This window comes from Triticum urartu, chromosome 3A (genome assembly GCF_056163025.1).
Source record: "Triticum urartu cultivar PI428250 chromosome 3A, HENAU_Tu73, whole genome shotgun sequence".
NCBI lineage: Eukaryota > Viridiplantae > Streptophyta > Magnoliopsida > Poales > Poaceae > Triticum > Triticum urartu.
In genome coordinates this window covers 712,765,950-712,822,049 of record NC_141875.1, presented here as the reverse complement: position 1 = coordinate 712,822,049, position 56,100 = coordinate 712,765,950, and the positions used below count along the sequence as shown (strand labels likewise).

Sequence of the window (56,100 nt, the reverse complement as noted above, 5' to 3'; positions counted from 1 at the left end):
GATTGATGTATATCATATGGTGTTATTGTAGTACGATCTCTAGGGTTGTTTGTGACACTTAAAGGTATGGATCAATAGATTGATTGGAAAGATAACTTTGAGGTGGTTTTCTACCTACAACAATTTCATCTTATGTTCTCCGCTATTCATAAGAACTTTGGTGCACATTGAGGGATTGTTATATGATTCAATTATGTTAGCACTGTTGAGAGGTTGCATTAGCAAAACTATGAACCCTGGGCCTTGTTTCTAAGCATTAATATACCGCTTTGCTCGGTGTTTGCTACTTATTACCTTGATGTTTTTATTTATTAAGATTATAAAAACCCATATCTACTATCCATACTACACTCGTATCACCATCTCTTTGCCGAACTAGTGCACCTATACAATTTACCATTGTATTGGGTGTGTTGGGGACACAAGAGATTTATTGTATTCGATTGTACGGTTGTTTGAGAGAGACCATCTTCATCATACACCTCTCACAGATTGATAAACCTTAGGTCATCCACTTGAGGGAACTTTGCTACTATCCTACAAAACTTTGCGCTTGGAGGCATAACAGAGTCTACAAGAAGAAAGTTGCATAGTAGACATCAAGCTATTTCTGGCGTCGTTGCCGTGGAGGTGAGTGCTTGACGGTATATCTTTAGATCCTGCAATTAAATCATTTAGTTTCTTGTTTTTAACTAGTTATGTTTATAAAAGAAAACTACAAAAATGGAATGAAGTTGTGCCAATTTGATTATCTTTATAAAGTCTTTCCTGAAAACATGGAATCGGAAAATTGTGCCAAAGTGTTAGAAGAAGAATTCAATAAAATGTTTGGCATAAACCCCTTGAATGTTAAGCATGATTGCAATATTATTAGTATGTCTTCTTTAAATACCCATGATGCTAATGATATGCAAAGTGATAAGCTTGGGGTGCTATATTTGATAAAGATAATATTTTTAGTCCCCATGTTTTGATGAGCAAATTTATCATAATGATAGCATGCCTCCTGTTTATGATGATTACAATTATTAAAGTGGGTTTGGAAGGGTGTCAACTCTAGGTAATGATCCCACTATTTTGGAGGGTGTTGAATCTTATTACAATATTGATAAGCGTGGATTTGAAGAGGTCGTAACTTTATTTAGTGATGAATCAACTACTTTGGAAGATGTTTTAATTGATTATGATAATGAAGTTTCTATCTATGATGATTGTTGTGATGACATAAGAGTAATGATAACCATGAAATTTTTCATCACGATTTTAATGTTCATTTGGAATATGTCAATCAAGTATCTTATGATAGTTATTTCATTGAATTTGCTCCCACTACTATTGATGAAAAGAAATTTGCTTATGTGAAGAGTAATAAAAAAATTATGCTTGTGAATCATGAAAAAACTGCTTTGTGTGATAGTTATATTGTTGAATTTGTTCACGATGCTACTGAAAATTATTTTTATAGAGGAAGATATGCTTATATATATATATATAGGGTGGGTCTATTATGATAACACCCCTTAAGAGTCTTATTCTGCACATCCCCACCTTATTCTGCTAACAAAAGAGCACTGCCCCGCACATCGAACCGAACACGCAGCACCCCGAAAAAAATGAAGTTTAACAAGGAAAAGAAAACTCCCAGCCCCATTCCCCATGACCCACCCCAACTCCCTCTCGATCCACCTCTAATCTGCTCCGCCGCCGCCCCACCACGTCCTGCCCTACTGCGGCCCGCCGTCCCACCACGTCCTGTCACACGGCGGCCTGCCGCCCGTGACGTCCCACTCCGTCACCGCCCCAGCCACCACCCGGCGACGCCGCCCAACCACATCCCGCCCCGCCGCCGCCCCTGCATGTCCTGCTCCGTCGCCACCCCACCACGTCCCGCCCCGCCGCTGGCCGCCGCCAACGACCTCCCACTCCTTCGCGATCACAGCCACCACCCAGCGCCACCACAGGCATCCCCACATCCACCGGGCACAGCCCCGGCTGGATCTGGCCAGGTTCTCCATGCAGCACAGCCACCGGGCTCTCCCGTCGTGCTGCCCCCTCCCCATTCCTTCACCTGAACGCCGCCCCGATCCGCGCTTCGGGTAGATGCCCGCCGGCGGCCGGATCCGGCACCAAGCAGTGCATGAGCTCCTCGGCCTTTCCCTCGTGATGGTGGCCGGCACCGCCCCACAATCTTCTTCTCCGCACCCGACCGCTGGGAGGTGCGACCCCGACCACATCTTCACCGGCCACGGACCCCCGACCACATCTTCACCGGCCACGGACCCCCGACCACATCTTCACCAGCCACGCACCCGTGGATCCCGTGTCGGATCTGAGTTCTTCCCTCCCCTGAGCAACACCGCGCCCACCCAAAAACCGCCGAGGACGAGCTCTGTCCTCCTCGTGGCGGTCTCCGGCCAGGGCCTCATCTGCGCCATCCGTGGTGCTCCGGCGCCGCCCACCTCATGCAACTCAGTCGCGGCCTCCTGTGCAGCTCGGTCGCGGCCCCCGTGCAGCTCGGTCGCGCCCCTCATCTCAGTGCAGTAAGATGGAGCTCCGGCTGCTCCTTGTCCACGGATTATGTCGCGCCTGATGTAGTACATACCCCACACGGTGGTTTTTTGTGTATTTTTCAGATTTTTGTTGTTGACTTGGGTGAATTCAGTTTCTAATGCAGTTTGTTAATTCTCTCTATGTTGTTCGGCTGGCACGGCCATGAGGTTCGGCCAGCTCCTGCTTGTAGTTCGCCATGGTAGCCTGACGCTCCGGCTTGTTGCATGATGCACCTTCTCGTCGGTGATGCAGTCTGCACGTGTGCAATACCATGATGCAGTGCGGTGTGTGCGGCCTGCAGCTCAGTGCGAGCGGGCATGCAGTTTAGTTCACTGTCTGTAAATTTTTGTGTGTATAGAATCTATCTGGTTGGTATATGATGTATTGTGTGTAAAAAATATTTGTTGGGAAGTTCATTTCAACAAGCATTAATGGTTCATTTTCAAGAGTAAAAATGGATTGATGCAGACGACTTCGAGGAGTCTTCTGGTTCACCTCATTCAATGAGGAGTCTTGTTGTCTCATGCAGTTTGCTATAAAAACTGATAGATGTGGCTTTGAAGCTCATTTTGTTGTCCCATGCAGTTTGCTATAAAACTTCTATGTGGTTCACTTGTCCCACTTGTAAACAGGGAAAAAAGTATCTCAAATAAGCTCATTTCTATATTAGATGTAGTTCACTCTCAATCCCTGTCGTCCACTCGCTTGGTCAAACGCGCGTAAAAAATTAATAAGTACAAAAAATAGACAACAAAAACTCATGAGGTTCACTTTTGATAGTGTTGCGGTTCACTTTCGGGAGTGTTGCGGTCCACTCTCGTTCAAAAAAAGTTGAAAGAAAAGACAACAAAAACTTTTGTGAGAAAGTTAATGTCCGACAAAAAGAAATCATGAAGTTAACTTGACTGTCTGCTGTAGTGCGGTTTTCCGTTTGAAGCAGTGCGTTCTTCTGTCCGATGAAAAGTCCGCTCGCTTGGTCAACGCGCGTAAAAAATTAATAAGTAAAAAAAAAGACAACAAAAACTCATGAGGTTCACTTTTGATAGTGTTGCAGTTCACTTTTGGGGGTGTTGCGGTCCACTCTCGTTCAAAAAAAAGTTGAAAAAAGACAACAAAAACTTTTGCGAGAAAGTTTATGTCCGACAAAAAGAAATCATGAAGTTCACTTGACTGTCTGTTGCACTGCGGTTTTCCGTTTGAAACAATGCGTTCTTCTGTCCGATGAAAAGTCCGCTCGCTTGGTCAACGCGCGTAAAAAATTAGTAAGTACAAAAAAAAGACAACAAAAACTCATGAGGCTCACTTTTGATAGTGTTGCGGTTCACTTTCGGGAGTGTTGCGGTCCACTCTCGTTCAAAAAAAAGTTGAAAAAAGACAACAAAAACTTTTGCGAGAAGAAATCATGAAGTTCACTTGATTGCCTGCTGCAGTGCGGTTTCCCGTTTGAAGCAGTGCGTTCTTCTGCCCGATGAAGTACACACGACGATTTTTGGTCTCGCGAAAAACAGAGTGTCCGCTTTTCAGTAAAATCAAAACCATTTAAACCGTAAGGAATTAGAGAGAGTGTTCTACATGAAAAAGTTGCGTGTCGTTGATATCTTTCCAACGGCGTATGGTTTGAATCATTTCGACCAGCGGTTCAAAAAAATTTAGCGAAAAACCGCCGCTGCCACTCGTCGTCCGCCGCACGATTTCTAAAATTAACTTAAAACCGTAAGAAATCTCAAAAACATTACAACATATGAAAGCTGCGCCTCATCCATAGCTTTTCAACGGCGTATCGCATGCATCGTTTCGACAAACGGTTAAAAAACTGGAGCGAAACATTACCGAAAATTTGAAAAAAATTGAAAAACAGAATTCCACGATTTAGTAAATTTGAAACTGCTCTTAAACCATAACGAATTAGAGAAAATAATAGTTATGAAAAAAGATGCGCATCGATGATATCTTTCCAACGGTGTATCATTTGCTTCATTCCGACGAGCAGTTTGAAAAAAAATGCGAAAAAACGCTCGTTGCCACTCGTCGTGGGCCGCACCATTTTCGAAACTGCTCTTAAACCGTGAGGAATCTCGAAAAGTGTTCAACATGCCGAAGTTGCGCCTAATCCATTGCTTTTCAACGGTATATTACATGTCTCATTCCGACAAACGGTTAAAAAACTAGAGCGAAAAAGGTACCAAAAAACACAAGCGTGCAGTTTTTTTCGACGCGAAGTTCACTCGCCTGAGTACTGCAGCACACTTGATCCAAACAATGACGTGCACTTGCGTTGAGCATGCAATGCGGAAGTGTTATCAGAATAGTTATTCTGCTAATATTAGCAGAGAGAGAGGGGTAAAATGTATGGGGCACCTAGGTGCCTGGGCACCTAAGTCCGAATATAGCAAGTCATATTTGTAGTGCATGGCTTTCCAAATTTTGTTTGCATGCACTACAAGCATCAATGGTCAACAATTGCTTTCCAAAAAAGATAATATACTATCGGTTTCCTAGTATGATTCCTTTTTCAAACAAAAATGGTATGTATATACAATCCTATTTCTTAAGGTATCAGATATGATAAATAATACGATAGGTCTCAAAGGTTTGTATGTATATTAAGGATGTTTTTATGCATTTTTCTAAAGTTTTACTTTTCAAGGTATGTAGTATTTAAAAAAAATAAGACTGGGTCAGACTTTTTAACCGCTAATATTTCTATACAAATTAAGGTGACCAACTAATATAAAATGCGATCTTAAGTAAATTTTTTACTAGTAGGAACATATGATGCATGCCGATACCCACTGACGATTATGTTTAGTTTAAGGAATGTTTGTTACATATACCCACACATGATCCTATGTATTTATTTCATTGATGTATATACTCATAAATTTAATGCCAGGGTATGTAAATACGATGAGTATGCACATACAAGAAAAATATATTGAGTACTCTAGGGTATATACATACACAAAAATCTAATCAATGTGTACTAAGTAAGGGAATTCATATGTATCTAATCTAATGGGTATGTATTAAATATTATGGGTATATACATACACAAAGATCTAATGCGTTACATACTAAATATTCTGGGTATATACGTACTAAAAAATATCTAATGAGTGTGTAATAAATAAATGAATCCGTACATACCTAATCTAATTGATCCACTGAATATTCTAGGTATATACATAGACAAAAATCTAATGTGTACATACAAAATATTCTGGGTATATATGTATAAAAATTTAATGGGTACATACTAAACAGATGAATTCATATATACCTAATTCGTAATATATCTAATGTGTAGTATTTTTCCTTCTAAAGATATGCTACCATACATGGCATGCTTAATGACATTCTTTATGATATACATCATAATTGTTTCCATACTTAACTCTTTCAGAATTGGCAATTAGTAATGGGTTGACCCGTTACCTTCTATACCTATCACAATAACACGCATATAAATGCAATCAAACGGTGGAAAGGCAAGGAACCTGGGCACCTAGGTGTCCCATACTGCCGTCATATTAAACAACGTCATGTTTCCTCTATTTAAGTTGAAAGTTTTGAAATCATGCTTGCTTTGTCTTCCTATGCTCGTTGATTCTTACTCCAATAAATTGTTTGCTTATTAAATTCCTATGCATATGAAGTGAGTTAGGCTTATATGTGTTTGATATATGTTTCATCATGCTCCCTTCATGTTTCAATTCTTTACTTTTATGAGAGCATCATTTAAACTATCAATGCCTAGCTAAAAGGCATTAAAAAGGGCTTGTTGGGAGACAATCCAGTATTTATCCCTACTGTTTTTGTGAGTTAACATGATTAAGCTACTGCAGTAATCATGTTTTGTATCTTGTATTTCATGTGCCAAGTAAAGTGATACATCGCCAACGTATCTATAATTTATGAAGTATGTCATGTTTACAATAATTTTATATGGTTTTGGTGCACTTTTATATGAATTTTATGTGATTTTCATGGACTAACATATTGGCCTAGTGCCCAGTGTCGGTTGTTTTTTTCTGCTTGTTTATGGTTTTTCGGAAAATCCATATCAAATGAAGTACAAATGCAGCGAAACTTCTTGTCATTTTTTTCTGGAAGGAAAGGGACCCAAGAGGCTTCGGGGGAGTGCTAGAAGACCCAGAAGGGCCCCACGAGCCACTTGGGTGCACCCAGGGGGTGGCCGCGCCCAAATACCTCGTGGGCCCCCTGTGATACCTCTTCGCGTGATTCCAACTCTGAAAAAAATTATAAATAGGGAAACCCCCGAAAGTTAACCTAGAGCTTCGACTCCGTCGCTGCAAGCCTCTGTACCAAAGAGATCCCATCTGGAGCCCTGTTCCGGCACCCTGCCGGAGGGGGAAATCATCACCGAAGGCCAACTTCATCATCCCGGCGGTCACCATGATGAGGAGGGTGTGGTTCACCCTCGGGGCTAAGGGTATGTACCAGTAGCTACGTGTTTGATCTCTCTCTCTCTATCATGTTCTTGATTTGGCACGATCTTGATGTACTGCAAGCTTTGTTAATATAGTTGGATCATATGATGTTTCTCCCTCTCTATCTTCTTGTGATGAATTGAGTTTTACCATTATCGGATTGAATACTTTTTGGATTTGAGAGCAGTTGATGTATGCCTTGCATGTGGATACCCATGGTGACAATGGGGTATTCTATTGATTCACTTGATATATGTTTTGGCAATCAACTTGCGGATTCCCGCGCTAAGATTGGGGTAGGCACAGAGGTTGATGCACGTTTTCGTCCTTCTTTCTACGGTAGAAACCTTGGGGTACTCTTTGAAGTTCTTTGTGTTGGATTGAATATTATGAATCTGAAGTTGTTTGATGCATATCGAATAATCAACTCATGGATATTTGTGGTGATATTGGAGTATATGGGTGACACTAGAGTTGATTGATGCGTACCATATGGTATTATTTTAGTACGAACTCTAGGGCTATTTGTGGAACTTATAGGGATGACTCGATAGATTGACCGGAAAAGATAAATTTGAGGTGGTTTCGTACCCTACAATAATTTCATCTTATGTTCTCCGCTAGATAAGACATTTGGAGTGATTCTTTGTCGCACGATGAGGGATTGTTATATGATTCAATTATGTTAGCACTGTTGAGAGATTTCACTAGTGAAAGTATTAACCCCAGGCCTTGTTTTCCGTTTGTGCTCCGTTTTATCATTTGCTACCTTACTTTTTTATTTTCATATTACAAAAACCTATATCTACCATCCAAACTACACTTGTATCACCATCTCTTCGTTGAACTAGTGCACCTATACAATTTTCCATTGTATGGGGTGTGTTGGGGATATAAGAGATTTCTTGTATTTTATTACAGAGTTGTTTGAGAGAGACCATGTTCATCCTACACCTCAAATTGCTGCTATCCTACAAAACTCTGTACTTGAAGACCCGACATGAGTCTACAAGAATAAGTTGTGTAGTAGACATCAAGCTCTTGTCTGAAGCCGCTGCCGGGGAGGTGAGTGCTTGAAGGTACTTCGTCAGCGCCCATTGCTCGTCGACAAACCGCCGGCGACGTCGCCGGCCCATCCCACCCGGCGTACAGCTCCAGCCGCTCCACTCTTTCAAGTACGCCGCCCACCACCACTCTCTGCTCCGGAACTGGTACCCGACCACCGTTGAGTCCTCGTGCCCGCACAAGCGCTGGCGCACACAAGGACACCGGACCCCAAGGCACGAGTAGCCCGGCTCGAGCGGCAGTAGGCGAGGGAGAGGGCAGCGGTGGGCGAGGTGCTTACCGCGCGCTGATCGATCCTGAGGCCACGCTCCTCACATCGGTCCTCCGCCTCTCTCTCACAAGGGCGGAGACGATGCGCGGCGCCTCCGCCGCAAGAATACCAAGGCACTCTTACTCGCCATCAAGTTGCCGAAGCGCGAGGCAAACAAGGAGGCGGCGGCTAAGGCGAAGGAGAAGGACCGCCTACTCTGTAGGCTTGCGGGCCAAAGGTGAAGCTCTAACTCCGACCTGACGGGCGGCTCCACCTCCACCTCCGACGACGATGCACCTCGCACACCGACGCCTACATGGTGGAGGGGCACAGCCGTGCCGAGGACCGGAAGGGGAAGGGACGGGCGAGGAAATGGTGATTTCCTCCGCCCTTCCCCGTTTATTTATGTTTTATTTTTGTTTTAAGTTTGTAGTATGCATTTGCACTGTTCGACAATGAACTACTACGAACTATGGTCCTTTTGTCCGGCGGTGCAATGGTGATCCGGCATGTTGATGGTGTTTATACATAGCGTTGCACAGGTTTGGGGTTCCGATACGAGGGACGTGGATGAGGAAGCTAAAATATGATGTGTGCATGGTCAGTGCCCGCGAATGCGGGCGTATAGAGGGCCAGATTTGCCAAGTCCGGTTGTAAGTGCTCTAACGATAATAAACAGAAAATAGAAAGAAAAAAAACTAAAAATGGAGTATAAAAGGAAAAAGAAATGCTGCAATACTTGACTTAAACTTAACTACTCCCTCTGTTCACTTTTGTAAGACGTTTTGGACAGCAGAAATTGAGTTGTTTTAGGTGTTATCTTAAATGTCTAAAACGTCTTACAAAGACTAATGATTTAGCAAAACCGTTTGAAATTGGAACGAGAGGGCGTAGACCGGTCAATAGACCAAATTAATGGTATTTCCCGAAACAGGTCTGTGTGTCTGTCGTAGTGGAGAAAGAGGCGAGAAAGAGAGAGGGGGGGCAGAGACCACCGTGCTGTACTCCTATTCGCCGGAAATCGTCTCCTCTCTTTTTCTCCGGCCGCGTCTGCAACTCCACCTCAATGGCGACCCCCACCAACCCTCATCTCGCGCCCCCGCCGCCGGATCGGGATCTCGCAATAGGTAAACTACTTGTTCTTGCTTTCTTGCAGTATTTGCGACCCGCTGCCGTCGATCATCACGGGCCACGAACACCGTTGCGCCATGGCCGAGCAGCGGCAAGGGCTGCAGGGGACGAGAGGCGAGGGTCAACATGTGGTAGGGAACCGGCCGGCCGCTGGCCGACTGGCGGCCTTCGCAACATTGTCTCTTCTCGAACGCCGATTACCTAAAGTTGTCGTCTTTACAGCCCCGGTCATTAGCAATTGCTCGCGCCGGTCTCATGTGTCGGCGATTTTCTCGCCTAAAGTTGTCGACTTTACGACCCCGGCCATTAGCAGCTGCTCCTGCTCGCCGCCGGCCTCGCCGCGCGCCCAGTTTGGACCGAGCGTCATGTCAAATCAGCTGTCGTCTACAGAGCAGTAAGGGGGCTTGAGCTAGGCAAAGGCCCATCCCCAACAGCACAGCACGACTAGGGGGCCAACTCCATGTCCCTTTAGCTGTAGTGTTCTATTGGTACTACGAGTAGTATAAACTGGGGACTCTGCTCTCACAAGTGCAGAGGAGAAACACACTCACATCAGTACAGTTTAGATGAAGGCATGTCTACCGTCCATATGAAGATCAGTTAGATTATTTTTGCATTATCTTGTTGAAAATGATTCAATTTCCTGCTACTGGGTCAGCAAATTTACCGTGAATTTTGACGTTGATTATATATGTTTGTTGTTATGTATGTATGTATGTATAAAATGAAGTAAAACTCTAGTAATACTGATGCCCCAAGATCTAAGTGCCCTTTGTTTACTGCAGTCTACTACAACAGCTGAATGCTTAATTAACAATTCACTTTGTTTTACATCAGTTCAAGCCATTAAGGATTTTTATCGCAATTCGGGGACAATCGAAGAGAACATTACATTGCTAGGCTATGATGAGAAGCCTATGGATTTCGACAACAGTGAAATGAAGTTCTTCAAGTGCTCGTACAAAGTTGGGCCCATCAAATTCAACAGGTTTATCAAGAGGGGTGCTGCAAGTTCGAAGGATTGGGCTTCAGACTACCATTTTGTCAGAGCTTTGGCGCATCCTGCTGCTATCCAAGTTGAAAATTACGTCAATTCAGAGTGTGTGATCATCTCTGAAGTGGATGGGTCCTTCAGCAAATGGTTGAACAAGAGGGAACCCATAGAACTGTTCGCTGATGGCACCATGCTGCCCATCCTCAAAAATATGATCATGTACGTTTTGCTTTACACTCTGCAACATATGCCCTCTGTTTTTTCACACAGTTTTTAACTTTCTTCTTGTTGTCCTATGTAGCCAACTTGCAAGTCTGGTGGAAAGTATTCTTGCTAAGCGCAAGTATCCCCGAGGTACCGTTGCAAAGGAAGAATTCTCAATGAAAGAGCTCTACATCAAGCTGCTTCCTGATAAGACACCTAAGCTGCAGGTGTTGATACTTAAGGGTAAGTCCTTCTTAAAACAGAAAACTCCTATATGCGTGGATGTTTGATACCTGAGTTCACTACATATTAAAATAAACATAAAAGTTTGGTTTTCAGGTTTTGAATAGATATAGGATGACACAATTTGCTCATGTGCGCCTCGTTACGAAAAGTCATCGATTTATGTTTGAAACAACTCTAAGATGTAAACCTGAATATTTTTTGCTACGCAAAATAATTAAATTGGTGCGACCTAAACGATGGATAGTATGATAGCTATTCAAAACATGCGCATTTTGCTCGTTTTGTTAGGATACATATGTTCATTTTGATACTAGGCTTGCAGCAGCCTCTGTAACAAAGCTTTGCTGACATTGGCCTTTTGTAGGACACATATGGTCATGTTTTAGCACCAAATTGTGACAAGTATATTTTGTAGTGTTGCCACAATCCATGTTTTTTTACAGTTCCTGCACAGTTCTTGTAGTGGAAAAGGTGTGGGGAAATTACTGGAGTAGATCCAAATAGGTGCAGATGTGCATTTTCCATGTGCAAGTATTGTATGCACTTGCATTGGGTTTGTACAGGTAAATGTTAGTCCTGTGCGGAGAAAGACAAGATGAACAGATAAAGCCAGTAACTACAAGTTGTTTGCACACGACATAAACCTGTATATATTTGCACAAAAATTGGTGATGTGCATATAAATTGGGTTTGTTACAATGCAAAAGAAAAGAAAACCCATGTGGGTGCAGGGTTTGTTCAAGTGCCCTTTTCTTAAAATATAGGAGTGTTCTGCAATGATACAAGTACTAGCAAAGTTCATTTTGCTTTATTTTTTTGGTTTATTGTAGTTGAAAACAGGATTCCAGCTCAGGTGGTGAAGACTTGGACAACTGTAAGGAAGATTGCTACAGAGTGCTTTGAACGCCATAATGTCGATCCAAACCAGGGAAGTAGAGACTTCATCTCTTGTATTGGGATTCTGACAAAAAATGTCCAAGCTCTTTTGGAGGGCCACCCGGACCAGTGGGACAATTCGAAGAAAGGTGGTTTCTCATGGAATCCTACACGTACTCCCAGCAAGTGTCTGGTAGGATCAACAAGTCTGAATTGAGGTGGCCTGTGGAAGATGATGGAAGAACTCCGTGGTTGCTGTCGCAGTTAATTCTTCGGGGTCGAGAGAAGAAGGTGATCTATGACAAGGACTTTCCGAATGACTATGTGAAACTATGCAGGCACAGCTACAAGCACTTCAAAAAATTGCCAAACAATATTAAGGTGAGCGAGCGATTTAAGTTGTATTCATGTGTCTGTGCCTCTGCATTCATTTAAATTGAAATATTTACAGTGTTAACTATACTATCCAAATGGTGAACAAAGTCCTCTTAAGTTGAAGTAGGAGCTTGAGTGACAAGATATTGGATACTAATAATTCAGTTGGATGTTGTTTTGTTAAACGTACCTGCAGGCTAGTCTTGGAGGGAGTACAGATGGACTGATACGTCAGATTGAAGTTTGGTCGCCTCGTATCTGGCACATCTTATATGTGGCACTTCACAAGCCCGGATCAGGATAGGTTGACATGTATTTGTGCTTGTTCGGCTGTCCAAGTCCATGTACTACTCTAGTGAGATTTAGACGCTCTTATATTTCTTTCCAGAGGGAGTACTTCAATGACATGGCATACAAGCGTTAATTAAGCCTCAAGTATGTATATTGTGCTGTATTCAGAGGTGCAGCGTTGTGGATACAAGGTTTAAAAAAACAGGGGCAAAAGATTTACCTCATTCATTAATTAAGCATCGCTGTGTTTGGATGTCTGTATTCGACGCCTACGTATTGAATTGGTTTCAGTTCCAATTCAGCGTGGAAACTGTCATAGACATGAATACGAATTTGGTCGTCTGGGTGTCAGTTGAGTTGGCTCACGGAATCCTACTCAGATTTCAGTATGGAATCATGTTTGGATGTCAAACTATGGAATTGTATAGCAACATTAGTATAGACATCAAACCAGAAGTTATATAACGTGTGACTATATTTGGATGATTGTATGGCAACAAAATTCATCAAATATCATAGAAATCCAAGACAACATCACATAATATTGACGGAAAAGCAAATAAAAAATAGTTTACAGCAACAAAGCAGAACATGTATAGTTTAAATAGGTGTTCCATAGTTGCACATATAACTAGGATTAGCAAAATTTGCATAGAAAAATTACAAAAAAGAGAAGAAATAAAGCTAATTGCTTGCTGTGAAGAGGATGAGAGGCAGGGAGTGAGAGCTTGCATGACCGACAAAGAGGAGTAGAGGTAGTGAAGGGGAAGAAGAGGGGCAGGGTGGATCTGGCAGCTTAGAGGTGGAGGAGATGGGGTGCACACAAGGCAGATGAGGAGGGGCGTCGGAGCATGGGAGGGATGTCGGAGCTCGGGCAGAAGAGAAGGACTGGCCGGGGAGGCATAGTGGTGGCGGATGGCTGGGCCAAGGCCATGGCGGCCACGGGCAGAGAAGGGGGGGGGGGGGGGAGGAGGGCCGGCAAGGTGGGCTACCGCAGGGGAAGAGTGGAGGGCGGACGGCTGCCGGAGGACGGCCGCGAGGGAAGCTACTTGGGCGTCGTCGTCGCTTCCCTGGGCGCTGCTTCTGTTTCCTCTCACGTGGGTGAGGGTCGTGCGGTGAATCGTTTTCTTTTGCGGGGGAGGCTGATTCCAGCGAAATCGGAGGGGCTAGCCTCTATATCATGGGAGGGCTCTTTCCATACAAGAGATTCAGCGCCTGTATCGAAAAGATTTCAGACTATTTGTTTCCAGTTACAACCCAAACAGCTGAATCTGTATTTTTGGAATACCAAATCCATTACCAGGATCAAATACAGACATACAGACGGGGTGCAAGAGAGTTGGCTGGTTAATTAATGGAAAACCAGACTCACAACCCAATAATCCGTGATTTCAGACTGCTAGGCTGTTTACATACATCATGTCTCGCTGTCTGTCATACAGTATGAGATAACAGCTCATTTCAGGCCAAAAGAACAACTCTAGTCTTTCCCTTACTCAGAACTCGAAGGGTCTTTCCCATAGAACAACTCCACCCTGCAAAGTGCGCGCACATAAGTTTCTGTTTTTTTTCCTTAATTCTCGGGATGCAACCTTACTCTCACAATAAATAGAGTTATTAGCATACCTCTTTGTCCAACTTCAGCTTATCTGCTAAATCCAACTTCTTCTGAGCGTACTGAGCCATGTTCATTGCTTTATGCTGAACAAGAGAACCAGATATATTAAAACGACAATCATGACCACATATAAATTCATAGAGGATTTTTTTTCTTCAAAAAAAACAAAACAAAAAAAAACCATAGAGGATTCATCAAGACAATACCATACTGAGAGATACCGTCATAAACACAACCCGAGCTTTATCCTCATCGGTCTACACAAAGGCCGTATCAATATCAGCAACATATTGCAGCTAAATATGTATCACCATGTCAAATCTACAGTACCCTACTTACGTTCGCATCAATGCCACCCTGTCGGACAACGTAGTGCATCTGGAAAGATAAACAGATGAAATTAGACATTGGCAATATGTTGCATATTTCTTTTTGACAACATAAATTCACAGTATTGCAAGGAGAATTACCAGAATTCAGAAGGATGTGTATGCATGTCGAGGATAATTGGTTTGATGCCAAAAAATGGCATGCCAACATTTGGCAAATTCCAAATATTGGCTAGTGCTTGGTTGGCTACCATGTTTACTTGAAAACCTCACAAGAAATTGCCAATTTTTGGCAACTTTTGATATTGCCAATTATTGGCTTGCCAAGTATTGGCAATGCCAAATGTTGGCATCAAACCAATTATCCTCGTCATAACAAAGAATCGTTCTTGTCCAGTTAAGAGAAGAAAAAATTCAGAACTAGTTTACTCAGACAAAGCATGCTTAGCATATGGAACACATGTTTCAGCACTTTTACTAGATCATATTTCATGGCTAGTGAGGACTAGAATTGAAAAGTGAAGCATGAACCCGAGGAAAATTCATTATAGGTAGTAAGCACTCAGATCATGCAACTAGACAGAAAAAAAAATGAAAATAACAGGCAATACAAATCTGCACAACAGCCCCAAATTAAGACATCAACTTACGTATTCTTTTATTGTTGCAATGACAGGAACCCCTTTCAGTTCACCATCTAGTCTCCTTTTGTGTACATCGAACTTGTCCATTTCATATACTTCCTTCACAGCTTCCATGTAACTTAACTGAAATATTTGTGAAGCCGTAAGAACTACGAATAATCACAAAGCATGTCTATTACACAAATGTTTGACGTAGTAGGATAACAACATTTTTCTTAGCGACACGCCTCCAGATCTCAAAATAGAGAAGACCTATGTCCTTGAGGGACGCATCCTTATCCATCTCAAGAATGTACTCCTGAATCAAATTGACCAGATTGTGAGTAATACCAGCGATCAACGCCTCAATTAGCAAAAGACAAGATATATTACATTATAAGCAAAAGCAGCTAAACAAACAGTCATATGAGGAATGCCAGTTGCAATCTTCAATGCTTGCCTCCATGCTCTAGTATCCTTGTCTATCCACTGAAGTGAAAAGAACTTAATCATCATGTGTATGTATATGGACTAATTTCATGATTTCCTGGGGGGCATACTTACACCCTTCGTCCTGCGGTCCAGATGCAAATACTCTGTAATCCACTGTTGCAAGATAGAAGTGTATCACTTTAAAAACGATCCAGCCACTCGTAGTATTTTTAATTCCAACAGCTTGATCACATAATGCATACCTTGATTTTCTCTGAAATTTCTGCATAGTACTTGACATAAACATCATCAATTTTATATTTATGATAACGTGAGCGGTACTCGTCGTGATAGCGGTACAGGTTCCGACCACTATAAGGCAGCTACAAGAAAAAAGAACAAGAATTAGATGAAACGTCAGAAAAGAAACAAAAGTCCCACAATGGCTACATTGAAGTGAGATGACATACTTTTGTCTACAGAAGTAACTGACTAAGGATCCACATTTTTTCCTAGTAAAGTCAGGCTTGCTAGAAATAGTACCATATATAATCAAGTGATCTTTAACAAGTCAATCCACTGAGACACCGTCATGATATAACTCAGAAGCAATTCAAACGTCAACTAATGTCAGCAGCCAAAGTTACAAGCACGAAACCAAAGAGATAAGAAGTTTGGAGATAGCAATGTTTGTGAAAACACACAAGGTAAATAGCTTTGAGCCTTGGACTGCTCTCTACGGTCATAGAAATCATGCTATTTTTATTATCTAATACCGAACCTCAGCTTTAAAACCAAGGCAATCAAGGAGGTTCAAGAACCAAGTGGGATACACTTCCTAGCACTTCACTCCGAGTTAAGGTTACATATGAAATGGCTAAGAAACAACCAATTTTAAGGGGTCACTCATTAAAATCACACCTAGACTTGTCCGAAGTTTGAATGAACACAAAAAACTGGCAAACCTTTTCAAATCCAACATCGCAAGTACTATCATCCATGTTAAGAATAAGCTGTTCGAAAACAGTTTCAACTCGTACCACAAACCCATGGCTCAATTTTTTATACTAACGTTGCAGCTGTGGTTGGGGTCGATGAAGCAAAATGAACTACCTCATTGATTGCTGAATTTTGCGGTGTGTGTTGAAATGGTTTCTGAACACCTATGATTATGATAACCAAGGTAGTCAACTGGATGACTAGATGTTGATATAGACAGTACACTTACAAAATTACGAGGGGCAATCCGTTGGTAGTCATTCAATCCAGCTTTATAGGTGTCATCAGGATGTACGAACCACTCAAAACTTTCATCCTCCTCTAACCGCTTAAAGTACAACTCCTCACCAAGTTCATCATCAGTGTATTCTTCTGGTTCCTTAAGCTCAAGTTCACGTGCGCACTCCGGCTTCAAAGCCTACACACAGATGATAAAAACATGAGATAAAATCATCCACACATATCAAACCAGAGGGCTGGATTTGCTACTATGGCACACAAGTACAAATTGTAAGACATACGTGAATTGAAGTGAGCGGTGACTGATTGATACAGCATGTAGGTACCTTGTAATAAGCGATGCGAAGGCGTGCAAGGCGCGCTTCTATCTTGTCTTCTTCCTCCCATGTAATATAAAGTGGCAGGTTAGTACGAGGAATAGGAATGTTGGAACGCAAACGTTGGGCAAAACGGGTTTCGTCCTCCTCGCTGATGAGGAAGTCCGGCCCGAAGCAATCCTGGCTTGTTTCTTGTGCTGAATCTGTTTTGGGCAGCAGCTCCATGTCTGTCGCATGAAGAAAAGGATCTTGACCCCCTAGGATGGTGTCCTCCATGTCTCCATGGTCTTCCTCCCTGATAAGGACGTCCGGCCCGGAGATTTCTTCTTGTGCCGAATCTGTTCTGAGCAGCAGCACCATGTCTGTGGCATGAGAAATCGGATCTTGGCACCCTTGGATGGTGCCCTCCATGTCTCCATGGTCTTCCTCGCTGATAAGGGAGTCCGGCCCGTAGCTTTCTTCTTGTGCCGAATCTGTTCTGAGCAGCAGCTCCATGTCTGTCGCATGAGGAATCCGATCTTGGGCCCCTTGGATGGTGTCCTCCATGTCTGTGGCATGAGAAATTGGGTCTCCATGGTCTTGGGCAGTGGCAGGAGCATCGGAAGATGATGGGGGCAGGTGCTTGCGGCGCCTCTTCTCCCCTGTCCACGCCTTGTTTGCCTCATCTCCATCATCGGCCAGTTGGCCAATCTGGACGGGCAGCATCTCGATCGAACGATATGACGGCGAGGCGAGCTGGGCGGCGGCGGCGTTCTGCTGGTGTAGCTGGACGTGGCGGGAGGCGAGTGTAGCCGACAGAGGACGGGGTCGGGGGGGTGGGAGGCAGCGGCGGCGGGAGGTGGGTGGCGACGGCGGCGGCGTGAAACCCTAGGCACTTGTCGAGACGGTAGGTGACAGAGGACGTGGTCGGGGTTCGGGGAGGGGCGGCGGTGTGGATGGGCGGCGGCGGCGGGCAGAGGCGGCGGCGTGAAACCCTAGGTAGCCACTTGTCGAGAGATGGAGGGGGAGAAGCAGAGCGTGCGGGCTCTTGTGTGTTTGGGGCACTGGGCACTCGGTGGCAGGCCAACGTAAATTTGATGGAAATCCAAGGGTTTTCTAAACGGAATATTTTTCATCTCTAGCACAAATTCAGTGGAATATTTAGATGATAAATCGGTTAAACCGGCCGGCTCGGCAGTTGTCAACAGCCGTTCGATCAACCGCCCAGCCAACCAAGGACCTTTGCAACAGCTAGCTTGTTGCGCTCGACATGGCCTGAGCGCCGGAGCTGCCGTGCCTCCTTCGACCCAACACCTCGAGCAGTTGTCTCCACTCTGGCATGATGGTGACAAGCTCTCGCACCAGGCACACTTGCGATGATTTTTGCAACCGAAGCTATGTTTCTGAAACAACATCGTGTTTGTGATGCTTGGCCTCGTATGCTCTCTAACACCGGCCGCTCCACCGGCTCTGCAAGCGGGGCTATGTTTTTGAAACAAGAACCATGTTGCAGAAGAAATTTTCTTCATCGTCGGTATTTTTTCATGAAATCGGACCTTTGTTGTTGAAACCTTTGGAAGCAATACGCTAGTCGCAAAAAATGACTCCACGAGACTTGTGGCTAGCGTGAGTGCTTAATCAAGATCGATCCGACGGCTAATCAGGTGGCGGACGCTGCGTGTCCATCAACCAGTTAAAAGGACATCATTTTCTATATTTAGGATCACCCATATATCTATATCTATATCTATTAGCAAAATGGCTCATCCGTTGCAACAGAACAAAAAATCATAGGGGATTTCACCCACGATGACCCTGTCAAATCAGGGCGAACCAATATTTTGGCGGACAAATCTGCCACCCTGGTTTCGCCAGCGTGTGGGCCAAAACCAAAACTGGCAACCAAAATATTGGCATGGAAAGGAAAGTTAGGCTTGAAACCAAACACTGACATGTATAATCAGTCAACGCCAAATTTTTGGTATGGTAAGCGTCGGTCGCGACCCAAACAACCTCATAATCTCCAATGGTCATGACCATGTTTTGCTGCGTCGTCGAGATATACTATCACTCCCAACTTCGTGAAACCCTGAACATTTTTTGAAAATTATGAACATTTTTCAAACTCATGATCATACTTGAGATCGTGAACATTTTTAAAATTCGTAAACATTTTTATAGATTTTCAAACATTTTCTAAAATCATGAACATTTTTTGAATTGATGAACATTTTATACATTCTTCAAACATTTTCTAAAAAATGAACATTTTTAAAAACATTTTTCTTGAATAGGCGAACATTTCTATAATTGACAAACATTTTTTTGGAAATTGGTGAAATAATTTTTGAAATTCACGAACATTTTTTAAAATGTATGATCATTTATTGAATCAGCGGGTATTTTATGGATCAATAAACTATTTTGTATGTCACAAACAGTTTTTGAATTTTCAGGATCTTTTTAAAAGATCCGCCACCTCGTGAGCCGTCTGATCCAGCGTACTATCCGTCTTTGCAACAAGAATATTGTTTCAGAAACAACGGTGACTGTTGCAACAAGAGCTTTGTTTCATAAACACATCGGTGATTATTGCAGCAAGAGCTTTGTTTCAGAAACACATCGGTGATTATTACAACAAGAGCTTTGTTTCAGAAACATTTGGTGACGTTGTGAAGCATCTCCGCGTATGATCCCTCTTTGCAACAAGAGCTTTGTTTCGAAAACATCATTGACTATTGCAACAAGAGTTTTGTTTCAGAAACATGATATGCAAGGCTGGGACAGATCCAGCACGAAGGACTCTCCGACACCAACAACGGCGACAGAGAGGCCGTTGGCTGCGCCACGCGTCGTTGGAACGACAATTGGGTCATGCGAATCTCAGTCGCCGACATTGGGTGACGACTCGCTCGATCTAAATGCAGGGAGGAGAGATGTGAGCGACGAAGCAATCGCCTGCCCAAGCTCGACAAGTGAGGCAGCGAAAAAATAAAGAAGGGCTGGAAGTGGGGCGGCGAAGGCCGGCCTCGCTGGCAAACGACGGTTGCCGAACCGGGCCGGCGGCGAGCACCGGCGCACGACGAGCGTTTCCTTGCGGTGCTGATTCGGGACGAAAAATCAAGGAAAATGGGGATAATGTACGAGATGGGGACGTGCGGCTGCAAAAAGTGTGGTGCTGGGATCCATAGGGGACGTGTGGCACTTAATTGAGACGGCGGACGCGAGCCTGATTATCGACCAGCTGACCAGAAGCTTTTCCCTTTTTCAATTCATGAACATTCTTTGAATTGGCGAAATTTAATTCAATTTCATTAAGATTTTTTTATACATGAACTCTTTTTAAAAGCATGAACATTTTTTGATTTTCCGAACAGGCATTATTTGTAGGCGAACAATTTTCAAAAATCATGAACATTTTCTGAATCGACAAATATTTATGAATTATTAAAAAAAATCAAAATTCTCATTTTTTTAAAGGAACTTTTTTGAAGTCCCAAATTATTTAAAGTGGAAAAATGAAGATGAAAAAGAAAAAGAAAAATGAAAAATAACAAACGAAATTCAAAAAACAGGCCGTCCGGACATAGCCCGGCCCAAACAGGCGCGTTGTGTCTTCTCCCAGCGCGCAAAGCATAGTATAGAATGTTCCTATTGCATGGGCCGGCCCAGGCATGGATTCCCCTGTGTGAAAAGGCTTTTTATCACTTATAGGTGGCATTTTCCCTTAAAAAAACTTATAGGTGGTATTGATGGGTAATATTTTGCAACTTTGGAGCAATTTCGCTAATGTATAATAAAGGAGTTATTGTTTCTGATGATACATCAACAAAATTACTCTGAAGTTGCCACAAATTACCCATTATGTCACCCGTAAGTCAAAAAAAGCATTTTTTTTTTTACAAGTCACTGAACCGGACAGGGTTCATTAGCAAGCGGTCCATGAATGTCCTACTAGCATGCAAGCAGCCCAATGGCTAGGGCGCGACCCTTCCACGAATGATCCCAGGTTAGTGCAGTTTTTTGTTTAATTTCTTTATCGAGCATATTCAAATACTTTTTAGAATATTCATATATTTTTTATCCTAAATCAATATCTAACATATTATATATGAATTTTTCTTAGAAAAATGTGTAGACTTCAAATATGCTATCGTCTTGCTTGTTAATTATTTTTAAAATTTGATTTTGGATGCAATCTTAATTAATACCTTCTTTATATGGGGTATCTTGGAAAGGACTTTTATATATCTTCCTACACTAGTGCATCTCGCGCATATCAGTTCGTCCATTTGACAATGCTTGTAATCAATTGAACCGAGCATACCTGGAAAGCTTCTTGCTGCTCCAATAGCCATCAATTTTTCTATGTCTTGCACATTTGATTCTCTTAGATACTCTGCTTGTGTTTGACACCCAATTTACGGGGACCACCCCTCCACATGAGTTCACGATATACTTCAGAACGACAAATCTAGTGATTTGGCCTGGGGCAGCGATTTTGACTTGACCAAGATTGCCAACCGAGACGGTGAGGAGGGCGATGTTTCCTAAGACGAAGGTTTGGCCAGGTATGAAGGTCATGCCGGCGTTAACCCGCTTGCTGCTCGTGATCCCCCATCGAATCGCCATGACTTCTTAGAGGGACCTCTACGGACCACCAATTACGGATTCAAATATAGCAGATCTCGGGTAGTGGGTCCCGGACTATGGGTCTTGATACGATGGTAACATGGCCACGGGTTTTTACCCCGGTTCGGGATCTCCTTAGAGATAAAACCCTATGTCAGACTATTGTTTATTGCTTTCAAGTGAAATACAAATTACCACTATTTAAAAAATCGACCGATATTTAAGGTAATTGGGCGGTTAATCCCGAATTCTTAGGTCACAGATGTGATAACACCTTATCCATCGCGTTAACTGGTCTAGCAGATTAACTAGTTGTCGGGTCGATTAATTGAATAGAGGGAGAGAATTTTGTGATTTAAAATTTTGGCCCGTTCCCTCCTTTACTGTGTTAGGTCTACCTATGCCCTCCCTTCTCACTCTCCCCTCCCCTCCCGTAGTAACCCTCATTTGTGGAGGCTAGGAGCAACCGTCACCGCTCCCGTCTCCGAGCAGCTGTCGGCACCATCCGCCAAAGGCGCATGCACTCCTTAAGGATTCAAGCACTACTACTTGTGAGCTGCGTTGGTATTTCTCTGAAGAGAGAGGATGATGCAGTATAGTAAAAATAAGTATTTCACTCAGTTATGAAACCAAGGTTATCAATCAACTAGAAAAATCAAGCAACGAGTCGTTAACAGCACCTGCACACAAACAACAAATACTTGCAACCCAACACGAACAAGGGGTTGTCAATCCCTTTACGGTTATAAGCAAGATTAAATTCTATAGTTTTTGATATATAGATCACACAAAAATACAAAACAAAAGAAATAAAAGAAAATTGCATCAAAGTATTTTTTATTTTAATATATGATAAAAGATAGACCCATGGGCCTGATAACCCACAAGTATAGGGGATCGTAACAATTTTCGAGGTAGAGTATTCAAGCCAAATTTATAGATTCGACACAAGGGAGCTAAAGAATATTTGCAAGTATTAGCAGCTGAGTTGTCAATTCAACCACACCTGGAGATTAATTATCTGTAGCGACGTGATCAATAGCAAAGTATATGATAGTTTTGATATTAGTGACAGCAGCAATAGTAACGGTAACAGTAATAGCAATAGTTTTGTAGCAAGTGCAACACTAACGATAGCAGTAGTAACTTAGTAAGAAAAATATAAGATAAACTCGTAGGCATTGGATCGGTAATTTGTTGGATGATATTCATCATGTAATAGTCATAACCCAGGGCGATACGGCACTAGCTTCAGTTCATAAATATAATGTAGGCATGTATTCCGTAAATAGTCATACGTGCTTATGGAAATAACTTGCATGACATCTTTTGTCCTACCCTCCCGTGACAGCAGGGTCCAATTAGAAACTAATGAATATTAAGGCCTCTTTTTAATAGAGAACCGGAACAAAGCATTAATACACGGTGAATACATGAACTCCTCAAACTACGGTCATCACAGGAGTGGTCCCGACTATTGTCACTCCGGGGTTGTTGGATCGTAACACGTAGTAGGTGACTATAACTTGCAAGATCGGATCTTGATATTAACCGAACCTCGTGGCGAGATCCGATCCGTTGTTGCGGCCCGATCTTTCACGACACTCCACCACCAGCAGTAGCAACCTCTCGCCCGCGCATGCGATGTACACGAAGTAGAGGGTTTGAACCTGCGGCCCAGCACGAGAAAACCAATCTCAACGAAGGTACTCACGCGCAAAACAATTTTCACGAAGAGAAATCGCAAAACAGAGGTTTTCTAAAGATCCCTCTAAAACTTGATACAGGTGTCTACCCTGAAAAACACATCGTGTCTATTTCATATAAAAATAACATGTCTTTACAATGACCATACGCTGGCTATTTATACTAGTATAGCCGACCCTACCATGGGGCACACCTCTAATTCAAAGGAAAAACAAACTTGTTCTACCAAAAGATAACAACCGGCTTGATTTAATCTAAGGAAACAAAAATAACGATGACTTGTTTGGTTGGTGGTGAGGCTTCTCGTGTAGTTTGCAGGTGGACCCCACCCTGTTGTTTCAAAGAAAGCAAATCTTGAATCTTCATGTACCTCACGAAGTACAATTCCTGATCGGGTGGCCGTACCTGATGGAACCTGTATTTGGTCAGGACTCTTTCCTGTATTGTAGCTACGTAATGGACTAATTTCTCATGCATGCACGTGACCTTGCTTATCTCTGGCGCATGAATGTTGCATGCAGATTCTTTTATTTGCTCAATCCTAGCTCTACACGTTATTGGTTGCATGCATACATAACTTGGTAACATCTGGCTAACTCGTTCCTTGACGTGCATAATCTTGCTCTCAGCAGTACAATGCAAATTAGCAATCTGGCTCATAGTGTAGATGATAGGCAGGTACCTTGGTATATATGGTGCATATACATCCTTAGGATAAGGCAGAATAACAGTAACGCCAGTAGTGACAGGACACACGGTCGTATCAGATCTAGAACATGAATATAATGGTAATAACATAAATGGTTCAGATCTGAAATCATGGCACCCGGGCCCAAAGTGACAAGCATTAAGCATGGTAAAGTCATAGCAATATCAATCTCAGAACATAGTAGATATTAGGGATCAAGCCCTAACAAAACTAACTAGATTACATGATGAATCTCATCAACTCCTCATCGACCAGCGATCCTACGAAGGAATTACTCACTCCCGGTGGGAGCATCATGAAATTGGCGATGGAGAAGGGTTGGTGATGATGAAGGACGAAGATTCCCCTCTCCGGAGCCCCCAAACGGACTCTAGATCTGGCCTCCCGACGAAGAACAAGAGGTGACTGATACGTCCACTTTGCATCATGTTTCTTTACTGTTATTTATGATGTTTTTATGCATAATAATGCTTTTTGAAGTAAGTCTAATGCATTTTTTCTCATAATTTACAAGGTACACACAAAAGAGAGGGAACTCCGGTAGCTGGAAATCTGGACCTGGAAAAGCTACGTCAGGCTACCTATTCTACACCACTCCAAACAAGCTGAAACTTCACGGAGAATTTTTATGAAATATATGATGAATATTGGGGCAAATAAGTACCAGAGAGGGTCCACCAGGTGGGCACAACCCATCTAGGCGCGCCAGGGAGCCCAGTCACGCCCTAGTGGGTTGTGCTCACCCAGGCCCACCTCCGGTGCCCGTCTTCTGGTATATAAGTCACTTTGACATAGAAAAATAAGGAGAGGACTTTTAGGACTGAGCGCCGCCGTTTCAAGGCGGAACTTGGGCATGAGCACTTTTGCCCTCCGGCAGAGCTATTCCGCCGGGGAAACTTCCCTCCCAGAGAGGGAAATCATCGTCCTCATCATCATCCAACAACTCTCTCATCTTGGGGAGGGCAATCTTCATCAACATATTTAATAGCACCATCTCATCTCAAACCCTAGTTCATCCCTTGTGTTCAATCTTGTTACCGAAACTATAGATTGGTGCTTGTGGGTGACTAGTAGTGTAGTGTTGATTACATCTTCTAGTTAATTACTATATGGTTTATTTGGTGGAAGATTATATGTTCATATCCAATATGCTATTTAATACCCCTCTGATGTTGAGCATGACTATCATTTGTGAGTAGTTACTTTTATTCTTGAGGTCACGGGAGAAATCATGTTGCAAGTAATCATGTGAATTTGATATGTGTTCGATATTTTGATAGTATGTATGTTGTGATTCCCTTAATGGTGTCATGTGAACGTCGGCTACATGACACTCCACCATAGTTGGGCCTAAGGAAATGCATTGTGGAGTAGCAATTAGATGATGGGTTGCGAGAGTGACAGAAGCTTAAACCCCAGTTTATGCAGTATTCCGTAAGGGGCGGATTGAATCCAAAAGTTTAATACTATGGTTAGAATTTATTCTTGATACTTTTTCTCGTAGTTGCAGATGCTTGGGGGAGGGTTAATCATAAGTAGGAGGTTTGTTCAAGTAAGAACAACACTTAAGCACCGGTCCACCCACATATCAAATTATCAAAGTACCGAACACGAATTAAACCAACATGATGAAAGTAACTAGATGAAAATGCCGTGTACCCTCAAGAACGCTTTGCTTATCATAAAAGACCGTTTTGGCCTGTCCTTTGCCTCAAAATGATTAGGCTATCTTGCTGCATTTTTGTTACTACTATCGTTACTTGCCCGTTACAAATTATCTTGCTATCAAACTACTCAGTTACTTACAATTTCAGCACTTGCAGACATTACCTTACTGAAAACTACTTGTCATTTCCTTCTGCTCCTCGTTGGGTTCGACACTCTTACTTATCGAAAAGAGCTACAATTGATCCCCAATACTGGTGGGTCATCAGTGACGGCGGTTCCGTCTCGTGGAACGTGATAATTCTTTCTCCCTGATTTTTTTTCTAGAAAAATATGATTTTATAGCGTCGATTTCAGGGTCTGCGGGGCCACCAGGTGGGGACAACCCACCTGGGCGCGCCTGGGGGGGCAGCCGTGCCCTGGTGGGTTGTGCCCACCCAGGTGCCCCCCTCAGGTGACTCTTGGCCCCAGAAATTCTCTTTATCGATATAAAAAATCCTCGCAAAGTTTCGTTCCATTCCGAGACTTTTATTTCTGCACAAAAACAACATCATGGTAGTTCTGATGAAAACAACGTCAGTACGGGGTTAGTTTTATTCAAATCATGTAAATTAGAGTCCAAAACAAGGGGAAAAGCGTTAGGAAAAGCAGATACGTTGGAGACGTATCAGGGCCATAGTTTTCACTAGAGACTTCTCTCTTGAAAATAGCATACGGTGGGTAAACAAATTACTGCTGGACAATTGGTAGAAAAAAGCAAATAATTATGACGATATCCAAGGCAGTGATCATATATAGACATCAGCATCTACTACTATTACTCCACACATCGACCGCTATACAGCATGCATCTAGTGTATTAATTTCATGGAAAAACGGAGTAACACCTTAAGCAAGATGACATGTTGTAGACAAGATAAACTCATGTATGAATAAACACCATCTTTTGACTATTAATAGCAATGATACATGCGTGTCATGCCACCTTCTGTCACTGAGATTGAGCACCGCAAGATCGAACCCATTATAAATCACCTCTTCTCATGGCAAGATAAATCAATCCAGTTAGCCAAAACAAACTAATAAGTCGAAGAAGAAATACGAGGCTATAGTAATCATAAAAGAGTTCAGAGAAAACCCAAATAATATTCATGGATAGATCTGATCATAAACTCACAATTTATCGGATCTCAACAAACAAACCGCAAAAAGTCATTATATCAAATAGACATCCAAGAACAGTGAGGAGAACATTGTATTGAAGATCAAATAGAGAGAAAAAAACCATCTAGCTACTAACTATGGACCCATAGGTCCATGGTAAACTACTCATGCATCATCGGAGGGGCAACAAGGATGATATAGAGCCCCTCCGTGATCGAATCCCCCTCTGGCAGAGTGCCGAAAAAGGCCTCCAGATGGGATCTCGTGGTTCTGGAACTTGCAGCGGCAGAAAAAGTATTTCATGGACTCCTCTATTGATTTCATGATTTTAGAGAATTTATAAAGGTGGAGTTAGGTCAAACGGTGACTCGTGGGCCCACGCTTCATCATCTAGTCTTCTCTCGAAGCTTCTAGTGTCTCTTTTGTCCAAAAAAAATCTTTAAAAAGTTCCGTGGCATTTGGACTTCGTTTGGTACCGATATTTTGTGAAACAAAAAACAAGCAAAAAACAGTAACCGGCACTAGGTACTAAGTTAATAGGTTAATCCCAAAAAATAATATATAATTACCTGAAAGTGCATATAAAAAATCCAAGATTGATAATATAATAGCATGAAATAATAAAAAATTATAGATACGACGTATCAGGCACCGAGCCTCTTCCTGCTGCTCGAGCTCGCCGCCCCCTCCCCCTCCCCGAGGCCATCACCTGTAGACCAGCATATAACCGTTTGTGTTATATGCTAATATGTTTTGTGCTATGCTACATGCTACTGATGTTTATTGCCTCTCCTTTATTGTTGTTGCTGCTGCATTATTGCATATGTAGCTAAGATATATAGATATGACCCTAATTAACCTATTGATAAATGGGTTGTCGGTAAATTTTGTTAACATGCATATTCACCGATTAATCCCTACTCCTCACCGGACCGAGCAGCTACAAGTTACCGATATCCGAAACATTGCAAAGTACAGATGATCTACGTCAGGATCAATGTGTATCCTCTGTGTGCCCTGCTCCTCGGCTTATATGGGTATTCAGGAGGGGGGCTATGGTTTCATCCTAGTCTGGTACGAACAGGAAGGACGCGTTTAATACGATCTCAACATCTTGGAGTGTACGACAAATCTTCGAAAGCCTTCCTTTTGTATGCCATGGGCCGCTCAAACGTGTCCCATTGATGAACCGACATGGGGGGCCCTCGACCCGTCCCACCAGGCGAGAGGCGATGTGATAAGGCCCCCCCAGTCCGGGACATCATCGACGACTGGTTGAGTTTCGACTCGGTTGGTCGGAACAGAACCTTTCTCATAAATTAAGGTATAATCAAAAGTATACCATTCTATTCATATTGAAAAATGTTTCCAATGATAATTTTTGTTCGAGGGAACATTTTCATGGCTGCTTTATAAATTGCAAACAATGGTTACAAGAAAGAAACTAAATCATTAAACTATCAGTTTTGTTAAACCTCAGCTGCTTGAATTTTTTGTTGGCACCAGCCACTTTTTCCTTCCTCCCCCGAGCGCGATATGGGGAGGCCGGACCTCGTCGGAGAAGAAGCAACCTGTCCGAAGAATTAGAAGCCCCACTCTCTCTCTTAGAGATGTGGAGGTGCAGGTTCGCCTGAAAGTAGCAAGCTCGCTATCTATCTTAGGGGTGCGTGGGTGCAAGGGGATCGCCGGAATTGTTCACCGATGCGACACTTAGAGGGATGGCCAGCAACGACAATGGGGGAGGTTGAGGGAAGGGCGGGGAGGCAAGGCGGTGCGCGGTAGCGCGCGCCAGCCGCAGGTGGTGGAGTCCGGCGGTTGGGGCAGGACATGCGGGGGCGAGCGTGAGAAGGAAGAAGGAAGGTAGGAAGAAGATAAATAGTGCGGATCTGTTTTGGGCTCTTGGATGAAAATCCTGCGGTCTAGATAAATAGAAAAGTTGAAAGAAAACCCAACAATAATCAGTGTCGCGCGAATACCAAAATCGGCGGAACCTCCCTCCCCACCCCTCCCCATTCCCCACCTCCTCGGCCCGGTCCCCACACGCGGCGCGGCGCGGCGGGCATGGAGGCCGACGACCCGGCGCCGCGCGGCGGGGCCCCGCCCCGCATCCGGCGGCTGGAGGAGTCGGTGGTGAACCGCATCGCCGCGGGGGAGGTGATCCAGCGGCCGTCGTCGGCGGTGAAGGAGCTCGTCGAGAACAGCATCGACGCCGGCGCCTCCACCGTCTCCGTCACCGTCAAGGACGGCGGCCTCAAGCTCATCCAGGTCTCCGACGACGGCCACGGCATCCGGGTACGCTCGCTTCCTAAACCCTAAACCCCGGACCCAATCCCCCCACCCCCTGAACCCTTGCTGCTTCCGCGGGCGCCTGCTAGTGCCAAAATCCTTCAAATGCGAGTTGTTAATCGTGATTTCTGTTGATTACGAGCTGTTAATCCTTAGTGCGTACAGGGCCATGTAGGCGGATGATTGGCAATTTTGGTATTGGCGATTTTCTGCACCGGATCTGTGTCTGTTTGTTCCGACTCGGGCAGTAAAAAACTGCACAGGGGCTGCTATGCCATGGGCAAATGAGGGCACACCTATACTAACAGGCCATTTGAGATTTTTAGTGCTAATTGTCTTAGGCAGCATGTAGTTGTCTATGATACTACGAACTGGGCTTGTCTTGTGCTATAAAGGGGTACTACTATATGATTACAGTATTGATTGTTGGGTATTTGAAGAGTTGGTCATATTCAGAATAGTTATTGAGCATCCCATACCATTTTGTCAGCTAACTTGGTAAACTTTCACAGTGTGAGGACTTGCCAATATTGTGTGAGAGACATACTACCTCAAAGTTGTCTGCATATGAGGACCTACAAACAATAAAGTCCATGGGGTTCAGAGGGGAGGCTTTGGCCAGTATGACTTATGTTGGCCATGTTACGGTGACAACAATAACAGAAGGCCAACTGCATGGCTACAGGTCAGTCCATGAGCAACTTTAAATCCTTCTGCTTGACTCTAGAGTCGTTTGTTAATGATTGTTATTATCATGTTTTCTTGTCAGAGTTTCTTATAGGGATGGAGTAATGGAGAATGACCCGAAGCCCTGCGCTGCGGTTAAAGGAACTCAAGTCATGGTGAGTTTGCAACTTTGCATAGTACTATTGCTCTATTGGATATTTATTGCGATTTTTACAAGAAAAAAAATCTTAATATGCAGGTTGAAAATTTATTCTACAATATGGTAGCTCGTAGGAAAACACTGCAGAACTCCAATGACGACTATCCAAAGATAGTGGACTTCATCAGTCGATTTGCAGTCCATCACATCAATGTGAACTTCTCTTGTAGAAAGGTAAATATAGCTGTCTATTGTTTTCTCATGAGTTTTAAGAAGGTGACATTTGCCTCCTCCTCTGTCACAGCATGGAGCCAATAGAGCAGATGTTCACAGTGGGACCACGTCTTCAAGGCTAGATGCTATTAGGAATGTCTATGGGGCTTCGGTTGTTCGTGATCTGATGGAAATACAGGTTTCAGATGAGAATGCTGTAGATGAAATATTCAAGATGGATGGTTTCATCTCAAATGCAAATTATGTGGCAAAAAAGACTACTATGATTCTTTTCATAAATGGTATACAAATTACAAGGCACTAGTAATTTTTTAGAGCCTTTTCCTCCGTAAGTAAATTCAGTTGATTACATATGCACTAAAAATGTATTGCGATGCCCATGTAAATACTCATGTTAAGGTGCTATGTAACTCTGATCAGAGTAATCTGGCCACATCTTGTTCACATATTTTCGATGAACAAGGGGATATCTTTAAAAGAATAATTTTGTAAGACCAACAAAGTTTTAAATGATGCATCCACTGTGATTGAACTGTCATGTATTTTCTGTCAGTGAATTAGTAATGTATTGTTTCTCTATTATCATGGCTGTTCCTTGTTTGCTTTATCCCATAACTGTCCATATCTCCTCTTCAGATAGACTTGTAGACTGCACTTCTTTGAAAAGAGCTACTGAATTCGTGTACTCTGCAATACTGCCTCAAGCATCCAAACCCTTCATATACATGTCCATCAATCTTCCACCAGAACATGTGGATGTCAATATACATCCAACCAAAAAGGAGGTATTTTTTTGGCAAAATCTGAGCCTGGTGTCCAACATCTCTGCATTTTTTTTTCAATTAGAGAACAAATGATTTCAGTGATTCCTTCTGTCTTGCAGGTTAGCCTCTTAAATCAAGAGCGCATTATTGAAAAAATTAAAGATGCCATCGAGGAAAAACTGATGAACTGTAATAACACAAGGATATTCCAAACTCAGGTTATTCATATGTTCATGCTTACATAAACTCACAGATACTTGGTCTGTTATTGTTGTGTCTCATGACTCATCACAGTTGATATGATGCGACAGTTGCTGGAGATCAGTTTTTAAGTGTTCATATGGTTGCTTACCTCTATCTTTAGAGACAGTGTATCTGTTCAAAAGCTACTACCAGTTGCATAGTGCATCAATTTTCAAATATACATAAACACTTGCAGAAAGTCATGCTGAAATTCGTATGTTGTCATTTTCTCAAAAACTTGCTCTCCTGGGAAATTGACTTATCAAAAACTTGCCCCTTCAGAGTAGATTGTTATATTATTTGGCTCTTTGAATGCAAATTAAAAGAAATTTAATTTGCAGATGAACTTTAGCTATCTCAGTTATAAAAACTATGTGCATGTGTATTTTATATTTTGATGTAAACTTTTGTGCACATTAGTGATGCTTGTTCCATGTGAATTGCAGGCACTAAACTCTTCAGCACTTACTCAAGCTAACACACGAAAGGACAAGGGTACCGAAGTCAGCACGCCTACTGGTATGTAGCATATACCATATGCATATTTCAAGCTAAAATGTTTCATAAGTACACTATACTGCTACATCACATTACTTAACTCTGTATTATTGAGCTATCTAGTAAAGGGCGTGTGAAACCACCACCATCCAGCGAATAATCTTTAGTATAATTATATTATACTGTAGGAGAAAAATCTCAAAAGATTCCTGTGAGCCAAATGGTCAGAACAGATCCACGCGATCCATCTGGAAGGTTGCACACCTATTGGCAAGGTCAAACTTCAAATCTTGAAAAGAAATCTGACCTTATTGCCGTAAGGTATGATCTTCATTAGCAAGTTGACACCGGTCACCACTTTCTGTATTTTTTATGCTGTCTTATTTGGTCATCTGTTTGTGCTCCCTGAATTTTTTCTGCATGCGCATCAAATTGTGCACTAAGTACCTGTTGTTTGCCTTTCCTCATGTGAGGATTTAATGATTCATGCTGTTTACATGCTACAAGTCTATAACTCTGGTTAAGTTGCGAGTGCTGGACCTTTTTCTACATTGGTTGCCAATTCATAAATTCTATTTGAAGAAGGGAGTACAGTGATTCGCTATTTTTTTTACTGTGGCTGATTTTTTTCTTCTGTTTGTATATGGTTTCCAAGAAATATTGTAAGATCAAGAAGAAATCCAAAAGATGCTGGTGATTTGTCCAGTCGCCATGAGCTTGTTACAGAAATAGATTCTAACTTACATCCTGGTGAGCTCATCTTAACCTGTGATGTCTGAATCTGTCTCCATTTTTGTAGACTGATGATTTATGTATTTCTGCTAGGCCTTTTCGATATTGTTAAGAATTGCACATATGTTGGAGTTGCCGATGAAGTTTTCGCTTTGATACAACACAATACCCTCTTATACCTTGTCAATGTGGTAAATGTTAGGTAAACTCTATACATTACATTGATGACTAGTCTTACTCTTCCATGCCTTATATCTCTTATTTAAGCTAGATTTTTTCTTCTAATATCTGACATAGCTCTTTGAAGGTAACCGATACCCCAGTTACCTGTACATATTTGCAAATGCATGTGCACACAAACAATATTGCTTGCGCACACCACCATCAAACTGCTATCCATTCATATCACATCCAGTTGAATGCCTAATAAGCACCTCTTCCAAATATTGCATTGTTTTCTTTTCTGTACTATGTGATATTGATGATTCAGCTTGTGATGCAGCAAAGAACTCATGTACCAACAAGCCTTGTGCCGTTTTGGGAACTTCAATGCTATACAGCTCAGTGAACCTGCTCCGCTTCTGGAGTTGCTGACAATGGCACTGAAAGATGACGAGTCAATGAGTGATGTAAATGAGAAGGAGAAACTAGAAATTGCAGAAGTAAGTTATTTTCTTAATTCCTCGAGTCATAGTTGATCTTGTAGGTGATGGAACAGATATAAGTTTTTTATTTGTCCACCTGCATATTGTTTCTGTTTCTTGATTCTTGTAATACGGCTCAATCGTTTGATTCATGTAGCATCGCTCTGTTGATGAAGATAGTGCTTGTTTGCAGGTGAACACTGAGATACTAAAAGAAAATGCTGAGATGATTAATGAGTACTTCTCTATTCACATTGATCAAGGTGGCAACCTGACCAGACTTCCTGTTGTACTTGATCAGTACACCCCTGATATGGATCGCCTTCCAGAGTTCATGTTGACTCTAGGAAATGATGTAGGTTTCCTTTTGTTATGCTGTTGCGTTCATTACATATGGTATTTTAAATTTGGTCATGATATTTGATTATCCATTCCCTGCTGAGGCGATGGCAAGTAGGTTTTCAGGCTGATATCATGTTCAAAATTTAATTTCGGTGTTTCATGTAGATATGGCAGCTAGCTGGCCGCGAGTAACTTCTGTTTCTTATTCATATTTTAAGTTGTTTCGGAATTCCATTTCCGGGAGTTGTTGCTTTATGATATATTTTGTTTCAGATTTTACTTTAGTTATGCAAACTGGCAGTCCTGATTTTTAGTGATTACCATCTTATAATAGATTGCCTGGGACGTTGAGAAAGAGTGCTTCAGAACGGCAGCAGCTGCTATTGGAAACTTCTATGCGCTTCATCCTCCCATCCTTCCAAATCCATCTGGCAAAGGCATTCGATTATACAAGAAAAATAAAGATTCCATGGAAAGTGCTGGGCAGGCTGATAACGATTTAACAAGTACAGGTGAGCTTGTTGGGTATCTGTATTCTATAGTTGTATACCCATTAAAGTGCATGAAGAACATATATGCTTAGTGTTACACCCTAGTAGGTAACAGAATCCGCAGTTTCTCCCACTTTGCTTCCCATTAACCGCCAAGATGACATGACACTGTAATAGACATACTAAAGAATATATCCATTATATATGATGCTGCAACTAGATATTCATTCAGAGTTAATTGCCATTGGGGCTAAATATGTACTCCATTACAGATGAAGATGACATTGACCAAGAGCTGCTTGCGGAAGCAGAGGCGGCATGGGCTCAACGCGAGTGGACCATCCAGCACGTCTTGTTCCCGTCCATGCGACTTTTCCTCAAGCCCCCTAAGTCGATGGCAACAGACGGAACATTCGTCCAGGTTCCCTCCCCACCCGGCTTCAGTTGTCCTTTATGTTTGGTGCTTCAGTCATCTGCTTATGCTCGCACCATAGCCTGTCACTGCACTCCTGTCTATTTACTGCTCAATGTTGGCGCCACAATGCCCATTGCCTTTTCTCACACAAGCATGCTGCCTAAAAAGTTACCTATCATAAAGTCGTAAAATTATGGTACTAAGTAGTACTCCATCCGTTTCTAAATATTTGTCCTTTTAGAGATTTCAAATGAACTACCACATATGGATGTATATAGACATATTTTAAAGTGTAGATTCACTCATTTTGCTCCGTACGTAGTCACTCGTTGAAGTCTCTAGAAAGACAAATATTTAGGAACGGAGGGAGTAGCTAAGTATTTTTTCCCAAACAATCACCAAGCCACATTACACGCGACATTGTTCGCGAGTAGGCATGCCAACTTTGTTTCGACAATGAGTCGTAAAAAGGAAAAAAAAATGGCATGGTTTCAAGTGCAACCACTAGAACTGTGTGAAATACCTTATTATCGATAGATGACGTGGCATCAACACACTCTGATATTGAGCTGTATTTTGAACCTGTGCAGATTGCTTCTCTAGACAAGCTTTACAAGATCTTCGAGAGATGCTAGCCGACACGCAGGCCGTCCGTGAGGCACACGGTATGTAGAGAAGGAAGGGAGAGCGCGACCGACGCCTTTTCTTGTTCCTTCTGGGACGGACGTGTGGTGCCACTTTTTTTTTTGGTAGCGCTGTAAATATTTGAAGGATGAGCAGAATTTGCTGGCTCCAGCTCTGGAATTGAGGAGCAAATGCAAGAATGCGTCGGCTTTGCTACGCAATGCTGATATGTTTCCCTTAAGTAACCATGCTGGTAAAAATGCCATGCCCTCTTGCAATGATCGCGCAACCGAAGCCATCGCCGCAGACTTTTTTTTTTCTCGAAAGGTTATACCAAAATCAAACGCGGGCTGGTGCGGTCAGCCAGCGGAACCCTGTTTTGAAGGCGGCAGCCTTTCTCTAAAATTAAAACAAATTTGTTCAAAATCTTCATCATAAAATCAAAGCATGTGGAAACGCTGCAGAATTGTGCAAGAGAGGAAGAAAGAGAAAACTGGACCGCCATGTGTCCCTGCGGGTGGGTCCGGAGGGAAACCCCACTCCAAATCCAATTACCACGCCCCGTCCTCCCTCTCTCCCTTTACCCCATCCATCCATATCCCCCCGAGCAAAACCCTAGCTAGCCCCTGTCCAGAGTCCAGAACCCGTCCGCACGCCCGCTCGCCGCCGCCGCCGATGGCGAAGCCCCGCCGCGGCCGCTCCGGCTCGCGGTCCTCGTCGGGCTCCTCCTCCCGCTCCGCGTCCTCGGGCTCCTCCCGCTCGCGCTCGCGCTCCCGCTCCCTCTCGTCGTCCTCCTCATCGCCCGCCCGCTCCCGGGGCCGCTCCCCTCCCGCCGCCAAGCGCAGGTGAGCAACCGCCGTCCTTCCCTTCCCCTCCCATCCTCCCCCGCCGCCGCGCGGCCCCGGATCCGTCCTCGTGCGGATTCAGCCCTGGGGTTTTGGGCTCTGGGGTTTCGACGGCTTGTTCGTAGATTCCGAATTGCGGCCTCTTGGGGCGGCGGGGTGGTGCTCGGGCCCTGGGTTCCAGGCCGGCGATGGTCCCCGCGCTGGATTTGTTGACTGAATCCTGTGCCTGTGCTTGTCCAACACTGTGTGTATGTTCCCAACGGCTTGGAGGAGTGGCTCCTTCAGGGCCGTGGGGGTCTGCTCGTGCCTGCTTGCGTTTGCCCTGCCTCTCATCTGCACAATGCTGTATGCTTGAAAGGTTAGCGTTGGATTAACTGATTTGGGCCGCACTCCGTCGGAGACAACATTGAACACCAATTTGTGCGCCTGCTTGGGGCCTTGTTTTCTCGACTTGGTGCTAAAGGCTGGGGTAGATAGTTCTTGTCTTTGTTCATCTATATAAATCCACAGTTTCTAGGTGATAGAACCGATTTTTAAGGAGTGCACAGCAGCTGGACTACGCTATAGCTTAGGATGGATGATTCTGATGTGTGAAATTACGAATGTATATGTGTCCTGCTTGTTAAATTTTCTATGTTGTCAAGCGTAGCCACTTCTGGGATCGAATAATACGGATGCAGGTTTTTAGTATCTATATTGTACAAGGTATTTAAAATAACCATGTTCATTGAAAAATGTGTTTTTGAGTGATGCTTGAGATAGGATGGAAACTGAAGTTAATTGCCAGAGACAGAGCCTCATAATTCAGATGTGACTTTGTTGTTTGTTAGCTGCTTGGTGTGAGCATTTAAATGTGTTACATCTGCTACTCCCTTGGCAAAGAAGGTCTGTGATGGTCTGCATGTGCTAGTGCCACTAAGCATCCTATTTAAGTTTAACCGTAGGCTGTACATCCATGAATTTTTTAGTTTGGCTTTGTATTTTTATGCATTTAGCCTCCACTGAATCTCTGAGTTCCAGTTTGATTCTTTCCCTGCACCTGTTTATCCATTTGAAACATATCTGTATTTATAGTCCTAAGATCAGTTCAATACCTCTTCTTTAAAGTTCTAGATGAACCAGATCTTACTGATACCAATTCCTTCTTCTTTTTACCTTTTAAACCATTGCTTTAACTTGTCATGGTTGCTGCTCTAATTTTATTGCAAATTGCACTGAATATGCTCATACTCAAAAGTTGCCTTGCTTGCTGCATTTGACTAAAGCAGGGTTCTTTGGTGGCTTGTATTTTGGTGTGTTTTCTTATGTTAATTATCTTTAATCTGGAAACATTTATTTACGGCGCTGCTATCTACACAGTTCACCTGGAGCAAAGAAAGGTCGATCACCTTCACCCGCTCTCAAAAAAGGGTCACCATCAAGGAAAGGCCACTCATCATCTCCCCCACCGAAGAAAGCTTCACCTCCTAGGTACAAGCTTGCAGAGGATCTGTATATTTTATATTTTTTCTACCCGCACTGCATTGATGCTTGTTCATATAAGCATATGCCACTTGAACTTTTTATCATTTTGTCTCCCACAGAATAGCTACTCAACATAAAAATTGGTATTTAATTGATGCATTTTCGGATGACAACTACCATGCCTGTCCGGTGCCCATTATTTTTTAGCTTCTCCAGTTCCTTTATGTTAGCATGATATAACTACTGTTGGTGCCTTGGTTGCATTACTGACCTTGTTGTTTCTGTCTCTCGTAGTTAGATATAGTGAGAATGTATTGTGCTCTCTTGTTATGCATGTAACATACTCCCTCCGTCCGGAAATACTTGTCATCAAAATGGATAAAAGGGAATGTATCTAGACGTATTTTAGTTCTAGATACATCTCTTTCTATCCATTTTGGTGACAAGTATTTTCGGACGGAGGGAGTACTTACCAAATTGGTGCTACTTGTTTCAGGAAAGCATCTCCTCCTCCTCAGTCGGTTGTACTACATGTTGATCATCTATCCAGAAATGTGAATGAGGCTCATTTGAAGGAGATATTTGGTGAGTTTATCTTCGTGTTCCATGATCTTGTATCTTAATTTCTCGAAGGTTTAGTTGTGCAACTTTTATCGACAACTTATGTTCTTCTGTGGATCGGGCATGAAAGTGATTGATCTTAACTTAGCTTGATGTTTAACTTATTTGGTAAAATTTTGAGATACTTCCGTAATTGCTAGAGGTAACATCGTCATTAATCAATTTCATCGGAGTGGTAGGCTAGGGGCTCTCATGTTTGAAGTTGAAATTGTAAGCATCGTGCATGCCCTTATGCCAGTATTCAGATGGAGATTATGGAACAGAACTATTATTGCTTTGTTCTAAGTCCTGTTCATGACAGCAATTTTGAGGGTTGCAGAAAGCATTGGAACAATGATCTGTTTTCCGATTACTATGTTACACAGTATAATGAGCTAACCATCCTTGGTACTCCCTCCGGTCCTTTTTATTTCGCATATAAGATTTGTCTGAAGTCAAGCCTCGTAAAGTTTGACCAACTTCATAGAAAAAAAAATCAACATTCACAATGTGAAATCAATACCTGTTCATGCATCAGGACTTAAAGTTTCATATTGTATAACTTTAGCATGATAGATGTTAATATGTTTTCATATAAATATGGTCAAAGTTTGAGAAGTTTGACCTCAGACAATTCTTATATGCAGAGTAAAAAGGACCGGAGGGAGTATAACACACATAGTATAATGAGCTAACCATCCTTAATTTGCAGGAAATTTTGGTGAAGTGGTGAATGTGGAGCTATCAATGGACAAATTTGTAAGAAGTGTTGCATTGGTATTATCTGATAAAGCTTCTCCCGTCTCTTGACATCTAATCTGAGCTTTTTAATATATATAGGTTAATCTCCCTCGTGGGTATGGATACATTGAGTTCAAGAAGAGGACTGATGCTGAGAAGGCTCTTCTTTACATGGATGGTGTATGCCTTCTGCCTTATGTTTTTGATATGCTTTCTGCCGTATGTTTTTTATTTTTCTTATGCAAATATGACAAAAAAAAACTTCATATCTTCTCAGGGGCAAATTGATGGAAATGTTGTCAAGTTGAAGTTCACACTGCCACCACGCCAAAGGGCTTCTTCACCTTTAAAGCCACCTCCTCCTCCCCCCAAAAGAGATGCTCCTCCGAATGATAAAGTTGCTATTGGTGCTGAAAAGGATGCTCAGCAGCGGCCGGGGGGATGTAAGTGTCTGAAGCTTTATATAGCTTATAGGTTATTCAGGGCCTACTATAATGGGCATTTCTCTGTGATCTGGTTGTTTAATAAGCATTGCCCCCATCTAGGATAATTTCTAGGTGGATATTTTGCCTTTTTTATTGATGATCCAATCCTGTTTCATTTGCCAGCAGCATCTCCACGAAAGAAGCCAGCTTCTCCGCCGCGAAAGAGGTCTCCTCCAAATAGAAGGGCTGAGTCACCCCGGCGTCCACCCAATCCATCTCCAAGGCGTCGTGCTGATTCTCCTATTCGTCGTCGACCAGATCTTTCCCCTGTTAGGCGTGGTGATAGAAGACCAGGATCTCCAATTAGAAGACGTTCTCCTTCACCTAGAAGGCATAGGTCACCAATGCGGTGAGTTTTCAAAACTGCCATTCTTGTATCTAGGGTATTGTAATGCTGATAAATTGCTGACAACTGGTCTTGCAACTGTCACCTTAGGAGGGGTCGTGGCAGCTTATCACCGCGCAGACGCTCCCCGGGGCCTCCTAGGCGCTCACCTGGGCCTCCCAGACGGCGGTAAGTCACTTTGAGCTTGTGCTGTCGATCACTTCTGTACAACTAGCCTGACTATCTTATATACTCAGTCCTCTGTATGATATATTTTACACTGGCTTGATGTGTTAAATGTTTTGGGTATTGCTTCTCATTCATTCCTGTGTGTAACTCTGTCCATCTATTCCATGTTTGTACAATTGTAATTGACTATATGATTTTGCTGTACATTTTGATGAGCAGTCTCTATGCGCCAATTGTTGAAACTCCATGTGCGAAGATAGCTTGGGTTTTCTGTGTTGGTCTATTGGGTTCTGTGTTGTGTTGTCAGGATGTTCTTCTATATCAGTTTTTTCAACTACATTAATTGTATTGGTTCTTGCTTTTGGAAGCAGATCACCACCACCAAGGAGGTTGAGGAGTCCTCCAAGAAGGCCACCACCACCACCTCCGCGTCGTCACAGCCGCTCCCCTCCTCCTCGCCGCCCTCTTCACTCCCGCTCCAGATCAATTTCTCCACGCAGGTAATGACATTCCGCCTTGCAAATCTTCCAATGGAGCTCATCTCTTTGTTCAGCTTCCAAAATGATATTCCTGGAGTCTTCCTAATTCTCTTTGTGGTAGCAGGGGCCGGGGACCACCATTGAGGCGTGGAAGGTCAGATTCATCCTATTCTGCATCACCCAGTCCTCCAAGAAAGGTGAGCGCAACATCTCAGTGGTTTCTGTTGCCTCCCGTAGAAAACAGTACTTGAATGTTTGGTTCTGTTATTTTGGTCCTTGTACGTAGTACTAATATAAGACGTTAAATTCTGATAACTTTCTTCTACAGGGACCGAGAAGGGTGTCAAGGAGCCGCAGCCCTAGAAGGTATGCGACGGTTTTAAATCATGTGGTGTTTTGCATTATTTCCACATATTGAAACTGAATTGCTACTAGCTTATATTTGTAAAACTAAAAAAAAAAATGACATGTCTCTCAGGCCTCCCAGAGGAAGGAGTGGCTCTAGCGACAGCGGGAGCAGCAGCTCTTCCCCAACCCCAAGGCGCAGGTAGAAAGAAACTCGTGACCCGTGTTGTTCCTGGCAGGTAAAAAACTTTCTCTTCTCTCTCGACTATCACTATGGATTGCGTCTGCATGTATCTTGCTGTGAGCTCAAGTCAAGAGGTGATCGATCTGAGGCCGGACGATGAGGTGCTCGACATGCCTGGCAGAGTCCCTGGCATTTGTACTCACAAGAGATCTGTATGACGATGACTTGTGTTGATGATTTGCCTGTACCGGAAGTACTTTTTTATAATTCTGCGGTTGTTCGTCAACTATGAATCTGGATATTATTCTGTTTTTCACTCCTGAGAATTAATTAATGAGCTGTTTACTAGTTGATGGATTGGTTTGTGCTGCGTTGCTTTGTCAAATTGATTTCTTTAAATGTCGGCTGATTGTTTTGCATTTTGAACGTGCTTGGATGAATACCTGTTGCTTTGGCACGTCTGTCTCTATGAGCCCTTTTTAGTTTGGTGCCTGACCCTGGCATTAGTTGTCCTGATCGAGCAACTGACACTAAACCTTGTCTGGCCACTTGCTCGGCTACTCGTAACTATTGAAAGGATGTTAGGCTCTCTTGATAGTGGATGAAAGGATGTTGTTTTGAGGCCATCTCATAACACAAAACTGCAAAAGAGTGGTGTTGTTTTGGGGCCATCACATAACGCAACAGAAAAAGAATGATGCCATAAGGAAAGGCGACTATGGCGATAGTGGATTTTTGGAATCCGGGTGTATTGGAGGACCTTATTTTAAATACTTTGAAAATCACACTTAAGGTTTCATTTTGTTTTTGAAAAACAATTCAACGTGATCATATGGATGTATACTACACATGTGTAAAGTTTGGTGATGAATAAGTAAAGTAAATATGCGACCTATACAAAAATGACAAAATGATGATTTCCAAATAGTGAACGACATATGGAACTTCCGAACGTTCTGGATTTAACAACAGGTCCGAACGACTTGCTCGTTATCCAACCAGTCGATCCGTTTCTCACGCGTTGTCGCGAACCAACAACCGACTGCGTGATATACCGGTGCACTACCATCAGGCTAAGGCAGTTCTCATGTTGTGGATATAGGTTAGCTCGTATTTATACTTTCTACGAAACTTGGGACAGTAACAATGCTTTCGACGATGGAAAGAACCATGTGGAAAAGTTTTTTTTAAGGAACAATGCCTTGTATTTGATGACCAATTTTTAGAGAAACTAGCAAACATGCCCGTGCGTTGCAACGGGAGTAAAAAAAATTACACGCTAGCCCAATAAGTATGACTCAATACCCCGACATATGAGTGTCCTTTATTTTAACACGATGGCTCACCATGTTGCCAATTATCTTCTCACTCTCGTTGATGATATCCACGTGATCGCAATGCATTCGACGTGATAAATTTCAAGGCAATGAGCTTGCCGCAGCACGACACAGTTGTCGTTGTCTCGCGCAAGGGAATGTTTAAACTTTTAAAAACAAATCTCATCAATCACGAACTACTCCCAATGCCTAGACATATAAAGAATTTCCCAAAACTAATCAAATCCTAGACATAAAATACATCAGAATCCGCTAACAGTTTTTCGAATCGATAAACATTTTTTAAAAAATTGGGCATTTTTTCAAAACATTCACGAACATTTGTCTTTTAGACGAACATCTATTGAAATGCATGAATAGTTTCAAATTCATTACCATTTTTTGGACTCAGCAATCATTTTTTGAATCAATGAACTTTTTTAAAATAGGGGAACAAATTCTGAATTTCACCAATTTTTTTTGAATATTTTCCAAATTTCATGGACATTTTTTTTTCAGATTCACGAACATGTTTTGAATACACGATCATTTTATCAAAATCATGAACTTAATTTTATTTCACAACATATGTTTTGCAAAAGGTTTTAATAAGGAAAGAAAAATAAGGGAGGTTGGCATGTACACGGATTACTACAGGAAGGAAGGAAATATGAAGGCATGAAAGGAATGACATGTACTATACGGGTTATTGGAAGCAAAAAAATGGAGAATCCCAAACAGAGAGAGACTGATATGAGTGGTAAATTCCCCCGCAAAAAAATAATATATGAGTGAGTGGTAAATTTGTTTTTAGTGTTCTATAAAATCATATGTTTGTATGGAACACACATATTCTTTATGCTATGTCTCTTCTTGATCCTTTCTAAATTATGAACGGTTTTGTACAACTTGGTTGTACTCACCAAAACCAAATGCCGAATATTTCAGTTTGTGATATTAAGGTTCACAAAAGATGAAAATGAGAGTATATCATATTTAGGCGGATGTGTCATTGGCGGTGGGATCCACCATGTCTCCATGACCACACGAAGAAGAGTGATTTAAAAAAAAGAAAATCAACAATACTATGTGTTGTGCATATGGATACAAAGAGTATATGGTTATGATATTGAGGTTAATCAGCTAAAATATTTATGCACCCATTGCAATGCACGACCCTTTTCTTAGTTATTAGGCACAGAAGGAAGACACGGACACCCAAAAAAAATACAATAAATGCATCATTCACACACCTTTCAGATTTTTTTTGTCATGTCTAATCGAAGAAATTAGCATAATCCTCATTTAATAAGGGTGCGAGTCCTCCTCGCATGTCCTGTTTAATCCCACAAATTAGCGTGCGGTTTCCTACATATTACTATTGACGTCAATTAACATGCATCATGTAAGTGTATACAATATTCCCCATCATGCCAGGGCTCTCTCGTTAACTCATTATTTCACACCCTTATTCAGCCCATAATTAAGGCATCTTTAATCCTCCGTGTTAATGTCATGTAGCATCCTATAGGCTCGTTTATAATCCTATACATAGTCATGCATGCCCACAAGTTATACTTATGTGTTGATTCCCTAGTTCGCTCATTGCCATGCAACTCGCGGCCGTATATGAATTGATGGAATCTGACGTAAGGAGCCGGGGTGGGACTATTAAATTGGGAAAACATGTGCATTATCTATCCGTAATACTTTTCCTGAAGCCCTCTATTCTAATTATAAATAGATGCTTAGCCTAGTTGGTAACTGCGGCTCTAATGGTGCAGGAGATCTGGAGTTCGATTCTTCACATTATTGGTAATTATTATTTTTCCTCATTTTACTGCAGTAAGCCCACTTGCCCGTCTACCTCAAGGCCCATGAGGCTAGCGCAACAGCTACTTGGCCCAGTACGGGAGGTTAGCGACGTCTGTTCCTCCCGCATGATCCTTTTTGTTTTTTTCTAGTAAAAAATAGTACCACCTCATCAGAGTTAAAAATTTGAAAAATATAATACGGGTGAACGGATGAAAGAAGTGGAGAAACTCACCTTGCTTTATTAGTAGGTATAAATATAGATAGATAAATGTTTCACTTCCTATTGAATTTTAACTCCAGTCGTCGTCTCGTGTGTCACCCGAGAAAAAAAGGTTTGTTTTGAGACATATTCCGGTAGTTTTCTATGTAAAAAAACATGATAACTGACATACCGCAAACCTGATAACACACATACAAACACTGTGGTAATTTTTTTGACCTGGATTTTCTTTTGTTGAAAACATACCCTCGGTAATTTTTGTGTAACTATTGTGATAATATACGCACCGCGCACCCGATAACTTACGTACCAACATCATGGTAATTTTTGACCCAACAAGAAAAGGTTGTTGAAACATTCCCCTTGATAAGTATGGTAAATTACGCACTGCAGAGTTGATAACTCACACATGAACACTATGATAACTTTCGACTCGGAGAAAAGTTTTTGAAAACATACTCTCGATAACTTCTGTGCAAACTAAATGGTAATATACGCATTGCAGACATGATAAGTTATGCACAATCACCATACTAACTTTCGACCTATTGTATAAAGTTGTTGAACTATACCTCCGATAAGTTTTGGGTAAGTAGTGTGGTTATTTATGTACCGCAGACCTCGTACAAACGTGATAACTTATGTGTAAATCACATGATAATATACTCACCGCATACTTGATAACTTAGACAAAGACACCATGATAACTTCTAGCCGGTGAAAAAAGTTGTTGAAATACATACACCGATAACTTATGTATAAATAGCATGATAATATACATATTACAGAGATGATAGCTCACGCACAAACAGCGTAATACCCTTTTTAAACGGAAAAAGGTTGTTGAGAAATATATTCCGTTAACTTGTGTGTAAGTAGTATGGTAATATACACATACAAGCCACGGTAACTTTATGACTCGAGGAAAAAAAGGTGAAATACACACCCGGTAACTTCGTAACTTCTATGTAAATAGCATGATAATATATGCACAACACAGCCGATAACTCATGTACAAACACCACAGCCCGACAAGCGTAAATGGGCCTGGCTCGGCACGAGCCGCAAAGTTCCGTTTATAAGCGAGCCATGCACAACACAGCCGATAACTCATGTACAAACACCACGGCCCGACAAGCGTAAATGGGCCTGGCTCGGCACGAGCCGCAAAGTTCCGTTTATAAGCGAGCCATGCTGCGTTGGCATGTGGACCTCACCCGACCCAGACACGACATCGATAGTAGACGGTGGTATTGCATACCTGATAATTCTACTTACAAATCGTATGGTATCATTCGACTCATGCAAAAACAGTAGTTGAACATACCCTAATAATTTCATTGTAAACAACATGATAAGTTCTATACCGTAGGCGAGATAGTTTACATAGTCCAGACGTGGTAATTTTTGACCTGAAAAAAAAAGTCATCGAAACATACCAACATGAGATCTAGTTTCGAATGTTTCATCGCGACAAATCTTTTATGTGAAGACAACTTTTCAATCCGGACGATGGTTTGAGCTACAAAACATTTTAAATTCTCAGTTTTTGAAAAGAATTTGATGACATCATCAATTTTGTTTTTTCTTGCATGCATCTAATTAGGAGCTTCCTAACCTTCGCATGCATGCAAACTATAGCAGAGGCGTTTGATTTTGTTCGGGGCACCAAGATGTCACTTGCAACGTGGACAATAGATTAGCGATCGCTGAAAATCATGTGCGTGAAGAGATCGAACATCGTTCGGATCTATTCCTATAATTAGAATGTTTGGAAGATATAGCAGTCCAATAGTGAATAACATGCATTGTTCATCTTTCCAAAATCACGATTTTGTCATTTTTGTATAACTCACATGCTTACTTATTTCAGCATCAAAATTTATTGTTGATTTGTTTTCAGAAATTTTTGAAACTTCAAAATAACATTTTGGCACAGTTCAAAAAGTAGGGCTTCAATGCACCTGGGTTTCAAAGTGACTCTTTGGTCTATGTCTGCTTAATGGATGATCCTTGGTTGCTTATGGCTATTTGATGGTTGATTTGGTGAAGTTCATTGTCTTCGCCCTTTCGTATTTTTTTTAAATAACCACATATATATTTATTAGACAAACGTATTACAAAGAGTACACATGTGGCCATCACAAAAGACATACACACGTCTTGCAATATTGCATTAAGACTTGACAAGAAGTAAAACTAGAATTTCACCTATGATCCTACGCGCTTCCAAGGGGACCTACGATATGGTGCAGCTTCTCGGGGAACCTTGCGGTGCAAAAAGTTGGTGCTCATTTCCCAAAAGTTCAGTCTCAACAAGCTATGAGAGAGGGGTACATTATGCAACGATCAATAATTCACACCCCCTAGTGTGGATGCTAACCCAATCGATTGATGGCCAGCTTGGTTCGGCATTGGCACACGACACCAACCTCAACCTACCTGGCCATATGATTCGCACTCTTAAAATACAACCGAAGGTGACATGAAGGATTGTTGGAAGAGCGGTGGATCAGCCACCACCATGAGTCAGGGGAACGTGGTGCCTACTGCAGTATCACGGGTTTCCATCCGCACAAAAATGCACTCATCCTCATGCTTACAGGGCGGTGGTAGTGTACCATCTCAACACGTCAAGGATGTCATATCTAGGTGACGGTAACGAGCTCGAAAGAGACCACGTGCAACAATCTTGTTGTGTTGAGGATCCCTTTACTTACCGACCTTGCTACATGGATGTGCTGCCTGCAGGAAATTGTCCATGCCACCTTAGAACGATGTACATAACATATGGATCTGGGATGTATACTCTGATCTCACCGTCGTTTATCTTGTTGAAATTGTCGACGACTCTAAACCCTATCATCTCACCTGTCCATGTGTTGAGTACTGCCTCTTTTAAATAGTATGGGGACACGAAGGAGATAGCGTCCAACTCAATCTGGCCACAGGCAGCCAACACATATGAGCAAGGTAGGTGCAACAACTACGGTTTGTTGCATGTGCACTCACATGTTGGATATAATTCTGTTCCAATTTTTACCTCGTGCGTCTTCACCTCATTTACAGAACCAAAACCATCGGTAGGAAGCTAAACCTCGTATCTCCTTTCCTGATTACCTATCAGTCTGACAATGTGCTTCTTTACTTTCTCTATCTTCTTTGTCATGTACTCCATGACACGGCTACAATAAGGTGTGTTCTGATTATCTGCAATATGCTTCCTTGCTAACTCATGCCTTTCTCTGAAATATCTCAGAGTGCCATGGAATACGGCCTCCACAATAGCTGTAAGTGACAATGCTCTATTCCCTATGAGTACAAAATTATACACCTCTGCAAGATTGGTTGTCATGTGGCCATACCTAGCTCCATGGATGTCATGCAGCAAAGACCAATTCACATGAGGCTCTTTCTCTATCCACTCAGAAAAATTCTTTGTTGCCCTCCCCTTCTTTCTCTTAATATTAGGAGGGTCAATTGCTGGCAAGTCACAGAGGCCTACTGGCTCCTCTAGTTTTGTGATGAGTGCTGCTAATTTAACCTAATCTTATTCCATTTTCTTCCTCGCACGAACCTGCTTCTTAGTAAACTCATCTAGTTTTGACCAAATAAATCCGTATTTGCGCTGCTGGTTCTGCTTGCATAATTTTTTGAACAAGCTCATCAACCGCTTGTTCTTGAACTGTGAGAATTTTTTTTCCCAAGATGGCGCATGCACCACCGGCTCTGCAAGTCACTACTAGGGAAAAGCCTAGCAGTAGCGCTGGTTTTTGGCCTATCAGTAGCGCGGGTAAGCGCGCTACTGATAAGGCGCTACAGCTAATGCTTAGCAGTAGCACCTACCGGCACTCGCTAGTGCTATATCTACTTAGTAGTAGCGCTTTTCCAAGTCAAGCGCTACTGCTAATTATTAGTACCGCTTTCGAAAACAATCGCTACTACTATTATTCCCTATTCCATTTCTCTTGAATTTTAGGTCGTACGTATATACAATTTTTCATACAGTAGCAATTTAGAGATTGTTTTTACATCATAATGAGTTATTAAATCACTAGGTGAAAGAACCTTGGATTAGTTTCAAGTGCATGGATCCAAAGTAAACAATGGTCACTTTGGATCCATCCATTTGAAACTAATCGGCGGTTCTTTCACTCAATGGCATAATAACTTATCATCATCATAATAATATCATTAACAACTTATCATCATAATATATCATTGTCATATAACTCCTCATAATCATCATTTTCATCCATGATGGGACATCATATAACACCTTCATCACTAGTTATAATAACAACTCCTCCTCATCAGCATAGTACTCATAATCACTATTCCTACTCAGCATCACCATCAAGTCTAAGACATTGTAGTCATATATAATCAACACTAACTAATTGTTCTTAATACTTAGGACGTACTCCTCTCTCCTAGCTAAAATACCATAAAACAGATAAACCGGTCCTTCACCATAATGGAGAATGGACATAAACCTATCTCCAACTTGTGGCTTGCGCACATTCATTTTTTCTCCAATTATTTGCGTGTGAGCATTCATCACTTTGCTCCATTCTTTGATTTCGAGCCTTCCATCATTTGAACAAATCGAGTATGCAGTATGGTAAGCCTCCGAAGGAGTTGGTCGTAAGCTAACCATATGCATATCACCTTCGGTAAATAGCATGTCAGGCACAACCTGCTTTGGGAGCCTCTGTTCAAAAACGAAATAGTAACATATATAGTTAGCAATGGTTTACTTAAGAATAATGTATGCAATGAAGTTACCATCATTAACAAAATCTTACCAAGTTTTTGGCAATGAAGTTATCATCAAGCAATGTATGAACTAGTGGCACGTATCTAGTATAATTTGGGTTGATAGAGTGACTGGTTTTGAAGGCCTCAACATCTTCTATGAATGAGATAAGATAACCTTTCTCCTCGCAATTAAGCTTGGAGTCATAGTTGTAGTATGTGTTGTCTACTACCTTCCGAGTATTTCTTGAAGATAAGAAATAAGCTGAAAATTATAAATAAATAAGTTTAGTACGGACGAACACCAAATATTTTTAAATTAATAACACAAATTACTGAACTTAACAAAATATTTTGACAAACTCACATCTAGGAAAAATTGGAGGCATATCCACATCCACCCAGATGTCGATATTATCATTGTCATCATCATAATCTTCGGGACGAATATCAAATCTTATTCGCATTCCCTCCTCAAATCCATATGCCTTGCAGAGAGCTTCCCAATTAGAGCAACCGAAATGGGAGCGATCGACCTCATTGTAGAACTTAACCAGAAACTCATAACCATGTTTAGTTCTTAAGTGAGCCCTCCTTGTCTCCACATTCTCAAAGTCATCTAAACCAAACCAAGCTTCTCCAATACATATGGTCTAGCATGGCACGGGATTTACTAATCGAATTGAAAAAAATCGATAAATTACACGTTGAACAAAAGAAGCACAAGTGATGATATTAATTACGATGAAATGCTTGTCGTTGTGTACCGTACAAACATCGAAGGTCTCTTCCAGCTTCACGGTGAAAAACCTATCATTTTGCAGGTGAGGAAACCTGTCGCACACACCCCGGTCATCGTAGCAGTACCCGCACTCCGGGATCCCATTGTCATCAGACATCTCCTGTGTTCAAAATTCAAAGATTGTAACTCGACGGCAAAACCCAAAAAATCCGGCATGACCTTTTGTGAAAAAGGACATATCAAGCGCCTGAAATTTGCTGGAACGGAAATTAATCAACACTCCGGCAAAATATAGGCCACTAATCGATGGTCATTGCATTTCAATGGTTCAAAATATGAAAAAAAAACATTTGAAAATATCTCATATATAATCCTAACACTAAATAAACTAGTTTTATAACTACTTACTAAATAAACTAGTTTTATTAACTACTTACTAAATAAACTAGTTCTATTAAGCACTTACTAAATAAACTAGTTCTATTAAGCACTTAATATAAATAAACTAGTTATATTAATCACTTACTAAATAAACTAGTTACCTACGATTTGCAAAAAGAGACAAGGGAGGGAGGGAGGAGAGAGGAGGGGGAGGGGGCGGCCGGAGGAGGAGGGGGAGGGGACGGCCGGAGGAGGAGGAGGGAGGGGCGGTCGGAGGAGGAGGAGGGAGGGGCGGTGGGAGGAGGGCTGCCGGAGGAGGAGGGAGGTGGGGCGGCCGCAAGAGGAGGGAGGAGGGCGCGGTGGGAGGAGGAGGGAGGAGGGCGCGGTGGGAGGAAGAGGGAGGAGGGCGCGGTGGGAGGAGGAGGGACGGAAGGAGGGAGTACCTCAGTGGTAGATGACGACGACGGCGGCGGCGACGAACGACAACGGTTATCGGCGCGGGCGAGAGTGATTGAGAGGGAGAGTGAGTGAGAGAGAGAGGGTTGGCCGCATAGGGATAAGGTAGTGTTAGTAGTAGCGCGGGTAAGAAAAAGCGCTACAGATAAGGATAATAGCAGTAGCGCGGTACGGCGTAAGGCGCTACTGCTATAACTAGCTGGACGGCGAGGTCATGGCAATTAGAGCAATAGCGCGGTATGGAGATGACGCGCTACTGCTATTTTTCTTTCAGCAGCGCGTTTTTTGGGAACACACTGCTGCTAAATAGCAGTAGCGTCGTATTTTGAAGAGCGCTGCTGGTAATATTCTGTGTATAAGGTTTTCCCTAGTAGTGAGTCCTTCCAAGGAGTTGGTTCATCAGCTGTTGGATTACTTAGTGTCTTCACGGCCTTCAATATACCAGCATGTTTGTCATGAATGACACACACGTTTGGTCGGTCCTGCACGATGGCAATTTTCACTTGCTGGAAAAACCATACCCAGCTAGGAAAGTTTTCACCCTCCACAAATGCCATGGCAAGTGGGATGATTTGATTGTTCCCGTCGACATCAATAGCAATCAGGATTTGCCCTCTGTACTGACCGGTCAGGAATGTACCATCCACAAACATAATAGGAGGACAATGCCGGAAAACTTCGATGCACATAGCGAATGAGAAGAATACTCGTTTCAAGACCTTGAAATCTGGTATACTCGGCAACCTCGTGTGTTGTACGTTCACATCCGTGCCAGGATTCCTCTCCTTCGGTATGTCAAGGAGACGAACAACATTATCATATGAGTCGAAGAACGTCCTAAATCTTTCCTCCATAGCCTTTGATAACCCACAAGTATACGGGATCGCAATAGCTTTCGAGAGTAGAGTATTCAACCCAAATTTATTGATTCAACACAAGGGGAGCCAAAGAATATTCTCAAGTATTAGCAGCTGAGTTGTCAATTCAACCACACCTGGAAACTTAGTATCTGCAGCAAAGTGTTTAGTAGCAAAGTAATCCGATAGTGGTGGTAACGGTAACAAAAGAGTAATGAAAGCAAAGTAATATTTGTGGTATTATGTAGTGATTGTAACAATAGCAACGGGAAAGTAAATAAGCGTAAACCAGTATATGGAAAGCTCGTAGGCATCGGATCAGTGATGGATAATTATGCCGGTGTGGTTGATCATGTAACAGTCATAACATAGGGTGACACAGAACTAGCTCCAATTCATCAATGTAATGTAGGCATGTATTCCGAATATAGTCATACATGCTTATGAAAAAGAACTTGCATGACATCTTTTGTCCTACCCTCCCGTGGCAGCGGGGTCCTAATGGAAACTAAGGGATATTAAGGCCTCCTTTTAATAGAGAACCGGAACAAAGCATTAGCACATAGTGAATACATGAACTCCTCAAACTACGGTCATCACCGGTAAGTATCCCGATTATTGTCACTTCAGGGTTAACGGATCATAACACATAATAGGTGACTATAGACTTGCAAGATAGGGTCAAGAACTCTCATATATTGATGAAAGCATAATAGGTTCAGATCTGAAATCATGGCACTCGCGCCCTAGTGACAAGCATTAAGCATAGCAAAGTCATAGCAACATCAATCTCAGAACATAGTGGATACTAGGGATCAAACCCTAACAAAACTAACTCGATTACATGATAAATCTCATCCAACCCATCACCGTCCAGCAAGCCTACGATGGAATTACTCACGCACGGCGGTGAGCATCATAAAATTGGTGATGGAGGATGGTTGATGATGACGACGGCGACAAATCCCCCTCTCCGGAGCCCCGAACGGACTCCAGATCAGCCCTCCCGAGAGGTTTTAGGGCTTGGCGGCGGCTCCGTATCGTAAAACGCGATGATTTCAATCTCTCTAGCCCTAGCAAGTCGTTTCTCGAGAAAATCACCAAGTGGCACAGTAGTATCAAGCATAGAAGTAGTTTCATCATAAGTATCATGTATAGCAGAAGTAGCATCATCAATAACATGCGACATATCAGAACGAATAGCAGAAGCAGGTTTAGGTGTCGCAAGCTTACTCATAACAGAAGGTGAATCAAGTGCAGAGCTAGATGACAGTTCCTTACCTCCCCTCGTAGTTGAGGGATGAATTGTTGTCTTAGCGTCCTTCAAGTTCTTCATAGTGTCCAGCAGATATAAATCCCAAGTGACTCAAAGAATAGAGCTATGCTCCCCAGCAACGGCGCCAGAAATTAGTCTTGATAACCCACAAGTATAGGGGATCGCAACAGCTTTCGAGGGTAGAGTATTCAACCCAAATTTATTGATTCGACACAAGGGGAGCCAAAGAATATTCTCAAGTATTAGCAGCTGAGTTGTCAATTCAACCACACCTGGAAACTTAGTATATGCAGCAAAGTGTTTAGTAGCAAAGTAATACGATAGTGGTGGTAACGGTAACAAAAGAGTAATGAAAGCAAAGTAATATTTGTGGTATTATGTAGTGATTGTAACAATAGCAACGGGAAAGTAAATAAGCGTAAACCAGTATATGGAAAGCTCATAGGCATCGGATCAGTGATGGATAATTATGCCGGATGTGGTTCATCATGTAACAGTCATAACATAGGGTGACACAGAACTAGCTCCAATTCATCAATGTAATGTAGGCATGTATTCCGAATATAGTCATACATGCTTATGGAAAAGAACTTGCATGACATCTTTTGTCCTACCCTCCCGTGGCAGCGGGGTCCTAATGAAAACTAAGGGATATTAAGGCCTCCTTTTAATAGAGAACCGGAACAAAGCATTAGCACATAGTGAATACATGAACTCCTCAAACTACGGTCATCACCGGTAAGTATCCCGATTATTGTCACTTCGGGGTTAACGGATCATAACACATAATAGGTGACTATAGACTTGCAAGATAGGGTCAAGAACTCTCATATATTGATGAAAACATAATAGGTTCAGATCTGAAATCATGGCACTCGGGCCCTAGTAACAAGCATTAAGCATAGCAAAGTCATAGCAACATCAATCTCAGAACATAGTGGATACTAGGGATCAAACCCTAACAAAACTAACTCGATTACATGATAAATCTCATCCAACCCATCACCGTCCAGCAAGCCTACGATGGAATTACTCACGCACGGCGGTGAGCATCATAAAATTGGTGATGGAGGATGGTTGATGATGACGACGGCGACAAATCCCCCTCTCCGGAGCCCCGAACGGACTCCAGATCAGCCCTCCCGAGAGGTTTTAGGGCTTGGCGGCGGCTCCGTATCGTAAAACGCGATGATTTCTTCTTTCCTATTTTTTCTCCCCGAAAGGAGATATATAGAGTTGGAGTTGGAGTCGGGAGGTCTCCAGGGGGCCCACGAGGTAGGGGGGCGCGCCCTCCGCCCTCCACCCTCGTGGCAAGGGTGTGGGCCCCCTGGTCTTCATCTTTGGCGAGGATTTTTTATTATTTATTGTAAGATATTCCGTGGAGTTTCAGGTCATTCCGAGAACTTTTGTTTTCTGCACATAAAACAATATCATGGCAATTCTGCTGAAAACATCGTCAGTCCGGGTTAGTTCCATTCAAATCATACAAGTTAGAGTCCAAAACAAGGGCAAAAATGTTTGAAAAAGTAGATACGACGAAGACATATCAACTCCCCCAAGCTTAAACCCTTGCTTGTCCTCAAGCAATTCAGTTGACAAACTGAAAGAAATAAAGAAATTTTTTTACAAACTCTGTTTGCTCTTGTTGTTGTAAATATGTCAAGCTAGCATTCAAGTTTTCAGCAAAGATTATAACTAACCATATTTGCAATAATTCTCAGGTATCATGATTACCCATATCAATAGCATAATCAACTAGCAAGCCATAATAATAAATCTCGGATGACAACACTTTTTCAAAACAATCATGATATGATATAACAAGATGGTATCTCGCTAGCCCTTTCTGAGACCGCAAAACATAAATGCAGAGCACATTTAAAGATCAAGGACTGACTAGACATTGTAATTCATGGTAAAAGAGATCCAATCATAGTCACACCCAATGTAAACTAACAATAATGAATGCAAATGACAGCGGTGCTCTCCAACTGGTGCTTTTTAATAAGAGGATGATGACTCAGCATAAAAGTAAATAGATAGGCCCTTCGTAGAGGGAATCAGGGATTTGTAGAGGTGCTAGAGCTCGGTTTTGAAATAGAGGTGAATAATATTTTGAGCGGTATACTTTCATTGTCAACATAACAACCAAGAGATGGCGATATCTTCCATGCTACACACATTATAGGCGGTTCCCAAACAGAATGGTAAAGTTTATACCCCCCTCCACCAACAAACATCAATCCATGGCTTGCTCAAAACAACGAGTGCCTCCAACTAACAACAGTCCCAGGGGGAGTTTTGTTTTGCAATTATTTTGATTTAGTTTGCATAAAGCATGGGACTTGGTATCCCGGTGACCAGCCATTTTCTCGTGAGTGAGGAGCGGAGTCCACTCCTCTTGAGAATAACCCGCCTAGCATGAAAGATACAGACAGCCTAGTTGATACATGAGCTATTCGAGCATACAAAACAGGATGATTATTTGAAAATTTAGAGTTTGGCACATACAAATTTACTTGGAACGGCAGGTAGATACCGCATATAGGAAGGTATAGTGGACTCATGTGGAATAACTTTGGGGTTTAAGGAGTTTGGATGCACAAGCAGTATTCCCGCTTAGTACAGGTGAAGGCTAGCAAAAGACTGGAAAGCGACCAACTAGAGAGCGACAACAGCCATGTACATACATTAAAATTAATAAACATTGGATGCAAGCATGAGTAGGATATAATCCACCATGAATATAAATATCGTGAAGGCTATGTTGATTTTGTTTCAACTACATGCGTGAACATGTGCCAAGTCAAGTCACTTAAATCATTCAGAGGAGGATACCACCCTATCATACCACATCATAACCATTTTAATAGCATGTTGGCACGCAAGGTAAACAATTATAACTCATAGCTAATCAAGCATGGCACAAGAAACTATGATCTCTAATTGTCATTGCAAACATGTTTATTCATAATAGACTGAATCAAGAACGATGAACTCATCATATTTACAAAAACAAAAGAGGTCGAGTTCGTACCAGCTTTTCTCATCTCAGTCAGTCCATCATATATCATCATAATTGCCTTTCACTTGCACGACCGTACGATGTGAATAATAATAAGAGTGCACGTGCATTGGACTAAGCTGGAATCTGCGAGCATTCAATGAACAGGAGAAGACAAAGCAATATGGGCTCTTTTATCAGATAAACAATAATGCATATAAGAGCCATTTCAACAATTTAATCATGGTCTTCTCCTACTGACCCCCAAAGAAAGAAAAGAAATAAAACTATTTACACGGGAAAGCTCCCAACAAGTAAAAAAAGAACGAGAAATATTTTTGGATTTTCTTTTTAATTATTACTACAGCAAGAAAAGTAAACTACTACTAATTTTTTTGGTTTTTCTTAAGGTTTATCAAACACACAAGAAGAAAGCATAAAAGTAAATAAACTAGCATGGATGATACAATGAAAAAGTATGAACACCGACATCTAGCAATGAGTGTATGTGAACATAAATGTACTGTCGGTGAGAAATACGTACTCCCCCCAAGCTTAGGCTTTTGGCCTAAGTTGATCTATGGCCACGGCTGGCCTGGCTGATATCCATAATAATAGTTGTTGGGGTCATACTGTAATGCAGCGGCTATCGCCTCCTGAGCTGCAGTGTGG

At 42.2% G+C, this 56,100-nt stretch overlaps 4 protein-coding genes across 5 annotated transcripts; 3 read left to right on the top strand and 1 right to left on the bottom strand.

Moving 5' to 3' along the window:
- Nucleotides 1–8,823: 8,823 nt before the first annotated feature.
- LOC147982042 (uncharacterized) lies at nt 8,824–12,115 on the top strand. The gene is made up of 4 exons (XM_087517268.1): nt 8,824–9,443; nt 10,285–10,660; nt 10,743–10,888; nt 11,722–12,115. The coding sequence occupies exons 1-4, from the start codon at nt 9,383–9,385 to the stop codon at nt 11,982–11,984; spliced, it is 846 nt and encodes a 281-aa protein (XP_087373394.1). The 5' UTR covers nt 8,824–9,382; the 3' UTR covers nt 11,985–12,115.
- A 1,568-nt stretch (nt 12,116–13,683) lies between these two features.
- On the bottom strand, nt 13,684–17,696 carry LOC125547276 (uncharacterized). Its single transcript, XM_087516181.1, has 12 exons — nt 17,352–17,696; nt 17,001–17,267; nt 16,664–16,852; nt 15,699–15,818; nt 15,568–15,609; nt 15,397–15,492; nt 15,233–15,322; nt 15,031–15,147; nt 14,391–14,429; nt 14,258–14,308; nt 14,060–14,134; nt 13,684–13,776 (listed from the first exon to the last, which is right to left on the bottom strand). The coding sequence occupies exons 1-12, from the start codon at nt 17,694–17,696 to the stop codon at nt 13,684–13,686; spliced, it is 1,524 nt and encodes a 507-aa protein (XP_087372307.1).
- Nucleotides 17,697–28,818: 11,122 nt separating this feature from the next.
- On the top strand, nt 28,819–35,187 carry LOC125546168 (DNA mismatch repair protein MLH1). The gene is made up of 16 exons (XM_048710339.2): nt 28,819–29,139; nt 29,646–29,818; nt 29,903–29,975; nt 30,059–30,193; nt 30,264–30,474; nt 30,830–30,978; nt 31,077–31,175; nt 31,647–31,719; nt 31,887–32,019; nt 32,354–32,448; nt 32,524–32,632; nt 32,933–33,092; nt 33,268–33,429; nt 33,751–33,928; nt 34,180–34,328; nt 34,913–35,187. The coding sequence occupies exons 1-16, from the start codon at nt 28,909–28,911 to the stop codon at nt 34,955–34,957; spliced, it is 2,175 nt and encodes a 724-aa protein (XP_048566296.2). The 5' UTR covers nt 28,819–28,908; the 3' UTR covers nt 34,958–35,187.
- A 324-nt stretch (nt 35,188–35,511) lies between these two features.
- On the top strand, nt 35,512–40,956 carry LOC125546169 (uncharacterized). Of its 2 annotated transcripts, none has more exons than XM_048710341.2 (12): nt 35,512–35,791; nt 37,151–37,261; nt 37,752–37,840; nt 38,568–38,614; nt 38,696–38,776; nt 38,874–39,039; nt 39,208–39,430; nt 39,518–39,595; nt 39,967–40,095; nt 40,199–40,271; nt 40,403–40,440; nt 40,553–40,956. In XM_048710341.2, exons 1-12 carry the CDS (start codon nt 35,622–35,624, stop codon nt 40,623–40,625), a joined length of 1,278 nt encoding a protein of 425 aa, XP_048566298.1. In that variant the 5' UTR covers nt 35,512–35,621; the 3' UTR covers nt 40,626–40,956. The 2 variants fall into 2 exon arrangements, with proteins under 2 accessions (XP_048566298.1, XP_048566297.1); XM_048710340.2 differs by having other exon boundaries at nt 39,205–39,430.
- Nucleotides 40,957–56,100: the final 15,144 nt, after the last annotated feature.

Bases quoted from the DNA above. Each gene is read 5' to 3' on its own strand.
- LOC147982042 (XM_087517268.1), top strand. From the start codon at position 9,383: ATGGCGACCCCCACCAACCCTCATCTCGCGCCCCCGCCGCCGGATCGG. The intron at 9,444-10,284 runs GTAAACTACTTG...GTTTTACATCAG, and splicing joins GGATCGGGATCTCGCAATAG to TTCAAGCCATTAAGGATTTT. The intron at 10,889-11,721 runs GTAAGTCCTTCT...GGTTTATTGTAG, and splicing joins GCAGGTGTTGATACTTAAGG to TTGAAAACAGGATTCCAGCT.
- LOC125547276 (XM_087516181.1), bottom strand. From the start codon at position 17,696: ATGCTGCCCGTCCAGATTGGCCAACTGGCCGATGATGGAGATGAGGCA. The intron at 14,309-14,390 runs GTAAGTAGGGTA...GCCTTTGTGTAG, and splicing joins AGGGTGGCATTGATGCGAAC to ACCGATGAGGATAAAGCTCG. The intron at 14,135-14,257 runs GTATTGTCTTGA...TCTCTTGTTCAG, and splicing joins TGACGGTATCTCTCAGTATG to CATAAAGCAATGAACATGGC.
- LOC125546168 (XM_048710339.2), top strand. From the start codon at position 28,909: ATGGAGGCCGACGACCCGGCGCCGCGCGGCGGGGCCCCGCCCCGCATC. The intron at 30,475-30,829 runs GTATACAAATTA...TCTCCTCTTCAG, and splicing joins TATGATTCTTTTCATAAATG to ATAGACTTGTAGACTGCACT. The intron at 33,093-33,267 runs GTAAGTTATTTT...GCTTGTTTGCAG, and splicing joins AGAAACTAGAAATTGCAGAA to GTGAACACTGAGATACTAAA.
- LOC125546169 (XM_048710340.2), top strand. From the start codon at position 35,622: ATGGCGAAGCCCCGCCGCGGCCGCTCCGGCTCGCGGTCCTCGTCGGGC. The intron at 37,841-38,567 runs GTGAGTTTATCT...CTTAATTTGCAG, and splicing joins TCATTTGAAGGAGATATTTG to GAAATTTTGGTGAAGTGGTG. The intron at 38,777-38,873 runs GTATGCCTTCTG...ATATCTTCTCAG, and splicing joins CTCTTCTTTACATGGATGGT to GGGCAAATTGATGGAAATGT.